Here is a 60,263-nt window from a genome sequence, read left to right on the forward strand (position 1 = left end):
CCATCTGTACTCAGTGTTACTGAGTAGTATTACTACACACCATCTGTACTCAGCGTTACTGAGTAGTATTACTACACACCATCGTACTCAGCGTTACTGAGTAGTATTAATACACACCATGTGTACTCAGCGTTACTGAGAACAAGTATTCCTACTACATAAATCCGTTTTCATCCCAAACACACATTCGCAGGTCTGATAAAGTCACAGCTCTTGAGATTTCACAGGATTTTACAAGAGCAGAGGATTTTAAAGCGGCCACGAAGGTGCTGTTCTCGGCTCTGTCCAGCAGAGGGTACTGTAGGTCCTTCCTACGCAGAGCCTTGAGAACCTTTCAGCACCCCAAATTGCTCACCACTGATTCTCTCCTTCCTGTCATCACCACCTATTCCCCGCAGCAGTGCAGCTGGTTAGGCACTTAAAAATAATTTCCACCATTTAACATCTACTACTCAGCTGTTACAGAACCATAGGCTCATTGCTGCCTACAGAAAAAACAAAAACCTGCAGGACACTTTAGTTAGGGCCAAGCTGGCACCACCCACTGACTCTAGACCCATCGGGCACGGAGAATTTTTTAGGCACCACCCCTGGGTGCTGAATCCCCCAACAAGAATGTTTTTTACCACACATAGGCATGGCGTTTCTTTCCAAGAATTGTGTTATTTGATTAGATGCAGACAGTGTAACATGCAGTATGTGGGGAGACGGGGAACACCTTGTTGACCAGGTTCACACAACACAGATATAACATTGGGAGGAAGAAAGACACACACATCCCCCTGGTCAAACATTTTATTGAGCCTGGCTGGTCCCAGCTCACCGCACTGATCCTGCAGTGTAACCCCAGATGGTCCACAGCTCAGAGACGGCGTGAGGAGAGGCTCTGGATTCACCGTCTGGGCACTTTGATTCCAGGAGGCCTCAATGAGAAGTGAGGGCTAGGAGCCAGCTGGCAGCCGATGGCCTGTGCTCTCAATGTCGACGCCTTCGGCGTCGACATTTCAATTTTTTCTCCCCTAACCGTAATTGATGAATAACAACAGATTGTAATTAAACCTGCTGACAAAGGGAGCTCGGTGGTAATTTTAGGGAGGGAACAATATACACAGAGGTGCATCGCCAGTTAATGGATAAAATTATTACAAGAAATTGGAAAGACCAATCTATTAGAATCCATCCCACTGGTGCATGACATATTGGAGACTTTAAAAAGCAAAGGATTTATTAACAACACGCAAAGCAATATTTAAAAGGAGACGCACAATTGAGAGAACGGAGGTTCTACATTTTACCCAAGATCCACAAGAACCGGACAAATGGAGTACACCGTTTGAGGTGCCTCCGGGAAGGCCCATGTCTCGGACTGCAGTAGCGAAACATATAGGACAGCGGAATATATGATTACTATCTGAACCCCTTGTCAGTCAAACATGCATCGTATGTCAAAGATACTTACCATTTCATTGAGATCGTCAAAAACCTAAAAATCCCTCCAAGCTCCTTATTTTTCACGATGGACATTGACAGCTTGTACACAAATATTGACACCAGAGCAGGGTTATCGGCGGTGAATAAAGTGTTCCAAAAATATCCAGACCAATAGACCGGACGAGGAATTGTTGCAATTGCTGGAGATCAATTGACGCGAAACGACTTTGAATTTAACGGGGAATATTATTTGCAAATAAAAGGCACGGCAATGGACAAAGATTTGCCCCAGCCTATGCAAATATTTTTATGGCCAACTGGGAGGAAGAAGCTCTGTCTAAATGTCCAAAGAAGCCTCTGAAGTTCCTGAGATATTTGGATGATATTTGGGGAATCTGGACTGATTCGAGGGAAGATTTTGATCAATTTCTAAACATTTGAACACACATGACCCTTCCATTAAGCTGAAGCACGTAATTGGCGAGCAATCTATCGATTTTCTGGATACAACAGTGTACAAAGGACCGTCGTTTACACAGGATCAAAAATTGGACATCAAAGTGTACTTCAAAAGCACCGATACACATGCTTTATTGTTTAAACAGTTTTCATCCCAAACATACCTTTAAGGGCATCGTAAATCACAGTTATTGCGGTTTCACCGGATATGTACGCAGGAAAATGATTTTCGGGAAGCAGTCAACATTCTGTTTACAGTGTTACGGAAAAGGGGCTACTCCAGGTCTTTCTGAGACACTGCCGCAAGTCATTCCACGTTCGTAAACAAGCAAAACAAAGAAATTATTCCTCTAATCACTTCTTTCTCATCAGTCAGTGCAGCAGTGAACAACAAATTTAAGGCCAATTTCAAATCAATAATCGCAGACTTGGGTGTTCTACAGAACCATCAAATAATCTCGGCTTATCGAGAAACAACACTCTCAAGGACCTACTGGTCAACACTAGGCTCAAGCCCACACAACAAGCCAAAGCCAGCCAAAGCCACAGTATTTTCACGGTTTAACGTACATTCGGAATAGGGTCAACAAAACTATCTTCAAAATTTCACAAATATTTAGCCCGAGTACCTCCAATGTGTCTATCTGATCTTCTGTTGTAAATGTGGAATGCAGTACATTGGAGAGACAAAAAATTCAATCTCAACTCGGATGATGCAACACAGATACATATTAATTAAAGCTGCAAGCAGCGTTGGGCGGGCCCTCGCACTTGTACGCGTCCGCGCGTGAACCGGCCGGGTTGCATATTCTGGAGCTCAGCCGGTGCGGCTGGAATTTGTTACGCGGTTCCGACGCCGCATGAAGGTGCTATATGTCACTTCCTGTGTCCCCTATGTGGAGCTACATAGCACTTGCCGCTATGAATATAAATCGGTATTGGCGTGTAGATGTCTGCGGGGTGGGAGAGTTATCAAGCACGTAAAGTTTGTTTCAGATGTGAGCATGTACACTGAACATAATGTACCCAAACAATAAAATAAATTCCTTTTATATTTCCCTGCCTTGTTGTTTATGTGTACATACAGAGGAAGAATGTGAGAACAGCACACATTTCATCGTTACTGTGTTTCTGCTCCAGCCTGCCTAAAAGAAAAGCGTTTTGGGATTAAATGGACTTTTTAGCTGCTGCAGTGCAGGATGAACTCAGAATAGACCCATTTCTCACCTTATTATTCTAAACATGCAACGAAGAAGAAGAAATGCATAATAATCCTGGGACAAAATCTGTCCACAAATACTGTACAGCATGTAGTCTATGAACAAGACTTGTGTTATAGCTGACTTGGGCAGTGAAATGTTTAATTTTTTTAATTCATGTGGTCATAGTTGTCCACAACTCAAATCAGAATATAAGAAGAAATGTTTTATACCACCTCAAGAAGGCTTCCTATCAGAAAGGTAGGAAGGTATTTCAAATGTACAACTGCAGTACTTAAATCTAAGTAAAGTAATTTCCCTGACATTACTGTGTTACGCATGTAACAGGTTTTATACTTCCTGTGAGTATAATCCAATCAATCTTATTTTCATACTGTATATCCGTTGTGTAATTTGATAAATTGTGTTGTATGTGGCTCGCATCGGTACTACTGAGACTTCATTGCCCTCTTCAGAGAAGACTCTGACTGCAACATGCGTCTTTGTAAAGAGAGAAACAGACAGAAAAAGTCTCTAACTCTGCCTGTCAGCTCGCTCTGCTCCGTTAAAACTGAATTTACCATACAGAATTGAATACGAGTGCACTCCAGATTTAGCTGCAGCCAGCTGACCGTGTGCTTCTCCCTATACCGCAGTTCTGTGTCCATGCATGCAGCAAACTGAAAGCACTGTCTGTCGGAGCGTCTACGTGAAAAGAGAAGGAAGACATTGCTGGTAGTATTGTCTTCAGAGTTGTTAAACACCTCAGCGCACTGAAGGAAGCCATCTGACTGTGTGAGGGGCAAGATCGTTGATGTCTGCAGGCAGAGTAGGAGCTCTCCTGTCTGACTGGTCCACCAATAGCAGAGAAGATGACCCCTTGAGACACAGCCCCTCCTCATTTGCATAATGAGGCAGAAATGCATACAAAAATTTAAAAAGACAGGCAGAAATACCATGGGTGAAAATAAATAAGGTAAATAAATACAAAGGAAGAATAAAACAGACAAAAATATTAAAACACACATAAAAAATACATTAAAAAAATTAGTAATAAATAAAGTTGAATAAACAAATAAGGTAATTATAACAAAGGTGAATAAGTAAAGGCACTAATTAAAATATATACATTTATGTCTCCTTGTATAATTTAATTACTACCTACATTTATTTATTTACTTTATTTTTTTGTGTATTTAATTGGATGCTTATTTATTTATTGAGCATTTATTTATTTCTGTATTTATTTCTGACTGTGTCAGGATCGGTCCTCCATAGCGGGGTGGGAGAGTTATCAAGCACGTAAAGTTTGGTTCAGATGTGAGCATGTACACTGAAGTTACAACAACTTCCTGTGTCATGGCGAAGACTTGATCTCTGACGCCACGCCACGGACACACCCATTGACGAAAACTCGCAAATAGCACAACTTTTCATCTTCAATGCCTTTAGAAGGCACAGCACAAATTTGAAGTCGGTCGGACTAAATCCCTAGGAGGAGTTCGTTAAAGTACGAAGTGTGTAAATCATCCAAAATTTGACGTAAAATTCAAAATGGCCGACTTCCTGTTGATTTTAGGGCATCGCTCCAAGAGGCTTTTTTGTGCGTCTGGACAAGATACACGTACCACAGAAAATTCGTGCACGTAGGTAAACGTGCGGCGGGGGCTGCTTCGTTAAAAGTCACTTCCTGTTGCCAGCAGGTGGCGCTATGACTGTCTGTGAATGTCAGCATGTACATGTGTTCAGGGCGGGACTCTCATCCTACATGTACAGTTTGGTCCAGATGTGAGCATGTACACTGAAGTTACGACAACTTCCGTGTCATGGCGAAGAGCTGATCTTTGACGCCACGCCACGGACACGCCCATTGACGAAAACTTGCAAATAGCACAACTTTTCATCTTCAATGCCTTTAGAAGGCACAGCACAAATTTGAGGTCGGTCGGACTAAATCCCTAGGAGGAGTTCGTTAAAGTACGAAGTGTGTAAATCATCCAAAATTTGACGTAAAATTCAAAATGGCCGACTTCCTGTTGATTTAGGGCATCGCTCCAAGAGGCTTTTTTGTGCGTCTGGACAAGATACACGTACCACAGAAAATTCGTGCACGTAGGTGAAACGTGCGGCGGGGCTGCTTCGTTAAAAGTCACTTCCTGTTGCCAGCAGGTGGCGCTATGACTGTGGGTGAATGTCAGCATGTACATGTGTTCAGGGCGGGACTCTCATCCTACATGTACAGTTTGGTCCAGATGTGAGCATGTACACTGAAGTTACGACAACTTCCGTGTCATGGCGAAGAGTTGATCTTTGACGCCACGCCACGGACACGCCCATTGACGAAAACTTGCAAATAGCACAACTTTTCATCTTCAATGCCTTTAGAAGGCACAGCAGAAATTTGAGGTCGGTCGGACTAAATCCCTAGGAGGAGTTCGTTAAAGTACGAAGTGTGTAAATCATCCAAAATTTGACGTAAAATTCAAAATGGCCGACTTCCTGTTGGGTTTAGGCTATGGCTCCAAGAGACTTTTTTGTGCGTCTGGACAAGATACACGTACCACAGAAAATTCGTGCACGTAGGTGAAACGTGCGGCGGGGGCTGCTTCGTTAAAGGTCACTTTCTGTTGCCAGCAGGTGGCGCTATGACTGTGGGTGAATGTCGGCATGTACATGTGTTCAGGGCGGGACTCTCATCCTACATGTACAGTTTGGTCCGATGTGAGCATGTACACTGAAGTTACAACAACTTCCTGTTTCATTGCGAATCATCGACGCCACGGACACGCCCATTGACGAAAACTCGCAAATAGCACAACTTTTCATCGTCAATGCCTTTAGAAGGCACAGCAGAAATTTGACGTCGATCCGACTAAATCCCTAGGAGGAGTTCGTTAAAGTACGAAGTGTGTAAATCATCCAAAAATGGCGTAAAATTCAAAATGGCCGACTTCCTGTTGACTTTAGGCTATGGGTTCTTGAGGCTTTTTTGTGCGTCTTGATACGATACATGTCCCCAGAAAATTTCGTACATGTAGGTTGAACGTGAACGAGGGGCTAATCATTTCCAATTTTCTAGGTGGCGCTAGCGAGTCATTTTGCCACGCCCATGTGCGAAACTTGTAGAATACGAAATTTTTCACCGGTTCTGACATGTTTGCAAATTTTGGTGAGTTTTCGAGTATGTTTAGGCCATGTCATTTGGGCCTACTTTGCAGAAAAAAAAAAAAAAAAAAAAAAATTAAAGCTGCAAGCTTTGGTGGGCGGGCCCTCGCACTTGTAAGCGCGTCCGCGCGTGAGCCGGCCGAGTTGCACATTCTGGAGTCTGCTGGTGCGGCTGTGAATTTCCTACGCGGTTCCGACGCCGCATGAAGTGCTATATGTCACTTCCTGTGTCCCCTATGTGGAGCTACATAGCACTTGCCGCTATGAATATAAATCGGTATTGACGTGTAGATGTCTGCGGGTGGGAGAGTTATCAAGCACGTAAAGTTTGTTTCAGATGAACATGTACACTGAACAATAATGTACCCAAACAATAAAATAAATTCCTTTTATATTTCCCTGCCTTGTTGTTTATGTGTACATACAGAGGAAGAATGTGAGAACAGCACACATTTCATCGTTACTGTGTGTTAGAGCATGGGAGAACAGTGGATACTTTTAATACAGCCCACACCCCTAATACTGTGTAACTATAACAAGTAGAGAACAGAAGAAAAAGATTTCTTTCTTTACAACTGTCTGCATAGCTTATTCATATGTGTAATGAATGAAATAAATAGGCCTACTAGGCTCCTCTCTACTTTGACATTTAAGATTAGCTTGTTTGATCCACCTTCATACACATGTGACATTACTGTACAACTTGAGAAAGGTGAGTTGTTTTCTGCTCCAGCCTGCCTAAAAGAAAAGCGTTTTTGGGATTAAATGGACTTTATTAGCTGCTGCAGTGCAGGATGAACTCAGAATAGACCCATTTCTCACCTTATTATTCTAAATCATGCAACGAAGAAGAAGAAATGCATAAGAAATCCTGGGACAAAATCTGTCCACAATACTGTACAGCATGTAGTCTGATGACAAGACTTGTGTTATAGCTGACTTGGGCAGTGAAATGTTAATTTTTTTAATTCATGTGGTCATAGTTGTCCACAACTCAAATCAGAATATAAGAAGAAATGTTTTATACCACCTCAAGAAGGCTTCCTATCAGAAAGGTAGGAAGGTATTTCAAATGTACAACTGCAGTACTTAAATCTAAGTAAAGTAATTTCCCTGACATTTTTGTGTTACTTTACTTTTAATAGACCCATGTAAGGTTTTATACTTCCTGTGAGTATAATCCAATCAATCTTATTTTCATACTGTATATCCGTTGTGTAATTTGATAAATTGTGTTGTATGTCGTGCTCGCATCTCAGAGAAGACTCTGACTGCAACATGCGTCTTTGTAAAGAGAGAAACAGACAGAAAAAGTCTCTAACTCTGCCTGTCAGCTCGCTCTGCTCCGTTAAAACTGAATTTACCATACAGAATTGAATACGAGTGCACTCCAGATTTAGCTGCAGCCAGCTGACCGTGTGCTTCTCCCTATACCGCAGTTCTGTGTCCATGCATGCAGCAAACTGAAAGCACTGTCTGTCGGAGCGTCTACGTGAAAAGAGAAGGAAGACATTGCTGGTAGTATTGTCTTCAGAGTTGTTAAACACCTCAGCGCACTGAAGGAAGCCATCTGACTGTGTGAGGGGCAAGATCGTTGATGTCTGCAGGCAGAGTAGGAGCTCTCCTGTCTGACTGGTCCACCAATAGCAGAGAAGATGACCCCTTGAGACACAGCCCCTCCTCATTTGCATAATGAGGCAGAAATGCATACAAAAATTTAAAAAACAGGCAGAAATAAATACCATGGGTGAAAATAATAGGTAAATAAATACAAAGGAAGAATAAAAGACAATATTAAAACAACACATAAATAATACATTAAAAAATTAAAGCTGCAAGCAGCGTTGGGCGGGCCCTCGCACTTGTAACGCGTCCGCGCGTGAGCCGGCCGAGTTGCACATTCTAGTTCTGCCGGTGCGGCTGTGAATTTCCTACGCGTTTCCGACGCCGCATGAATGTACTATATGTCACTTCCTGTGTCCCTATGTGGAGCTACATAGCACTTGCCGCTATGATATAATCGGTATTGACGTGTAGATGTCTGCGGGTGGGAGAGTTATCAAGCACGTAAAGTTTGTTTCAGATGTGAGCATGTACACTGAACAATAATGTACCCAAACAATAAATAAATTCCTTTTATATTTCCCTGCCTTGTTGTTTATGTGTACATACAGAGGAAGAATGTGAGAACAGCACACATTTCATCGTTACTGTGTTAGAGCATGGGAGAACAGTGGATACTTTTAATACAGCCCACACCCCTAATACTGTGTAACTATAACAAGTAGAACAGAAGAAAAAGATGTTCTTTCTTTACAACTGTCTGCATAGCTTATTCATATTGTGTAATGAATGAAAATAATAGGCCTAGGCTCCTCTCTACTTTGACATTTAAGATTAGCTTTTTGATCCACCTTCATACACATGTGACATTACTGTACAACTTGAGAAAGGTGAGTTGTTTTCTGCTCCAGCCTGCCTAAAAGAAAGCGTTTTGGGATTAAATGGACTTTATTAGCTGCTGCAGTGCAGGATGAACTCAGAACAGACCCATTTCTCACCTTATTATTCTAAACATGCAACGAAGAAGAAGAAATGCATAAATCCTGGGACAAAATCTGTCCACAAATACTGTACAGCATGTAGTCTAATGAACAAGACTTGTGTTATAGCTGACTTGGGCAGTGAAATGTTTAATTTTTTTAATTCATGTGGTCATAGTTGTCCACAACTCAAATCAGAATATAGAAGAATGTTTATACCACCTCAAGAAGGCTTCCTATCAGAAAGGTAGGAAGGTATTTCAATGTACAACTGCAGTACTTAAATCTAAGTAAAGTAATTTCCCTGACATTTTTGTGTTACTTACTTTTAATAGACGCATGTAACAGGTTTTATACTTCCTGTGAGTATAATCCAATCAATCTTATTTTCATACTGTATATCCGATGTGTAATTTGATAAATTGTGGTATGTTATCTCAGAGAAGACTCTGACTGCAACATGCGTCTTTGTAAAGAGAGAACGGACAGAAAAAGTCTCTAACTCTGCCTGTCAGCTCGCTCTGCTCCGTTAAAACTGAATTTACCATACAGAATTGAATACGAGTGCACTCCAGATTTAGCTGCAGCCAGCTGACCGTGTGCTTCTCCCTATACCGCAGTTCTGTGTCCATGCATGCAGCAAACTGAAAGCACTGTCTGTCGGAGCGTCTACGTGAAAAGAGAAGGAAGACATTGCTGGTAGTATTGTCTTCAGATTGTTAAACACCTCAGCGCACTGAAGGAAGCCATCTGACTGTGTGAGGGGCAAGATCGTTTGTCTGCAGGTAGAGTAGAGCTCTCCTGTCTGACTGGTCCACCAATAGCAGAGAAGATGACCCCTTGAGACACAGCCCCTCCTCATTTGCATAATGAGCAGAAATTTAAAAAGACAGGCAGAAATAAATACCATGGGTGAAAATAAATAAGGTAAAAATACAAAGGAAGAATAAAACAGACAAAAATATTAAAACACACATAAATAAATACATTAAAAAATTAATAAATAAAGTTGAAGATAAACAAGATAAATAATAATAATTAACAAAGGTGAATAAGTAAAGGACTAATTAAAATATATACATTTATGTCTCCTTGTATAATTTAATTACTACCTACATTTATTTATTTACTTTATTTTTTTGTGTATTTAATTGGATGCTTATTTATTTATTGAGCATTTATTTATTTCTGTATTTTGACTGTGTCAGGATCGGTCCTCCATAGGGGGTGGGAGAGTTATCAAGCACGTAAAGTTTGGTTCAGATGTGAGCATGTACACTGAAGTTACAACAACTTCCTGTGTCATGGCGAAGACTTGATCTCTGACGCCACGCCACGGACACACCCATTGACGAAAACTCGCAAATAGCACAACTTTTCATCTTCAATGCCTTTAGAAGGCACAGCACAAATTTGAGTCGGTCGGACTAAATCCCTAGGAGTTCGTTAAAGTACGAAGTGTGTAAATCATCCAAAATTTGACGTAAAATTCAAAATGGCCGACTTCCTGTTGGGTTTAGGGCTATGCTCCAAGAGACTTTTTTGTGCGTCTGGACAAGATACACGTACCACAGAAAATTCGTGCACGTAGGTGAAACGTGCGGCGGGGCTGCTGCTTCGTTAAAAGTCACTTCCTGTTGCCAGCAGGTGGCGCTATGACTGTGGGTGAATGTCAGCATGTACATGTGTTCAGGCGGGACTCTCATCCTACATGTACAGTTTGGTCCAGATGTGAGCATGTACACTGAAGTTACGACAACTTCCGTGTCATGGCGAAGAGTTGATCTTTGACGCCACGCCACGGACACGCCCATTGACGAAAACTTGCAATAGCACAACTTTTCATCTTCAATGCCTTTAGAAGGCACAGCACAAATTTGAGGTCGGTCGGACTAATCCCTAGGAGAGTTCGTTAAAGTACGAAGTGTGTAAATCATCCAAAATTTGACGTAAAATTCAAAATGGCCGACTTCCTGTTGGGTTTAGGCTATGGCTCCAAGAGACTTTTTTGTGCGTCTGGACAAGATACACGTACCACAGAAAATTCGTGCACGTAGGTGAAACGTGCGGCGGGGGCTGCTTCGTTAAAAGTCACTTCCTGTGCCAGCAGGTGGCGCTATGACTGTGGGTGAATGTCAGCATGTACATGTGTTCAGGGCGGGACTCTCATCCTACATGTACAGTTTGGTCCAGATGTGAGCATGTACACTGAAGTTACGAACAACTTCCTGTGTCATGGCGAAGACTGATCTCTGACGCCACGCCACGGACACCCCTTGACGAAAACTCGCAAATAGCACAACTTTTCATCTTCAATGCCTTTAGAAGGCACAGCACAAATTTGAGTCGGTCGGACTAAATCCCTAGGAGGAGTTCGTTAAAGTACGAAGTGTGTAAATCATCCAAAATTTGACGTAAAATTCAAAATGGCCGACTTCCTGTTGATTTTAGGGCATCGCTCCAAGAGGCTTTTTTGTGCGTCTGGACAAGATACACGTACCACAGAAAATTCGTGCACGTAGGTAAACGTGCGGCGGGGGCTGCTTCGTTAAAAGTCACTTCCTGTTGCCAGCAGGTGGCGCTATGACTGTCTGTGAATGTGAGCATGTACATGTGTTCAGGGCGGGACTCTCATCCTACATGTACAGTTTGGTCCAGATGTGAGCATGTACACTGAAGTTACGACAACTTCCGTGTCATGGCGAAGAGCTGATCTTTGACGCCACGCCACGGACACGCCCATTGACGAAAACTTGCAAATAGCACAACTTTTCATCTTCAATGCCTTTAGAAGGCACAGCACAAATTTGAGGTCGGTCGGACTAAATCCCTAGGAGGAGTTCGTTAAAGTACGAAGTGTGTAAATCATCCAAAATTTGACGTAAAATTCAAAATGGCCGACTTCCTGTTGGGTTTAGGCTATGGCTCCAAGAGACTTTTTTGTGCGTCTGGACAAGATACACGTACCACAGAAAATTCGTGCACGTAGGTGAAACGTGCGGCGGGGGCTGCTTCGTTAAAGGTCACTTTTGTTGCCAGCAGGTGGCGCTATGACTGTGGGTGAATGTCGGCATGTACATGTGTTCAGGGCGGGACTCTCATCCTACATGTACAGTTTGGTCCAGATGTGAGCATGTACACTGAAGTTACAACAACTTCCTGTTTCATTGCGAATCATCGACGCCACGGACACGCCCATTGACGAAAACTCGCAAATAGCACAACTTTTCATCGTCAATGCCTTTAGAAGGCACAGCAGAAATTTGACGTCGATCCGACTAAATCCCTAGGAGGAGTTCGTTAAAGTACGAAGTGTGTAAATCATCCAAAAATGGCCATAAAATTCAAAATGGCCGACTTCCTGTTGACTTTAGGCTATGGGTTCTTGAGGCTTTTTTGTGCGTCTTGATACGATACATGTCCCCAGAAAATTTCGTACATGTAGGTTGAACGTGAACGAGGGGCTAATCATTTCCAATTTTCTAGGTGGCGCTAGCGAGTCATTTTGCCACGCCCATGTGCGAAACTTGTAGAATACGAAATTTTTCACCGGTTCTGACATGTTTGCAAATTTTGGTGAGTTTTCGAGTATGTTTAGGCCATGTCATTTGGGCCTACTTTGCAGAAAAAAAAAAAAAAAAAAAAAAAAAAAAAAAAAAAAAAAATAATCCGAGCAGATTCAATAGGGACCTCGCACGGTCGTGCTCGGCCCTAATAGTAATAAATAAGTTGATAAACAAATAAGGTAATTATAACAAAGGTGAATAAGTAAAGGCACTAATTAAAATATACATTTATGTCTCCTTGTATAATTTAATTACTACCTACATTTATTTATTTACTTTATTTTTTGTGTATTTAATTGGATGCTTATTTATTTATTGAGCATTTATTTATTTCTGTATTTATTTCTGACTGTGTCAGGATCGGTCCTCCATAGCGGGGTGGGAGAGTTATCAAGCACGTAAAGTTTGGTTCAGATGTGAGCATGTACACTGAAGTTACAACAACTTCCTGTGTCATGGCGAAGACTTGATCTCTGACGCCACGCCACGGACACACCCATTGACGAAAACTCGCAAATAGCACAACTTTTCATCTTCAATGCCTTTAGAAGGCACAGCACAAATTTGAAGTCGGTCGGACTAAATCCCTAGGAGGAGTTCGTTAAAGTACGAAGTGTGTAAATCATCCAAAATTTGACGTAAAATTCAAAATGGCCGACTTCCTGTTGATTTTAGGGCATCGCTCCAAGAGGCTTTTTTGTGCGTCTGGACAAGATACACGTACCACAGAAAATTTGTGCACGTAGGTAAACGTGCGGCGGGGGCTGCTTCGTTAAAAGTCACTTCCTGTTGCCAGCAGGTGGCGCTATGACTGTCTGTGAATGTCAGCATGTACATGTGTTCAGGGCGGGACTCTCATCCTACATGTACAGTTTGGTCCAGATGTGAGCATGTACACTGAAGTTACGACAACTTCCGTGTCATGGCGAAGAGTTGATCTTTGACGCCACGCCACGGACACGCCCATTGACGAAAACTCGCAAATAGCACAACTTTTCATCTTCAATGCCTTTAGAAGGCACAGCACAAATTTGAGTCGGTCGGACTAAATCCCTAGGAGGAGTTCGTTAAAGTACGAAGTGTGTAAATCATCCAAAATTTGACGTAAAATTCAAAATGGCCGACTTCCTGTTGATTTAGGCTATGGCTCCAAGAGACTTTTTTGTGCGTCTGGACAAGATACACGTACCACAGAAAATTCGTGCACGTAGGTAAAACGTGCGGCGGGGGCTGCTTCGTTAAAGTCACTTCCTGTTGCCAGCAGGTGGCGCTATGACTGTCTGTGAATGTCAGCATGTACATGTGTTCAGGGCGGGACTCTCATCCTACATGTACAGTTTGGTCCAGATGTGAGCATGTACACTGAAGTTACGACAACTTCCGTGTCATGGCGAAGAGTTGATCTTGACGCCACGCCACGGACACGCCCATTGACGAAAACTCGCAAATAGCACAACTTTTCATCTTCAATGCCTTTAGAAGGCACAGCACAAATTTGAGGTCGGTCGGACTAAATCCCTAGGAGGAGTTCGTTAAAGTACGAAGTGTGTAAATCATCCAAAATTTGACGTAAAATTCAAAATGGCCGACTTCCTGTTGGGTTTAGGCTATGGCTCCAAGAGACTTTTTTGTGCGTCTGGACAAGATACACGTACCACAGAAAATTCGTGCACGTAGGTAAAACGTGCGGCGGGGGCTGCTTCGTTAAAATCACTTCCTGTTGCCAGCAGGTGGCGCTATGACTGTGGTGAATGTCAGCATGTACATGTGTTCAGGGCGGGACTCTCATCCTACATGTACAGTTTGGTCCAGATGTGAGCATGTACACTGAAGTTACGACAACTTCCGTGTCATGGCGAAGAGCTGATCTTTGACGCCACGCCACGGACACGCCCATTGACGAAAACTTGCAAATAGCACAACTTTTCATCTTCAATGCCTTTAGAAGGCACAGCACAAATTTGAGGTCGGTCGGACTAAATCCCTAGGAGGAGTTCGTTAAAGTACGAAGTGTGTAAATCATCCAAAATTTGACGTAAAATTCAAAATGGCCGACTTCCTGTTGGGTTTAGGCTATGGCTCCAAGAGACTTTTTTGTGCGTCTGGACAAGATACACGTACCACAGAAAATTCGTGCACGTAGGTAAAACGTGCGGCGGGGGCTGCTTCGTTAAAATTCACTTCCTGTTGCCAGCAGGTGGCGCTATGACTGTGGGTGAATGTCAGCATGTACATGTGTTCAGGGCGGGACTCTCATCCTACATGTACAGTTTGGTCCAGATGTGAGCATGTACACTGAAGTTACGACAACTTCCGTGTCATGGCGAAGAGCTGATCTTTGACGCCACGCCACGGACACGCCCATTGACGAAAACTTGCAAATAGCACAACTTTTCATCTTCAATGCCTTTAGAAGGCACAGCACAAATTTGAGGTCGGTCGGACTAAATCCCTAGGAGGAGTTCGTTAAAGTACGAAGTGTGTAAATCATCCAAAATTTGACGTAAAATTCAAAATGGCCGACTTCCTGTTGGGTTTAGGCTATGGCTCCAAGAGACTTTTTTGTGCGTCTGGACAAGATACACGTACCACAGAAAATTCGTGCACGTAGGTGAAACGTGCGGCGGGGGCTGCTTCGTTAAAGGTCACTTTCTGTTGCCAGCAGGTGGCGCTATGACTGTGGGTGAATGTCGGCATGTACATGTGTTCAGGGCGGGACTCTCATCCTACATGTACAGTTTGGTCCGGATGTGAGCATGTACACTGAAGTTACAACAACTTCCTGTTTCATTGCGAATCATCGACGCCACGGACACGCCCATTGACGAAAACGCGCAAATAGCACAACTTTTCATCGTCAATGCCTTTAGAAGGCACAGCAGAAATTTGAGGTCGATCCGACTAAATCCCTAGGAGGAGTTCGTTAAAGTACGAAGTATGTAAATCATCCAAAATGGCCATAAAATTCAAAATGGCCGACTTCCTGTTGACTTTAGGCTATGGGTTCTTGAGGCTTTTTTGTGCGTCTTGATACGATACATGTCCCCAGAAAATTTCGTACATGTAGGTTGAACGTGAACGAGGGGCTAATCATTTCCAATTTTCTAGGTGGCGCTAGCGAGTCATTTTGCCACGCCCATGTGCGAAACTTGTAGAATACGAAATTTTTCACCGGTTCTGACATGTTTGCAAATTTTGGTGAGTTTTCGAGTATGTTTAGGCCATGTCATTTGGGCCTACTTTGCAGAAAAAAAAAAAAAAAAAAAATAATCCGAGCAATTTCAATAGGGACCTCGCACGGTCGTGCTCGGGCCCTAAATATATATATATATATATCCGAGCAAATTCAATAGGGACCTCGCACGGTCATGCTCGGGCCCTAACAAGAAACAGTCACACACACTAAATAAGCAACACAACACAGCCATGAGAGCTGGAATAATATTAATTTAAATAAGTAACTGAAAGAAAGGCATCAGGAATAATTCTACCAGGGACAACCTAAGTTTGTTTGTGTCTGTGTGTGTCTGTGTGCGTGTGGGTGAATGTGTCTGTATGTGTGTGTATGTACATGTGTGTGCGCATAAGCCTGTTAAAGAATGTAGTTGTTAGAGAGAGTGGGACGCCACGACTGTAACAGGCAGGCAAGAACCCCAGTAGCCAATAGGGGTGGAAGAAAGAAAAAGAATAAATCAAATCAAAAAAAAACAAAGACTCCCAGATGCACCGCGATGCAAACGCAGAAGACCCCGACCCAAATGCCAGTTGACAACGTAATGCCGACGGAACGCAAAAGAGGAAGAGCAGCGCCCGGACCGACCGCGGCGCAGACACAACATAGACCAGTGGCCTCCCCCATCCAGCACCCCACCGCCGCGCAGCAAACAACCACAATGCCCAAATGCCACGCAATCATCAACACCAATGCACAAGTGACGAGCCCAACGCGCACACTGCGCGAGCATGGCGACACCCATGCCCAGCAGCCCCCGCGAATCCCGCGTGCGAGGTCGGGCAAATGAGAGAGAGCAAACGGAACAACACAACAGCGAAAGCCAGCGGAGAGAGACACCAGCAGCAAGTCCCAGCCCGGCAGCAAACGCGCCGCACAGGTCACCGTGCACCCGCCAATAAAAGTCCACCGTCCCCCCAACCGCCGGAAAAACTAAGGCCGCCGGCGCCAGCCGACATCCCCCATGCCCAGCGCGCCCCCGGCCGCCATGCAACACCAGCCAAACCAGCAACGAGGCAAATCACCTAGCTCAGCTGCATGCCACCAACAACCCACCATCCATCAAGGGCCGAGAACTCCAGGCACAAACCCAGAACAAACCGGAGCACAGCCCTGCCCCGCACCCACACTGCACATCCGGAAAACTAACTATATACCTCAGTATCCAGAGGGGTCCAACAACTGGCCGAACAACAACTGGCCGATCAATCCACGGTTCTAATCCCCTAGCGCCTCCAGGCTGCATGTTGAAGTGTCCTTGGCAAGAACCCTCAATTTCCCCTGGCGGCTGTTCCGCCAGCGTGTGAATTTTAGTTTATGTTCGAGCACTTAGGCTCAGTGTGTGGATGTAGGTTAAAAGTGCTTTAAGTGGCCAGAAAGGCGCTATACAAATATGGATCAGCCTTTTAGGAAAAATAAAAAGCATTTTTAACACTGGATTCAAACTCAGATCAATGTGGGAAAATAAACAGGTGAGGAATCCAGTGGCCTACGGCATCATCACCTCTTTCCCTTCTGTCAGCATAGCATAAAACAACTTCAAGAGCAAACAGCCAGCCATCACTCTTTAAAACGGGAAACAGCAGATCAACTTGTGACCACACTGTCTGTGTTAACCAAGACCATGTCCGTATTTTACTTGTTCCCTTCACAACCAAGCCGCCATTTAACACAGTGTTGTTTACAAGATGTTGATGGGTAATATTTATGTTAGTAGCCTACTTAAACATGAGTAGGGTTCTAAAGACATTTTAGTCTGGGCTAAAGCAACACCGTCACCCTGTCAAATTGGCACTCTTGTCATGGAAATGACCACATCCGGTCTGGGAATATGAACAAACGGGCCTTTATGCGTTTCTGTTTTCTGGTGATCTTATTTTGTGTTATTGAAAATAGAAAATAAAAATCAAATTTTTAAAATTTCGCTCATCCTTTTTGATACTGAAAAAAGAGAAATACTTTGTCATATAATTTTATTTATTTGAACTTTGAGTAAAGCCGTTCGGATGTCTTTACTTTGGGCAGCAATTTACTCCTAATCCAGAGTGTGCAATCCACCATTTTTTGTGTTTGATTTTGTCCATGAAAGTCACAAATAGAATTGGAAACGCTGATCGACCATGGTGGAATCCACATGGTATATTGGTATGTTGCAACTACAATTCAATGCAGCAAAGTCATGAACGAGGTTGGCCTATATTTTGAGATCATGTCATAGCCAAAATGATTATGTTCACCAGAAATGTCATTAAACTGTGATGCAACCGACGGATTGAAACTGAACATTTGAAAATAAGCTGCACTGATCTGGTTGAAGTCTCTGTTTGTTATTTGGCAGCTCTGTGGTCCTGTCCTCGTACTACATCTCTTATCTCATTTGTCCTTTATCTCTCCTCCTGTTTGCCACTCTCTCTCCTTCCCTCTCTAGTCTGTTAACCCATCCATATCTATATAGGCTCACTGGCTGCAGGAGTCTGCTTCTTCTCTCTGCTCTGCACTATGAAGGAATTACCCATCCTGGTGTTGCTGTACTCAGCGGTGTTGCTAAGTAGCGCTGCTCCAGTTTTGGAGCCTGTAACATGTAGCGAAGATAGTCGTGCTGCAATGGCACGTCTGGCAATGTTTCACATCAACGAGCACCATGACCACGGCTACAAGTTCAAACTCAATGAGATCCAAGGCAACAAAGTGGAAAAGGTATGGGAAATGAGCACATGTGGCTCAGATGTCCAACTGTGGTTCAGTCTTGCCCTAATCCCAGGGCAAGACTGAACCCAGAGTTACTGCTAAGTGTGTGTGTGTGTGTGTGAATGGATGAAGTAGTAAAGCGCTTTGTCCGTTAAGATAGAAAGGTTCTATATGAATGCAGTCTAAATGCAGTTGTTCAGCTACTTTGACAGTTTCCTTTTTATGAGAATTTTATGTTACTACAGCTCAGGGACAAATATTTTCTTTTTACTGGATTACATTTATCTGACAGGAGTTACTCTCTCTAAATAACAGCCATGTTGGTTTCAACTCAACAATGACCTTAAAGAATTGTACAGATTTCAACCAAAGTTTATTTGTTTTTTTCTCTCCGCTTTTTGTTTCTTTCAGTCCTACAGTACTTTCCCACTTCACTAGTTTCTTCTGTTTCTCCTTTTCCCGTCTGTCTTTTCTTTATTATCAGTACTTTTTTAAACTTCTGATCTTTCTTATTTCTTCTTACTACTCTTACCGATACTCCTTTTTACTTTTACGTTACTTTTACTAAATAATTTGGGGTTTTTTTTAAACAGTATTTAAAAAAGAATTAATACAGAACAGGATTAGAAATTAATGTTTCAAATATAACAATAGCTATAATTGCTACTGTGATTCACTGCCTACAGGTTCCACTTGTAGAGAAAGGAGCAGCTGGTTTGTCTCAGCCAGCATGTCCAGCATTAAGAAATGTCAAACTACCCTAAACAGTTAGACAACAGACAGAAAACTTTCATTTTAGCTTGTCTGAGACATTGCTGTTAACCGCACTAGTGTGCTGTGCTGTGTAAAACGTAGAGGATGAGAGACTGCAGACAGAGCAGATTAAAATATCGCTTTCTTCAGTGTGGTAACAAATTACACTAACCCTTAAAAAGTACTGATTAAAGAACCAGTAACGTCTGAGCTTATCAATACTGCCATCTTTAATAATTTAGCCCTCAAGCCTGAGTAGGCTACTTTCCACAGCAGCACCCAATTTCATGCTGATCAACTGTGTAGCTGTACAAGTCCTTTAAGATTTAGAAAACTCTTATGTGGTTATGTTGTTTGGTCAGTGTTCATCCATTCACTAAATTATTTAATTCAGTCTGGAAAACTATAAAACAAATAAGAATTATCTTTGTGTTTAAAACTGTTTTCAAATAAACAATTTTTTTTGGTTATTTTGTTATGTGCCGTTTGTCTGCCATGCACATGCACAACCTGAACTGTAGTATGCACACCTCATGAGGATTTGGTCAGTTATACCAGCGTCTTTGATCGCCTTAACCCCAGTACTGCTCATCATCATCAGTGGTGGAGGGAGTCAATTGGCAGCATCATGATCACATGCAGATCCACACTAGGAATGACTGTGTAAACTAGGCAAAGTGTGGAGATTATTTTATAAATATATAAATCTTCTGGGTATAAGCTTTTTTAACAGTGAAGTTGATACTTCCCCAGGTGTTGTTGATTCATTATCATTACAGTGCTTAGCCTACTGTAGCTTATAACTCAGAACATTTCTAATAATGATGCCCATATGATTATTACACAGGCTACACAAACACAGATACACCTCAGAAATCAATAAAATGTATGAAAGTTTTCAACTTTTTTCACACTCCTGCAAAGTGCATGCAGCACCCACTTTCTGTATATACACATCACCATGAAAAGTCAGAAATCCACAAAATAGGTAAAAAAAAACATTTTGTAGATTAGCCATTTTTAGATCATAAGAACATAAACGAGTTTTTCTTGTTTGACAGCTACAAAGAAATCCCTCAGACAATATATTGGATCAGTTCATCCATTCATATAATTATTTCATTCAATCATTGTCAAAATATAAAAATGTTTATTGTTTATTTTTAAACACTAACACAAAATAAACAAACTTTTTTAATTAGATTTTTGTTTAAGAATTGTGACAAAGTGAGTAGGTTCTTCTATTATGTAAAACTGAACTGTCAGTGCTCTATGGTAGACAAAACGTTTTTTAAATGTTTCTCAAACATAATTTTGACATTCCTGTATTGCAGCCTCTTTTTGGTTGATATATATGCTGATTATATTAATACTAAGACATAGCAATGTATTAGTCAGGCTTTACTTCCAATACATGTTAAATTTCTTTTTTCAATAGTGCTTTTCATGACAAGAAAAACAAGATGGGCTACCGTGTTAGGGAGGTGTAGGGACATTAATAACTTCATAATACCTCAGTAATTGTGATCTACGCTTTACTTTGTTGTTTCCAGGCTGACAATGGCTGTAACGTTGAGTTGCTGTTGGACCTTCTGGAGACAAAATGCCATGTTGTTAACCCTCAACACTTTGAGGATTGTGAGCTCCGTAGAGTGGATGAGCGGGTAAATGCTAATCAAACCATTGTTTACTCCAGTTCCCCTTTATTAGTCCTGCTTCTAACTCATATGCAGCTGGAAGGTGGGCACACTGATTTTGACATCTTTTCTATAATGGAGATGTGAGGCATCTAGAGTAAAATTTGTAAAATGTGTCTGTTTCCCTGTAGGAGGTGATGGCCAACTGCACCGTAATGATGACTGTAAAAAATAGTGATGCCAAAGTCACCAAATATGACTGTGACACGCGACAAGGTGGGCTTCACTCCTGTTACGTATCTAACCCTATAGTTTAGAGCTTCCCAAACTTTGGAAGCTTGATGCCCCCTAAAAATTCAGCAAAACCTCCAGGGCCTGCCTCTCATCTCATTTCATCATGGACATACATAATAAACACTGGCTAGTAGATGGCTCATTGCACAAAACAATAGTGTATATTTAGTAGTAGCAGTTCCAATAAAACCAGAGAGAGAGAGAGAGAGAGAGAGAGAGAGAGAGAGAGAGAGAGAAAGAGAGAGAGAGAGTGAGAGAGAGAGAGAAAGAGAGAGAGAGAGATACTTATTGCATATATGTGACGTTCTGCTCTAGCAGCATTGTTTACCTAAACAAGCATGCCAATAACACATATTAAGTTGAATTCAGACAGAGAGAGAGAGAGAGATAGAGATAGAGAGAGATAGTCTGTTGCAGGTAAAGATGATAGGTGAAGATAAGTTTTATTTACCAATAGTGTACCTAAATACTCCCACATTCATTTTTCGGAACTCCAGGAGACCTTTGAATTCAATATGATCTTTTTTAAGCAAAGTTCTAGTGCACAGTCATGATTCAAGTCTCTGAGAATGCTATATTTGTTGTTTTGAGTTGAGTTAAATAAGATGATGATGAGAAACTGTCATTGTTCACATTGCTGTGGAACCCTCATAAAGCAGCCTCATTCATAACAATAACTCTGTGTGTAGTAAAAACGAACATGGAGATGATGATGATCTGCCCAGACTGTCCCACGCTGATCTCACTTGACAGCCCTGAAGGTATCAAGTCTGTTAATGAAGGTGTGAAAAAATTCAACCAGAACACCACCAACCAGCGCTACTACATCCTGCAGGAAGTGGGACGGATAAGCTCTGCGGTACAGATAATCTCTCTCACACACACATGTTCGGGCATGAAAGATTCTTCTTTTTTGTGTGATTATCACAGACAGAGACAGGGTACATGATCAAACAGTGTATGAATGTTTGTACCTGTAGTTGTGAATTAAAACTGCTCAGTAACGTGTGTCTATAATCTCACATTAAAATAATAATAATAACATCAGTAGCACATCTGCATCCCTTCCCTTTACACCCTGCACCTTACCTTCTTTTTCCCAATGTGCTCTTATTCTTCTTGTCTCTCAGTACATGATGGCGACAGGGATGAGTTACTTTGCTGAGTTTGCCCTTGTGGAGACTCATTGCCCAATGGGATCGAGAATCATTCCTGAGGCATGCAAACCCCTCTGTCCTGACAGAGCTGTAAGTACAACTCATACATACAGAAGTTTAGGAAACATTCAGAGCCACAATTTGACAGGTTATGTGTTGAATTTAAGATAAATTATAATATGTACCATAAAACTTTGATTGATAGCCGGGCTTTTATTTGCTAAAATCACTGAAGTGACCCTGCCTAGATTTGGGACAGGTGTCCATATTGGACAGGCCTTTAATTCCTCTTGCACAAGACTGAAATAGGTTACTATGAAACAGTGTATTTATTTTGAACAGAATATTACTGTTAAAAATTGATAATATCAAACACACGTCATAATTTCACTCTATAACTTGTTATATTGTGAAAATCGTATTGTATTGTGAATAGGATTATAAATAATCAAGGAACGGACACATTTAGACTTTACGAGCGCTTCAAAGGTAACGGAAGTCAGCACTTTTTTTCCCCATTCCTTGTACCATGCTGGTTTCACCGATAAATCTATAAGAATTAGACTTTGGGGCTTGTTGTTTCCGTTAAATGAACTGAACAATTGACTTGTGGAGATGTCCATACTGACACATTGATCATACGTTTAAACATTTATATTTGTAATGATATAAGCAGCTTAGAAGCAGCTAAAGTGGGCAATCTGGCTGGGTTTAAGAGGTTTTCACAGAAGAAGTGCTATAAAAATAAAAATAAAAATATAATTATGGTCGCAAGCGGCAATGATCGTGTACCAAGCAAGACCCAATGCAGATGACTTAAGAGATTAAAGTGATGAAAGATTTTGGACTTGAAGCCTTTATTAAAATAATAACTGAAACGCAAACTTGATTTTTACACCATGACCTTGATATCAGAGATTGTCACTATATGGACCTGACTAGTGGGTGAAATGTTCAACCTACGTGCAAAATTTTGTGCTTCCAAGTTTTAAGGTTAATGCTGCACTTTTATTGCAAACACTTTTTAGCAGAGAAAAATGTGTCACAGGATCGAAATAAAATAGGAAAACTTCAAATCACTATTATATGAACACCTCAATTGTTGGCAAATCAGACTTGGTCATCAGGGGATTTGAACCCTGGAACTTAAGCTACCTAAAGTAGTGGACTGACTGACTGAGCTACTGGTGAGAGTTTATGCCTACACATCTTCTCACAGGTAGAGGCAGTGACCTCACATGTGCCTGATATTTTTGTCAGGTTAAACTTTAAAGTCTACAACAATCAAAATGTTGTTGATAAAATTCTGAAAATAACAAACACATATCATTCTGCTGGTTTTAAGTGGGTTGTCCATTATTTTGATGGTGTTTGATCCAACACAGAGCAGAAAAGAAAATGTTGTGCATACTGTACAAGTTATAGCAAGATACTGAACATCACTGACTTCTGAATTGACCATAGGTTGCAGTGAGGCAAACATTTGTCAAATATCATTAGATGTGCTGAAAAAATCAGCACTGTAGAACGCACAGGTGATTTTCTAAGATTTTTGGAAGTTTGGAATAAGAAATGTCTAGACATTTACATTTGTTGTAATAAGCCAAGCAATAATTACCAAATTTTATGCATCAACTGAGTAGTGACCCTAGATCGTACAAACCGAATTTTGTGCAAATCTATACAGCAAATTACAAGGTATAACCCTTTTGTATGTGTAGTGACCCTTGCGGAAGAACATCCCAGGACTGTTCAGCGAAGCTTGGACCAAGCATCTGAACAGAAGTTTGGTTACAATAGCTAAAAATTTACGGGCATTTATGTAAAAAAAGTAAAAATGTAAAAATTTCTGAAAAATAAAACATATCAAAATTCGTTTTATATCTTTTGATCAGCGCTAGATGATACAAAAAACCAAAGCCGTTTTCGAAAAAATTTAGTTGATTTTTTTAGCTCCACCATGAGGTCTATGATTTCTTTTAATGAGTAGTCAGTGGAATTTGCAACCCACCTGCCAATTTGGCGACTTTTTGTCCAGCAGTTTTTGCTGCCCAAACACTTTTACTGGAGAAAAATAAGAAAGAAAGAAAGAAGGAACCCAATAGGGCTCCTGCACCTTTGCAGCTTATGGTTTTTGGACAACAATGGAGCTCATTGGCACAGAGAAATAATATATAGTATTTCAGTCTTTGGATACACACACAGTACTTGTGAGAACGATCAGTTCACTGGTTCACTTGGTTTAAGTCTACACGTGGGATGTGTCGATAACAAGGAGGATACAGAAGACAGATTCATAAAATACAAACTTAAAACCTCTATAACCCTTTAAGAACATACTTCAAAATTATTCCCATAACAAATTTCAAGAACGTCCGAACAACTAAAATGTCTGGGTTTCCATTATTCCATCCTTTTAGCAGCTAGCATCCAGGACTGTACACAGACTGGATCAGAGCCAGGCAGTCCATTGTGTTCAAGAATGGTAACAATACAACTTTGGTTGTGATGTTCTATATTTCATTCACTATTGGTCACTCAATTTCCTACTTGCTCTGTTTGCTTCCCTTCTCTCGCTGAAGCATCATGCTGTTTGCAGTTCATCTTATTCCAGTACAGACGGACTCCAGTCTGTTGAGTGTGAATTCTATCCCCCATCGGTGAGTCCACAATCTAAACATACATGTACTCATATTCTACTTTATGCTGCAATTCATATAGTTCTCTCTCCAAAACTCCAGTTCTTCTTGTGGAGTGTCTTCTTTTACTCAGTAATTATTTTGTTTTTTTATTATAATATATATAATTATAAAAATAAATCTGTTAATCGGAAAGGTTGGTGGTTCAATCCCTGGCTCCCCCTGGTTGCTTGTCGAATTGTCCTTGGGCAAGATACTGAACCCTGAATTGCCCCTGGCGGTGTGAATGTTAATTTCCGTTTGAGCACTCAGTGTATGACTGGTGGATGTAGTGTAAAAGCGCTTTGAGTGGTCGAAAAGACTAGAAAGGTGCTATACGGAGCATTTACATTTACAGGTATAACTTGCAGAAATACACTTCAACTAACTCTGTTGGATTTATTCTAAACAGAACAGTACTACCCTTGGCCCTGGTGAACAGGGCCCAGGTGAATGTAGGCATCGTGGTCGCCCCTCACATGCTGGCGGTCACGGACACCATCGCCATACTCACGGTCACGGACACCGTCCCAATGCTAGCAGCCATGAGCACCATCAACATGCTGGTGGTCACGGACACCATCGCAATACTAGCAGTCATGGACGCCACCCTGATGCTAGCGGTCGTGGACCCCCCCCCCACGCTGGCGGCCGTGGACCCCCTCCTCATGATGCCGGTCAAAGACAAGACAGGAAAGTTGGACCCCCTTTCAATTCCTACCACCGCCTCAAACCCTTCCTTTCCTGCCATGGATTCCGGACCAATTTTGACCCAGCTCTCCACCCCATTTGCCCCTGGCCTCACTCTGAAACCAACCCAGACCCAAAACTGAGCCAGTCCTGAGATAAGGAACCATGAGTGTTTGTTACTGTTCTGAAGACTTCTCTTAATAGTCTCTAATGTATGTAAGACGTGCTAAAGTCCTTACAACATACAACAGAACATGTAAAATAAACCATTAAAGTGTCATTATTTGTGATGCAAAGTACTTCCATTGATCTGCCATGTGCTGACTACCAAAAGAAATCATAAACTTGACAAACACCAAAAAGCACTAGTATTTACACATTTTTACATTTGATGAGGGCTTAAAGTTATACAGTAAATACTCTAAATTACTGTGAACACCAATTGGAAAAGCTTTTTAATAAAGACTACACGTCATAACTGAAATCCAACTGAAAATAAAAACAAGATAAACACTTAATGATGGCAAACACAATTTACTGTATTAAGAAAAAAGTGAAGAATTTTAATTTGAAGACTTTATACATTCTCCATGATCAGCATACAGACAGCATTTACTTGAACCACAAAATAGAAAATAGACATTTAAGACCATTAGCACCCATAAAAATAACAATAGCTTTTTAATAACATTTATTTATCAGTAACAGTTTTGTACAGGAGCTAACACACATAAAGCGGAAGATGAAGCTGGAATAAACTTTCTGTTTGCTGATCCTTATATGTAGCTGGGTTCTGCTTTATGCAGAGAAGTACGCAGAGGCCATGGAGGGCTTTGTTCGCTGAGGGAACTCTGAAAAGAAAATGGAAATAAATATTGTGTAGTATTTACTGTTTATACTGAATATTCTGAAGCTTGTAGTCCATGCAGTGCTCTAAATGATGAGCGGTTTTACCTTTGTTTTGTTTTTTATTTATAGTTTTTATTTAAGGGCAGGACAAAACAAAAGGTAAAGGGTGGGGGGGTATTGGTACAGATTAACATTGAGAATAATAATAATAGTGCCAAAGCAGTTTCCAAAGTTAAGTCATTATTGTTCATATATTCTCTAATGATAGTCCATGGGGCACCTAGTCTATTATCATAATCCTTGAGGTTTGAGGCTGCATTCTCCATCCATAATGAGTCCAGGAAGTCTTTCAGCCAGTTGTATTTGTTAAAACAGTCTGGTTTATGAATTTTCCAATTTATGAGAATTATCCTCTTTACAGATAAGAAGGCTAATGTGAATATTCGTTGCATTTTACCTTACCTTTGTGAAGCAGATTAGACGACAGGCCGTAGATCGGGATGCTATCATCTTTTCTGTCAAAGTACTTAGAATCCAGACCTGTGGAGTCTCCACTGAGGACAAGAAAGTAGGTAGGTAGATTTATTTTGTCACAATATAACAGGTGAATAACACATTTCAGCATAAGAAAATGTAAACGGAGTCAGATGCCTCTTTAGACATAACGTACCTCACAGTATAAACACCTGTATACTGTGCGGAATAAATTCAGAATATACTTATCCGATGCAATTATCCAAACTCACATCTGTCTGTTAGCTGGCTGCGCTGCTCGCTGTTCAGCAGGAGTGATATCAGCCGCCACAGGAGATACAGCAGGTTTGCCTGTCTGAGGATAAAACTGTGCCTAGAACAAAACATGGATACCTTTAACTGGTCTCAGAGGTAATAGTTGATAAAAGGTATAAATTGTAGGTAAAATCTTGTTTTTCAAGTAAGGCATGAGGCTTTAACATTACCACCAAAAACTGTGACATAAGTGAACATTATTTTAGCCTAATCAAGTTAAAGACAGTTGCTTTCTATATTTGATGTAAAGTATAAAAGTGTTGTTAATGTTTACAATAGTGTGTATGTAGAAAGGTTAAAGCCAGGAAAGGGCTAATGGCCTTGGTATGGCTGTAATCACAGCCAGGAGGTATTTCCTACCTTCATTCCTGTTGTTGTGGATGAAACTGAAGGATTCTCAAAAGGTTTAGGAGACAGTGGATCTCTGGACATCTGCTTTTCATTTAGCTGCTTGTTAAGCCAACTTATAACTGTGGTAAAAGAAAAATACAATAGAAGAGGAGAGAGGTGTTAAAAACTGGTAAAACAAACTGACATGGTGCTTTGATCCTCTTACTTTTAGATAACTTATCAGTGTGATGTTTAATGTTGTGAATTATTCACCACTGCAATTCACTGTCTTGACATAGCTATTTTGTTTAAAACAGTCTCTTCCTTCTACTGACATTGTTTTTAGCCGAATATCCATTTTTCTTGAACAGGCATTTATATTATATTATTATAATACAACAGATTGCCCACAAGTGAGCTGGTTACATGCTTCTTGTCAATCATTTTCATTGGAACTACTTTGTCTTGAAGAAACAATCCTTATGAGAACTACTGAAGGTGAAGTTTGTGGTATTGTGATGTAATTTGTTTTATATATAAAATAAATAAATTCTAATTTATTAATGTTGTGAGCATCACAAAACTGTATTGGTGTTAAGGATGGGTGTCAAAAAACACTGTTTAAAACTGTCAAGTATGCACATGCTGCTGTACAGACAAAAGTGTTGTAAGAGTAGGGGAGCCAGGATGTATCATTTACATTTATTCATTTAGCTGACGCTTTTATCCAAAGCGACTTACAATTGCTATATACGGATGCTGGTCATATAATTAGAATATCATCAAAAAGTTGATTTATTTCAGTAATTCCATTCAAAAAGGGAAACTTGTATAATGGATACATTCATTCCACACAGACAGACTGATATATTTCAAGTGTTCATTCCTTTTAATTTTGATGATTATAACTGACAACTAATAATAAACCCCAAATCAGTATCTCAGAAAATTAGAATATTGTGAAAAGGTTCAATATTGAAGACACTTGGTGCCACACTCTAATCAGCTAATTAACTCAAAACATCTGCAAAGGCCTTTAAATGGTCTCTCAAAAGACAACCATTGACACCTTGCACAAGGAGGGCAAGACACAAAAGGTCATTGCTAAAGAGGCTGGCTGTTCACAGAGCTCTGTGTCCAAGCACATTAATAGAGAGGCGAAGGGAAGGAAAAGATGTGGTAGAAAAAAGTGTACAAGCAATAGGGATAACCGCACCCTGGAGAGGATTGTGAAACAAAACCCATTCAAAAATGTGGGGGAGATTCACAAAGAGTGGACTGCAGCTGGAGTCAGTGCTTCAAGAACCACCACTGCTGCTGAGTGGTCCAAAGTTATGTTCTCTGATGAAAGTAAATGTTGCATTTCCTTTGGAAATCAAGGTAGAGAGGAAGAAGAGGAAGAGAGGAGAGGCACAGAATCCACGTTGCTTGAAGTCCACTGTAAAGTTTCCACAGTCAGTGATGGTTTGGGGTGCCATGACATCTGCTGGTGTTGGTCCACTGTGTTTTCTGAGGTCCAAGGTCAACGCTGCCGTCTACCAGGACGTTTTAGAGCACTTAATGCTTCCTGCTGCTGACCAACTTTATGGAGATGCAGATTTCATTTTCCAGCAGGACTTGGCACCTGCACACAGTGCCAAAGCTACCAGTACCTGGTTTAAGGACCATGGTATCCCTGTTCTTAATTGGCCAGCAAACTCACCTGACCTTAACCCTATAGAAAATCTGTGGGGTATTGTGAAGAGGAAGATGCGATACGCCAGACCCAACAATGCAGAAGAGCTGAAGCTATCTATCACTATCAGAGCAACCTGGGCTCTCATAACACCTGATCAGTGCAGACTGATCGACTCCATGCCACGCCGCATTGCTGCAGTAATTCAGGCAAAAGGAGCCTAGTATTGAGTGCTGTACATGCTCATACTTTTCATGTTCATACTTTTCATTTGGCCAACATTTCTAAAAATCCTTTTTTTGTATTGGTCTTAAGTAATATTCTAATTTTCTGATTTTCATTGGTTGTCAGTTTTAATCATCACAACTAAATGAAATAAACATCTGAAATATATCAGTCTGTGTGTAATGAATGAATATAATATCCAAGTTTCACTTTTTGAATAGAATTACTGAAATAAATCAACTTTTTGATGATATTCCAATTATATGACCAGCACTTGTATGTCAGAGGTCACACGCCTCTGGAGCAACTAGGGGTTAAGTGTCTTGCTCAGGGACACATTGGTGTCTCACAGTGGATTAGAACCTGGGTCTCTCACACCAAAGGCATGTGTCTTATCCACTGGATTCTCACCATCCCTATCAATGCGGAAATTAAGGCTTATAAAATTGCTGCTTTCCTGGAGAACTGATTAACGCTGTCGCTGTTTTGATGGGTGTCTTGCGCTAAAGTGTCCCATGAAATGATATTACTTCCATCATGTCAGACTTGGAAGACAGCAGTTCATGGCTGCTTATGAAGTCAAGAACAAAGACAAAACCAACTTCGAGGGGCTGACACCAATTCAAGACCAAAGGAGGGTGAGACCGAGTTAAGACTAAGACCAGTGGCCCACATTACATGACACACAATAAAATGTGGAACATGATCATACGTACTTCTCAAATTGATCTGAAATATCCACATTCCCATAAAAACACCCACATACAAACACTAAGAGCTGAAATCAACTTAACCATCTTGATTCAACACTCCTTGTCCATGTTCTACCATCCACCTAACACTAGGGTTTGGCTATCGTTTAAAATTGTACGATATCAAAACCAGTACCCTTAAAATGATACCGATACCAACAGAGTACTTCATTCGATACCTTGCATTAAATGCCAACTGTTGAAGCCATAGTAGTTGATTGGTAAAGTATTATTTTTATTGTTGTTATGGACACGCAAGTTATCTTTCATTATTTCTTGTTTCAAATCACTGTTCCATAAAAGTATTGGGAAATTGTATCAGATCGCTCTTCATCCTCACTAGGTCATCCTCACGGGTAGTATTAGCCTATAAGGGGAAAGACTACAGCTTAGGAGTTTTTTATATTTGAATGAGAGAGGAGTGAAACAGTTTAGTGACCAAAAAAGTTGCGGGAAACAAATTTAAGGTATTTTTTTGATACGCGTGTTAAAAGTAAACAACTGAAAATTATTTTAACTTTCGATCAATAAACTGAATTGAAAGATCTCCGCGAGTGCTTTTTCCTTTAGTGGTGAGTTGCAAACATCCAAAAACGACAGTAACAAGTATAAAACGAGTCAGAGAGTCTCTTTAAACAAGTCACTAAACTATACTAAAGACTCACAAACAGAGGAATAGAGAGGCTGCACGCCCAGCTGATCAAACCAACTACATTTGAAGCAGCCGCAGCCGGAGACTCCTTGAGTAAAATCAGCTGATCGATCAGTGACAAGTGATGTGAATAGCTAATAAAAATATACAGAGAAGTGTTGAATGATACCAGAAGATGAAACCAACGGAAAGCCAAGCTTGTGGTGATAAACTGGCAATAGTGATGAAGATGCCTGAGACCGCAGCTGAAGGTGAGCGGCTGTTAAAAATCACACATGGACTCTGTGCATGCAGGTTTTTTTTTTTTAATAAAGTCTATGGTGCAGGCACATAAGGGAAAAAAGGCATGCTCTTCTCTTTCTTTTGGTTGGTTGCTTGCGTGTTTGGCTGCAAGCAAAACCATACAAATAGTAATTTTTTGCTGTGATCACTGTGAGAACTACATTATAAGTTGCTGATTTTTAGGATTTCACTGTAATTAACTTGTGAGAAATTAGCATTGGTCACAGGGTTTTTATTCCTAAACAAAGTGTTGTCTGATTTACAATAAATGTCTGCTGGCATGTAGGTGAGTTTTAACATAGACCAATCAAGAGACAGAGAAACATCTGATGCCACATACATTTGCATTTCCTTTATTAACTCAGGAAGAGTGTATGCTAATACTCTGCCATTTGTTTTCCTTCATCTACCATTTGTTGGCTGTTGTTTGCTTTGTACTTGTTCTGTACTTAAGGAAAGGAAATGCTGAGTTCGGGAGAGTAACCTTGCGTTCTCTCCGTGGCCACGTTACATAAAGAAATGATTCAACACATCTATTTGACTCCGTATTCTCTGGGAAGGAATTGTTATCCCCGACATCACACAGGGATGAAAGGGAAGCGGCTGGACTACAAACGAGCTGTTTTCAAGCGGTTCAGAGCAGAGCTTTCTGTGGGAGATGGGAACTCCCTTTGGGCTGGACTTTGGGCTTTTTCTCTTTGCAAACCTATTACTTGCACAAAAAAAGTATACTCCATAAAAGGAGAGGGGAAAAGCCAAAAAGCATAATACCACCTCTTTAATAAAGCTTTGTGTTATTCTAAATTTTGACACCAAGATTAAAAATTTTAAAGCAAATGTTTATTGGTTTCACATATCGATCTAATTGGTTACTAATAACCGGTATCGGCCCGGAAAAAAACATATCAGTCGATCCCTAGTCTCAATACACTTGGAGGAGGTGCGCCGTGCCAGAGAGCAAACGAACGGCAGCCAGTTGTATTGTATTGGAACTCTGGAAGGAGAAACGCAGAAACCTCCTGTGTTTCGGGATGATGGAAATGTGGAAGTACGCGTCCTTCAGGTCTATGGAGGTGAGCCAGTCTCCTGGGCGCACACACTCCAGCACGTATCATATCGTCAACATGTGAAACGGACTGGAAGTTATCACCCCCTAGAATGAAGGTCTCAAGGCTATTTATACACAAGATGAGGCCGTGGTAGTGGACGTGAACAAAGCTCTTCAGGGCTGCGCGCCAGGGATAAACCCACTCGCGATTGCCTTAGAGGGCAAAGCAACAAAACAATACAATCAAAAAACTCTTAGGATATGAAGTGCTATTTGCAATGAGTCCTCTAACATAACTATAGTTAGTCCATTCCTCATTGAAATTATCCTCACCATTCTCATTTGTTTTTAACACCTCTCTGCTTTCATTTAGCTTCTGTACCGTTGTCTCCAACTGCTCCTTTAGTTTTGAAACCTGTAACATACAAATGATAATGTCATTAAGTTCATATCAAATAATTTCTTTTGTATTATTTAGCTAGCAAATAGAATTAGCCCAAAGGCTATTTTTCATCTGTTGTTCCCGGCAGGTCACAAGGTGCAAAACAACACCACAATATAACAATATATTAAATATACAACACAATATAAAAAACACCACAATGTTCTGCAGATTAAAGTGCTGATTATGTAGTAATGTGCTTTATATGCAAGTGCAAATTAATGTATTATAGGGCTGTTTAGTACAATGAAGTGCTGTGTACTTGGGAGCCAGACAATTTGTCAGTAACAGTAAAGCATGCGGAAATAATATGACATTTTTATTTAACATATCAGGGGTGACTAATGATGATTTTTTTTTTTTTTTATATAGCTGACGATCACCCACTTACAAGCGCTTACAACTATTGTGATGTCAGATATCGAGTTTATTTACTGTTGTAAACATTGATGTCGCTGCACTACGTAGAAACAACGGTTTCTATAATTAATTAAAAAACAAGCAGGCAGTTAATATGCACACTTTAATATTTGTTTATTTATCGCAAGTTATACATCATCTCACAATATATACAGTACAGGCCTACCTCATGCCCCTTGGATCTGGTCTTACCAAATAATCATCACCAAATAAAAATTAAGTGTCGATAGTGGTATCGATAAAGACTTGGATTGTTAAGCAGTCTCAATAATGGAATCAATATTAATAAAAAATTAAAGCTGCAAGCAGCGTTGGGCATGCCCTCACGCTGTGACATGCCCTCACGCTGTGACATGCGTTGGGGTGTGGCTGGAGGTTGGGAGACGCGCGTTTCGTAGAGTGGTCACGAAGATGTCACTTCCTGTGTCCTGCTAATTATATGTTGTGCAGCAGAAGGTGACGTGTAGGCAATGCTGAGAAAATGCCATGGAAAATCCCAGAATTTTTGTCAGAAACGGCTTACTTCATGTTACCAGTGGGTACCGCTATGACGCTGAGTGAATATTTTGTGGATGTGTTCAGGACAGGACTCTTATCGACCATGTAAAATTTGTTACAGATCTGAGCATGTACACTCAAGTTATAATAACTTCCTCTTCTATGGCGAACCATTGATGTTTGACGCCACGCCACAGACACGCCTATCGACGAAAACTCCCAGATAGCTCATTAAAATCAATCCAATTAATTCCCTAGGAGGAGTTTATTAAAGTACGGACCTTGTAAAAGGCCAAAAATGGGCTGTTGGATAGACTGAATTTGACAGTTTTTGATATTCTTTTGACATGATTTTGAAAAGTGTGGGATCCAGTGTAACGCCATGGTACTTGAATTCATTTACAATATCCAGTTCTTCTTCATTCAGGAACACACCTGAGTGTGTTCTGTCGTTTACAGGCTACTCCCAGGATTCTCAAAGTTAAATTTAAGACTTTAAGACCTTTTTAATACCACCTAGGATGAAATTTAATACCAACTTCACTGCCATTTAATGAAAAATCTGAATTAATTTTAAGCCAGAGAAAATTATTTTTGTTTCATACAAAACATTTTATTATAATAAATTCAAATTCAACACACTATAGCTTGGGGTGTGTTTGTACTTTGATATGAATCAAGGACGTCACTTTGTGTGGAAAAGTGGTGGGGACATAAGGGTTCAGATTAGGGGTGTGACGATACATAGCTCACATGCACGATTCACAATATTGGGTTCACGAGAACAAGACAAGAAGATATTTTAACACTATTTGATGAAATATTCAATGCTGAAATATATGGGAGTCTGGGGGTCCCCTAGAAAATTTTGAGCACTAAAACAATTAATTCCCTGCATTCTGGAGACATTTTCTGCACCAGTTTATGGAAGAATTGTTTTTATTTAAATAAAGTGATTCAGATTTTTTGAACAATGCACATTTGTATCTTATCTTTAAATTGCATGTTTTCTTATTGTGCAAATAAACCTTTCCCAAAGTATTTTAATTTGTTTAAAGTAATTTTTCAGAACATATTTGGCATAATTGTTGCCACCTTCCAAGCTGATGGAACAAAGGACTGTTTAATTGATAAATTAATCATATGTTTAATTGGGCACACTAGGGAATCTTTGTGCAGTTTAATAAAGTTAGTGTCCAATCCATACTTATCCTTAGCTTTGGAGTTATTTAATTCAATAATAACAACAACAACAACAACAACTAGAATTGCAAGCAGTTGTAAGCGGGGTCCAAGCCTCCTGGCGCAAGCCGGCCCCCCTGCGGAGGGCGCGCGATCGGTCCGGGCGCCCTGCCACCATGCCGCATAAGGTCATAAGGTCCCACCTTTTGGCGGCATAGCACCAAAATTGTCATGTGTGATCAGGGCCACATGAGGATTTCTCCAAATTTGGTATCAGAGTTGTGGTTGTGGAGAGCTAAAATGCATGTAAGTCAATGGGATTTTTTTGAATAGCGGCAACTAGGGGCTAACTGTAGCAAATTTTGCACAGCCCCTCAGGGGGGGAATGCCACGTAAGGTCCTCAAGTTTTGTGTTGATCGGCCTTTCCAAGCCTGAGATATGTTAGACTTCCTGTTTTCACAAATATTTGTTAGCTTGCAATTGGGACATTATTTGTCGGATCAAAATTCCCTCTACAAACTTTCTTCGGCTTGGTCCAGGGATGGTCCGTGCCAAGTTTCGTGCCGATCGGACTGAAAACGTCATCGCACAGAGGCGTGTCCAATACCATCGGAATCAGCAGCATCCCCAAAACACATAGACGATTTATGAATGTGCAATGTAGTGAGTTGTAGTTATCCTGCAAAATGTCCTTTGGTTGAAAATCCCATTGAAATGAAGGGGTTATTTGAGCTTAGATTATAGCACCACCTTTTGGCCAAAGTGCACCAAATTTTTGAGGTGTCATCAGGCCCCCCATGGGGAACAATTGTAATGTAATCTCACATTAATGCTCCAAATTTTGTGTGGATCGGCCATTCCAAAGCGAAGATATGACATCATTTCCTGTTAGTAGTGTTTTCTGCAAACGTTTGCTAGCATATAATTGCGTAATTTTTTGCACCAGTTTAGGCCGCAGTATGAGTTTTATGCACGGAAGAATAAAAAAAATAATAAAAATGAGAACGAAAACAACAAGGTTCCCAGCCCACTCGGGCTTGGACCCCTAATAATAATAGAGGTAACATCTGGTCGAAGTAATTTCTTCGATATTAAATAGGCTGTGTGTAGTTAACCAGATTAAAAACATTTGCTTGAGGGGTGAATAGTTGTGATATTTCTTGAACAAAACTTTTAAAAGATGAATTGAATTCTGCCGCCAGGATGAGAGTATTTTTCACCAATACATAATTAATTTTAATTCTTCGAAAAAGAAATGGAACATGTTAAAGTACACTGCTCAAAAAAATAAAGGGAACACTAAAATAACACATCCTAGATCTGAATGAATGAAATAATCTCATTAAATACTGACAACAAAATGACACAAAAATTATCAATGGAAATCAAATTTATCAACCTATGGAGGTCTGGATTTGGAATCACACTCAAAATCAAAGTGGAAAACCACACTACAGGCCGATCCAACTTTGATGTAATCTCCTTAAAACAAGTCAAAATGAGGCTCAGTAGTGTGTTTGTGTGTGGTCTCCACGTGCCTATATGACCTCCCTACAACGCCTGGGCATGCTCCTGATGAGGTGGCGGATGGTCTCCTGAGGGATCTCCTCCCAGACCTGGACTAAAGCATCCGCCAACTCCTGGTCAGTCTGTGGTGCAATGTGGCGTTGGTGGATGGAGCGAGACATGATGTCCCAGATGTGCTCAATTGGATTCAGGTCTGGGGAACGGGCGGGCCAGTCCATAGCATCAATGCCTTCCTCTTGCAGGAACTGCTGACACACTCCAGCCACATGAGGTCTAGCATTGTCTTGCATTAGGAGGAACCCAGGGCCAACCGCACCAGCATATGGTCTCACAAGGGGTCTGAGGATCTCATCTCGGTACCTAATGGCAGTCACCCCACAGCATTACTGACCCACCGCCAAACCGGTCATGCTGGAGGATGTTGCAGGCAGCAGAACGTTCTCCAGACTCTGCCACGTCTGTCACATGTGCTCAGTGTGAACCTGCTTTCATCTGTGAAGAGCACAGGGCGCCAGTGGCGAATTTGCCAATCTTGGTGTTCTCTGGCAAATGCCAAACGTCCTGCACGGTGTTGGGCTGTAAGGCCCTCATACCACCCTCATGGAGTCTGTCCGTTTGAGCAGACACATGCACATTTGTGGCCTGCTGGAGGTCATTTTGCAGGGCTGTGGCAGTGCTCCTCCTGCTCCTCCTTGCACAAAGGCGGAGGTAGCCGTCCAGCTGCTGGGTTGTTGCCCTCCTACGGCCTCCTCCACGTCTCCTGATGTACTGGCCTGTCTCCTGGTAGCGCCTCCATGCTCTGGACACTACGCTGACAGCAAACATTCTTGCCACAGCTCGCAGTGATGTGCCATCCTGGATGAGCTGCACTACCTGAGCCACTTGTGTGGGTTGTAGACTCCGTCTCATGCTACCACTAGAGCACCGCCAACATTCAAAAGTGACCAAAACATCAGCCAGGAAGCATAGGAACTGAGAAGTGGTCTGTGGTCCCCACCTGCAGAACCTCTCCTTTATTGGGGGTGTCTTGCTAATTGCCTATAATTTCCAGCTGTTATCTATTCCATTTGCACAACAGCATGTGGAATTGATTGTCAATCTGTGCTGATTCCTAAGTGGACAGTTTGATTTCACAGGAGTGTGATTGATTTGGAGTTACATTGTGTTGTTTAAGTGTTCCCTGTATTTGTTTGAGCAGTGTATATTCCTGACATGAAAATACTGAGTAAAGTTTAGAAGGAAAACATCACTCAGTCACAGTCATTCCTCCTCCTCTCTCTGCTGCTGCTGGTAGAGAGGAGCTGGTTTCTCTTAACAAGCAGTAGAGTTTACAAGGAGTTGCTAAATTTTAAGGGATGTAGAGTGTTTCCCCTAGGATGGAGTTGTAGCAGCGGAAGTGAAGCAAAATTTATAAAAAAATTTTAGGGGGTCCAACTCCTCCCCCAAGAACATTTTACATTTTCCAATGAAAAAATATATAATTTCACATCACATTGGACCATTATTTTCACCATATCTCTGAACAAATAGTTGGAAAAGAGCAGATAATAAATAAAGATCGGTCTACTGGGGCGGAACTACAACCTTTAGATTTGGGGAAAGTAATTTGGTTGGTTATGATGCTCTCAAAAGTGATGTTACATTTATGGCACAGCATGTTTTGGGCATCACCCCCTAAGCCTTAATGGCAGGAAAACCCTGCAGTATCATTATAGATACGATTGTTCATGTTTGTCTTATGTGTCTTCATTTTACAGCTTTTGACATAAAATAGGCAACATGAGAAACCTCCTCCCTTCTGAGGTGCATTTTATTTGCACAGTAAAATGCAAAAAGAAATGTCTCCTCAGGACTAGTTTGCATCACTAATTAGCTTTACTAACCTCAGCTCCTCCAGTCACCACAGTCCTTTTTTTCCCCCCTAACAACCACTTTCCAGACTCATCTGAAAACTGAAAAATAATTGAATCAGTCTGTACAGGACAGAGCTAAAGGCTACGCCAATTTACACTCAGTTTGTAACTGAGGTTCTCAACATTGAATAAGTAGGTAGTAATAAAATACAGCTACCAGTTACTTTCTAGAAATTGAGCTAATGTACATACACATAGAGCCAAAAGACCTAGCCTACTGTAGAAGCTTTCCTGCTCAGCTGCGCAGTCTGAAGGGGAGAAGAAGAAGAAGACATGCTTTATTAATCCCACAAGGGGAAATTCATTGTTCGGAGATGTTAACTAGCACACACAGGCTTCACATGTCCAGCAGGTGGGGAAACAACAGACTTTTCTTGGTCACGAGAAGCTAACACAGCATCTGTCAGCATCAACGAGGAGAGGATGCGAGCCAAGCATTGAGTGTTGCCGTGCTCGCACAGTGTGCAAGTGACAACATTTGTAGCGCACAGTTTTTTGATCGTGGGAAATTTTAGTAGCGGCGGTCATGATTCAGCAGCGCCGCACTGCCGCTCCTGAATGCATATAGGGTAAACACTGATGTACCATCTCAGCCTAAATGTACACGCCCTGTGCCCACTGATTGGAGAGTAGGGCTGTACCAGGAGGAGCATAGTGCTTGTGATTGGCAAGCAGAGATTAGATTTGAAAACGATTAATCATTCATCGATAATTGTTATACAGATGATACTCAATTATATCTATCAATCAAGCCAGATGACACTAATCAGTTAGCTATTTCAAGCTGCCTTTCATGCCTTAAAGATATAAAAACCTGGATAACCTGTAAATTTTTGATGTTAAAGTCAGATTAAACTGAAGTCATTTTAATTGGCCCCAAACACCTCTGAGACACAATTTCTAAAGACATAGTTACTCTGGAATGCATCACTGAAAATAAGGAACATCCTGTCTCAAAATGATGCAGAAAAACTAGTCTATGCTCTGCTGGGCTCAGATGATTACACTTCAACGCACCTTGCACCCGTTATCCTCATTGTAATATACATTTTAGGTCTGACCCCGAATACTCGAAGATTCAATGCTTTGATGGGTGGAGCCTGATTCAACCGTCAATCTCACAGTCAAAGCTTCACAGCAAAACAAGAGGAACAATTGCTGAAGAGACGGAGCCCCAGCTTCACTGGTGTTGTGCCAAGTTGTCCGCACCTTGTGGGATTTTCGTATAATTTCACCGTTGATGAACCACACAAAGAATATTTCAGCGTTTTTAAATAGTTACTTGAAATAGACCTGCAAGGAACCGTGAAGTGCATGCAGTTGTCGGCAGCACAGAACGCACGTAAAAACTCTGCTCAAGGCCAGTGAATGGCAGGCGAGAGAGAGAGAGAGAGAAAAGGGTCTTCAAAAAGCCTAAGTTGAATGAACAGAGAGTGCAGCTCTGCAACTTCTCAAGATTAAAGCAGAGCTATCATATGTAACCCAACACCCCCGGCTCGCAATTGCTGTGCACAAAAACACACGACTGGACTATCAGTCGACTATAGGCAGGACTTGACTATTCTGATTCGACTATGTAAATCCTTCGTCGGGGACAGCCCTAATATATTTACTATAAAACTAAATAAAACAACATCCATACTGCCTCTGTTTGTTTTCATCTATGTATTTTTTATTGGCATGTAGTGAGCTCTGTAAATATAAGGAGCGAAAAGTCCACAGAGTCAGTGCTGCTTTACGTTATTAAGAGATTAAGAAAAGCCAAAAGACTGTTATATGCAGTGAAGTTTCCATGATATAAAGACATACCTCCTCGTCCTTGGTGATGAGGTGCTGCTGAGCGCTACGGAGATCCTTTTCAGCATTCTGAAGTTTTTCTGATGTGTCTTGCAGGACCTTCTCCTGGGACACAGTCACAGTGTTTTTCACTTTTATTTTTCCAATTAGGACCCGTACCTCCCCCTGCAGCTTCTTAATGATACCATTAGCCTGGACAAAAAAAATAAAAAAAATCACATCAAAAGGAGGTAAGAATCTGGACCATAATTGAACATAAAGTGCAGTTATTTAGGTACTCCAACAGGTGCTTCTATTATTTTGTTCACCCAATTTATATCAATGAAAGTAGGCAACAGTAAATAACAAACGCCTCTCACCATTATGCAATACTGTTCAACAACATCATAAACTCCATCGTTGAAAACGAGCAACACTTCTCTAAACAGGTTCAACAAAAACTGAATATAAAAAAATTCATGAAAGTAGTATACCTCAGATTGTTGGTTAAAATTTTAAATATTAACCAAATCTTAAAAATGATCCACAAACATAGGTGTGTACACAGGTAGATAAATATTGATGGATCTTGATTAGGGCTTAACGATTTTGGAAAATATTCTAATTGTGATTTTTTATTTTAACCAATATTATGATTGCAATTCATTTTTAAGCTCTTTACCTTCTGTATAATTCAAAACGGACAAGCAATAAATCAGTGTATACTATGACCAACACAATATTAGACAGATTAAACATCCACTGTTCTTTCATGTAGGTCAGGCCTGTGTTATGATGAAATTAGGTGATGCATGTATTGCATGAATTATTATTATGAGCAATGGTGGAGAAGAAATATCAAATTATAACAATATGAGAAAGATAACTTGAGTCAAGTCATGGCTTTAAATAATGATATAATATCATTAGGTCGGCCTACCTACAGACCACAAGAAAAACTAAGTTCACCACAGTGTATTATACAGTTAACGCTCAATATAAAACCCACAGTTCAACCACCAATTAATGCGTCCTTTTCTCAGTTCAAATCTCCTAGGAGTCCACCTTTTTATCTCCCAGTAAGCAAACAAAAAATACTCAGTTTGAGGTTCAATTCAAAAGTTGGCCAACGAAAATAAAACCAAGTGACGCCTCTGGTATTTAATAGACAAGCTTAGTAATTCTCTGACAACACCGGAGTTCCCCTCCCCCACAGCCTCCGATGCTGGTAAGCAGTGCACTGGCTGTAACCAGGCTGTAACTCAGGACAGACTGCTTTTCGGACTTGTGAGTTTGATTTGAAACGCCGTTACATAGATAGTTACTGAGCTGTCTGGTGGCTGTGTGTGTGATGCAGGCGCCGATCACCACAATACGCTTACCTTACTACACGTCTTTCTGTTGTGCATTTTTCCTGTCCGTCAAAGCGGACGATTGCTGGCCGACGATTTCAACCACCGGCGGGTACTACTTTCATTCCCTGTGTGACACTAGAGTTTCTACATCTCGGGCAAAGCAATTCTGTGGTTTGAATCCTACCGCTTGGGGAGTTCCTACAATGTTCTGTGGCAAGGACAATTATCTTCCTCCCAATGCCTCTCCGCAGGGGTGCCCCGAAGCTTGGTGCTAGGGCCCCTTCTCTTCTCAATTTAGACCACCTCACTGAAGACAATCATTCGCTTGCACGGCTTCTCTTACCACTGCTACACAGATGATACGCAACTCTACCTATTCTTCCCACCAGACGACCCCACCGTCTAAGCGCGGATCACGGACTTTCTCTCGGACATATCTTCCAGAATGAAGGCTTGCCACCTTCAACTAAACCTCTTTTAGACTGAACTCTTGGTCATTCCAGCCAAGCAATCTATCCACCATAACATCAAACGACAAACTTACTCATCAACCATCACTACAAACAGGATGGTGAGAAACTTGGGTGTCATGATTGATGACCAGCTGTCCTTTTCAGACCATGTTACTGCTGTCTCTCGGTCATGCCGCTTTTCTCTATACAACATAAGGAAAATCAGGCCCTACCTCACTCAGTACACCACCCAGCTTCTGGTACAGGCCATGGTTATCTCTCGCATCGACTATTGCAATGCCCTCCTAGCAGGTCTCCCAGCTTGTGCGGTGAAACCCTTACAAATGGTTTAGAACGCAGCAGCACGTCTGGTTTTTGATCAGCCCAAAAGGACTCATGTCACTCCATTCCTCAGTGACCTCCACTGGCTCCCCGTGGCCTCCAGAATCAAATTCAAGTCACTAATGCTGTATACAGAGTGACTACAGGGTCTGCACCCAACTATCGAAACTCCATAAGACAAGCTTACATTCCTTCTCGGCCACTACACTCCTCCAACCAGCGCCGCCTGGCTCTGCCATCCCTTCACACAAAGCAATCCCAGTCCCGGCTATTCTCATCTGTGACACCACGATGGTGGAATGAGCTACCACACGCCATCAGAGCAGGAGCGTCCCTCTTTAACTTCAAGAAGCTCATGTCTTCCTAGAACACTTCCTCTTATAATACCTCTAACCCCTAACATGCACTTCCTGTGCTCCTTTTCTTCTATCCCCTTACAATTCTCTTGTACTGATTGCACTTTTTTTTGTTAACTCTTACTTCCTTCCCTAGGTATTTATCCCATTGATGCCATACGTGCTATTAGCTCTTACTAGTATTTATTGTTGCTCTTATTAGCCTAGTATTTATTGTCAGTTGTAGATCTCATGCTGTATTGATGCTCTGTTGATGCTTGTATGTTGTTTCTCAAATGCAAGTTGCTTTGGATAAAAGCGTCTGCCAAATGAGTAAATGTAAATCTAACAGCCAACAGTTACTCAATGACTAAAAGAACTGAGGTCAAACAAAGTGTGGCTTATATCTAGCAGATGGGCAGCTTGCATGCAGCTTCACAAACCTTTATCAGCTCCTCAGACAGTGATTTCACCGTTGCTTCAAGTTTTCTAATCTGAAGTTCTTTACTTTCAGCATTTTCTTCCATTGACTTCTAGAAAACACAAACATATATGTTACAGAATTAGATTAGATTTATCTTTCTTATGATCATCGAACTCCATTAGAAGACCGAAACCAATTATGTATTGTTATTTCTTGACACTCCCTGATTCCCATTGGTTTTTACTGAACATGCAAATATTTGAATACACATTGTTTCATTAAAAACTCAAACTAAAAGAAAAGCTTAGTCATTTCCTAAAACACCTGGCCACTGTAGTTTTGGCATGACACGTCACTCAAACAGGAGGAAATAGTGACTTTATCAAGTAAGCCGAGGCCACAGTGGAAACTCATGTGATCATACAGTGCAATTATAGCGGACTAACATGGGCCTGTGGAGAAACAGGCACAGAAATCCAAATGAGGAATTGTGACTCCAAAAATGTATTAGACAGGTGGATGTGATGAAAATGTGACTAGCATAAGATCAGGGTATGCTAAGTATAACTTAAGCTAAAGTGCGCTGTTGCTTTTCCCCTCCATCACTCAGCTTTTTAGCTAATTGAAAAAGGACGCCTTTGGTGCAGTAGATCTTACCTTCTGCTCCTGAGTGGCTTCCAGCACCTCTTTTGTGCGTCGCATGAGCTGATCCTTATCTTTGATCTCCTGTTCCAGAACAGCCACTCTCATCTGCAGCTGGCTCACCAAACGCTCCTTCTCATGGACCTCTGTGTCCAGAGTGCTGTTCTCCCTCCTAAGAGACAGGACCTGCTGCTTCGAACGCTGGCACTCCTAAACTCATAACAGCAGGATATTAATCCCACGACAGATGTAGTCAGTAATCGTTATTTAATGAATCATTATCTATAGGAGGTTGACAAAAGAACAATAGCTTACACCACAGTACAAGAGTGCTGCATATAATGTTCCCTTCACTCAATCAGAGGCTGTGGTTTGGTTCTGTTTTTAAACAAATAACCCATCCAGTGCTATTCATTCAGTCAGCAGTGGGCAGGATCAACTCTTTGCTGGTGCAATTTTACTATGACATACACTGTAATGAAAATATACTAACATTGTGTTTTCAACCACAGAGGTATTAACAGTGGGGATTTCTGGGGATCTAATTGTTTAAAAGGTTCAGTGTGTAAGTTTTAGTGGCATCTAGTGGTGAAGGTTGCAAATTGCAACCAGCGGTTCACGGTGCATTCACATGGGCCTCGGATGATCCCTTTTTCCGAGTTGTGAAGTCGTCTTCCGACTTCAGTGTTTGTTCATGTGCTCTTAAGTCGGAATGTGGAATCAACATGGACGCTAGGGCTGGACCTGAATATTTGATTGTTGGGTACACATTCGATTTTCAGTTTTGGGATTCGAAAATTTTTATTTTTTTCTCCGCACACCTGACCTCCGCCCACAGCAGTGATCATAACACTACAGTTCACATCAAAGGGGAAACTAAATGAAGCCCTCAGCTCTGTGGGAGCACTTTAAACTGAGTGATGACAACGGTGTGTCAGTTATGGAGTTACCAATGACTGAGCGAGCGGTGACTGATGGTGATGATCAGACAGGTGAGTCTGTGTGTCACTGAGACATAGAGAGCACTATATGATGCTAATCTCCGCTTTCATAACATTTTGATGGCCAGAAATGGACAGCTCTTTTCTGCAAAAGCTCTAAAAACCAAGTGTACACAAGCTGCTCAGCAGCAAACAGCAGTCAGACACATCGACTAGCTGATGAATATAGTGGAGCTGTCTGTGAAGGTTCTCAATCATCCAGGTCATAGTAATCCAACAAAGGTTGAGGTCAAGGGCAACTGGACTTGGTTGAAGATACTAGATAGGTTGATAGGTTGAAGATACTATAGTGGAGCATTTAGCTGCTAAAGAGTCAGATACTTTCCTCAGCAGACCAATCGACAATGTCTATTATAAAAATCCATCGAAGTGAAATTTCATTGTCAACACGTCGTTAGAAAGATGCAGTTTAAGGGAGCGACAGCAATCTTCTTATTAAGAACATTCCTGGTTGTTCATTTCTAACTCCAGGGAAGTGCTGGGGGCAGTCTCGCTTCCACTGTCTGACTGCTCGAGTGTAAGACTACTCAGGAAGAAGAAGCATTCACGCGAGAAGCGGACAGCAACGCAGAAAGAGGCTAAAAGCACTTTTGAGAAGTTCTGAGGTGAGAAATCAATTGTATAGAAGAATATTGGCAGTTTTACGAAAGCGGATGGCGAATACAAAATGTGCTTAAACGTTTTTGGGGTTGAGAAGGTCCACAAGCGCCCGCGAGGTTAGCGGTGTTAGCTGGCCGGCCAGTCTCGCCCACAGAACCCTCTGGTCCCAGTTACACAGACTCAGACCACAGCATCAGCAACAGAGGAAAGGCTACAATTGTAAGATAGTTTCAATGTTCCGCTGTTATTCTGTCTTTACAATCTGAGTAATGGTATTACTCAGTATTTGCTTTTAATGTGCTTTTATTTTATATAATTCCAAAGCAAAAATCTTTGTTAAAAAGTTAACATTTTTAAAGTTAAAACCTACTTGGCAATAAATCAGATTGTGAGCTTATTGTTTTGGGTGATAAAGCACATTCATACACTGGTGGAACAGCCAGGGGCAATTCGGGGTTCAGTAGCTTGCCCAAGGACACTTCGAAATGCGGCCTGGGGGAGCCGGTGATTGAACCGCCAACCTTACGATTAACCCGCTCTACCTCCTGAGCCATAGCCGGTTCAAAGCTTTTTGCAACATAACAATTTCAAAATAGTTTCACACTAGGGTTTGGAAGATAGACGATGCCATGATCTTTTAGCGTCTAGATTTCAGTGAGCTGAGATGCCTGCGGAGCCCAAAGGATACTAAAGGACAGTACCCACCCAGCCCCAGCCTGTTCACCCTGCAGCCATCTGGCAAGAGATACAGAAGAATCTGCTGTCGTACAACTAGACTACAAAGCAGCTTCTTCCCCCTGGCTGCGAGACTCCTAAATTCATCCTCAGTACTGCACTATGTACAATAGTTTTATTTCTATGACTTATAATTTATCCACCCATCTAGTGTATATAACTTTTGTATATAAAGTTTGCTTTTTGCGAGCAACATAAAGGGAACTACAACTTCATCTCAATATACTAACTTGTATTGGAAGCACATATACATAATTTCCAGTTATTGCCCCAAATTTCATGTTTCCAGCTCAAAATGTTTCCACTGGCCCAAAGATAGTTATTGCAGATTTAAAAATTCCAGTAAATCAGGGCCAGTGAGTCCTCATCTGGCCTCCACATTCACTTACCTCCTCTGTACCGACTAGTTTAATCTTCAGGTCTCTGATGACAGACTCGTTCTTGTATTTTCTCTCTGTCAGCTCTCTGCAGGAGGCCTCCAGCTCTGTCAGTCTGCTATGAAGCTGCTGGCTGCTCTGCTTGTGTTCACGCTCCAGCTCCTGGCGAAGCTTCTCAGCCTGCTGCTGAAGTCTGCTCTGTAACTAAAAGACACACCAGAGAAATATCTCTAACAACTCCTGCAACACCAGATTTTCTTTCAATCTGGGACTTCTTTTTAGATGGATGTTTTGTCTAGTTTGATTTTTATCATTTCATTTCCATTAACAACCACATCAGACACATAGTCCAGTGTAGATGAGGAGTCTTACCTCTGCAGCCTTCTCTCTCTCTGATTGTAACTCCTGAGAATGACGACTTGACAGACAGCTGGACTGACTTGTCCACTCTGAACGCAGTTTGTCCAACTCTTTTGTCTTCTCAGACAGAGTCTGTGAGAGAAATGATAAGTACAGTTTCTTTTTTAACCATTCCAATAACAGTCATTCTTCATTTTACAGAAAACTCTGTGTATATAATTACATATATTTATTACAACATGATTTATATATAGTAATGTTATTGGGTAGGTATGCTACTGTTGTTTTTAATTTCATGATAACTAAGTACTGAACTATCTTGTGAAAGCAGTAGGCCTAAAAACATAACTAGAACTGCAAGCAGTTGTAAGCGGGTCCAAACTGAAAAACCTATTTTGATTAACTCTTGTGAAGCAGCAAGTCCAATCGGCACCATTCTTGGCACGGACCATCTCTGGATCAAGCTGATAAAAGTTTTTATAGGAATTTTTGATTCACGAATAAATGTCCCAATTACAAGCTAACAAATCTTTGCAATAAAGGCTAAAATCAGGAAGTAATGTCATATCTTAGACTTGGAACGGCCAATCAACACCAAACTTGGTGACCTAATGTGCCATGGCTTGCTGAGTGGATGTGCAAGATTTGGTTCAATTAGCCCCTAGGTGGCGCTGTGTAACAGCAATTAGCCATTCCTCTATAACCACAAGTCGCATTGACCTGTCACTGGAGCCGAATTAATCAGGATGGACTCCTGACACAAGGCACCAAAGCTGACCCTAATATGCCCAAACCTTATATCTATGTGTTTGGGAGATACTGCCGATTCGCATGGTATAGGACACGCCTCTGTGCAATGACGTTTTCATTTCCCCAAATCGCGAAAACTGAAAAACCTATTTTAATTAACTCCTCCAAAGCGGCAAGTCTGATAGGCACCACACTTGACACGGACAATCTCTGGACCAAGCTGATGAAAGGAAATTTTGATCCGCAAAAAAATGTGGGAGTTATAAGCTAACATTTCTTACGCCGAATGCAAAACCCAGGAAGTGATGGCATATCCTAGGTTAGGGAAGTCCGATGTACACCAACATTGTGTACCTTGTGTGGCATGCCCTCCCGACGAGCTGTATGAAATTGTGTTTTAATCAGCCTCTAGGTGGCACTGTTAATCAATATGCAATGACACTTCCATAGACATACATTCATTTCATATCTCTGTAACCACGAGTCCCTTTAATTTCGAATTCTGGTCATTTATTCACCACAGGCCCCTGAAGCCAAGGCAGGGCGCCGGGAGACCATTAGTATAAAGTCGGCTGTAAAATGCTGATTTGCTGATTGTGGTGCTCTGTTCCTATCACGCCAAACAATTCTATTCCCTAGAGAAGCTCTTTCTCCATTGGTTGATGTAGTCTTGTCATGCCCCACTGTGATTGGTATAGCCATTTCAGAGCTCAGAGACCAGTCATGTGCTCAGATCTATTTTCCACCTCACCAAGTACATTCTGGATTCAGTGCTGCAGCAACTATATGTACTGCTTAAAGTGTATCACTTTACTCTGGTTATGGCAGTTGTGTGATTAAAATAGGGTTCTAAACACAAGTCCAGTGAAAAAGCACACCTGTTGAGCATAACTCAGCTGCCTGGACAGATCATCTTCAGTCTTCTTTAGCTTCATCTCGAGACCCTGCTTTTCTGCCTGAAACATCGATATGACACATCTTTAGAAACATGGCTTAAACTGGATTCTAGCTATAAAGCTTTAAACAGAATGTATGATTAAATAAGATAATTCCACTTTTAAGCTTAATGGTTTCCTGTGAAGCTCTTTACATCTGTTGATTTTTCAGTTCCTCTCCTCCTGTGTTTATTTGTTTTTTTACTGTGACCTCTTAAAAGCAGAACCCTGCAAGACTATCAATGAATTGAAATGCTTTAACCCAACTGACTGAAATGTACAAGCAATATATACTGTGACTAGTGTGTGCACAGTCAACCACTGCAACAGACAGCAGAGATATAAAAGCAGCTGGGATTGTTTGGATTAATGTCTCCCTCTGCAGAACTCCACAAGACAAACCTCAGTTTGATCAGATACACATTTTACAACTCAAAGCTCAAAAGGCCAGACAATATTATGATGAATTATGCTGAATGAGCCAACCTTCAGAGAGGAAAGACACACTGCCAGATAATCTTTAACCTCTTTATCAGATCCTTGAGTGAGCCGTAAAGACAAGTGGTTCAGGTGTTTGAATGCGTTTGTCTCCACGACGCTGAAGTTGGCAGGCCCTTCAAGCACTGGAGACTGACATGACAAGTGCAGAAGAAACCTGTGGAAAAGCATAAACAGCCATGTAGTGTTGTTTTACTGGAGTACATAATAATAATAATAGTGTCTCTAATGATCAGATTAACCTTTATAAGCTGATTTTAAAAAAAAAGCAGTCACATGCATGACTCTCAGCATTATTTACACTTTTGTTTATCTCACAATATTTATGGAAAAATTACTGATACAAACCAATATGTAACGCAAAGCTGAATTGATTTGAAATTGAACAGGGTGATGTGTGGTATTTTGCATTTCTGTGTACCTTGGATTGTCTGACTCTTGCTCAGAATGGCACAGATTAAGAAGGTCAATAAACTTCTGAGGGAAAGATGCAAAGTCTATCAGAAGTCCCTGCTGGACTTTCAAACTACATACATCAACAACAACAACAAAGAAAGCAAACATCAGTGACAGTTAAAGAAAGCTTTTTCATGGCATCCTAAAATCAAATAGTGAGCATTGAAATTTATATAATTCAATACTTACCTTTGGAAATCTTCTTCTGATATAGAGAGGTTGAAGAGAAAATATGGATCTACATCATCTGTTAGTTTTACTAGAAGATCCTAATATAAACAAAAACAACGAGGTTGAGGTGGCAATTCTTTCTAATTAGCCAACTAATATACAGGTGCTGGTCATATAATTAGAATATCATCAAAAAGTTGATTTATTTCAGTAATTCCATTCAAAAAGTGAAACTTGGATATTATATTCATTTATTCCACACAGACTGATATATTTCAAATGTTTATTTCATTTAATTGTGATGATTAAAACTGACAACTAATGAAAATCCCAAATTCAGTATCTCCGAAAATTAGAATATTACTTAAGACCAATACAAAAAAAAGATTTTTAGAAATGAAAAGTATGAACATGAAAAGTATGAGCATGTACAGCACTCAACACTTAGTTGGGGCTCCTTTTGCCTGAATTACTGCAGCAATGCGGCGTGGCATGGAGTCGATCAGTCTGTGGCACTGCTCAGGTGTTATGAGAACCCAGGTTGCTCTGATAGTGGCCTTCAGCTCTTCTGCATTGTTGGGTCTGGCGTATCGCATCTTCCTCTTCACAATACCCCATAGATTTTCTATAGGGTTAAGGTCAGGTGAGTTTGCTGGCCAATTAAGAACAGGGATACCATGGTCCTTAAACCAGGTACTGGTAGCTTTGGCACTGTGTGCAGGTGCCAAGTCCTGCTGGAAAATGAAATCTGCATCTCCATAAAGTTGGTCAGCAGCAGGAAGCATGAAGTCCTTTAAAACTTCCTGGTAGACGGCTGCGTTGACCTTGGACCTCAGAAAACACAGTGGACCAACACCAGCAGATGACATGGCACCCCAAACCATCACTGACTGTGGAAACTTTACACTGGACTTCAAGCAACGTGGATTCTGTGCCTCTCCTCTCTTCTTCCAGACTCTGGCACCTTGATTTCCAAAGGAAATGCAACATTTACTTTCATCAGAGAACATAACTTTGGACCACTCAGCAGCAGTCCAGTCCTTTTTGTCTTTAGCCCAGGCGAGACGCTTCTGACGCTGTGTCTTGTTCAAGAGTGGCTTGACACAAAGAATGCGACAGCTTAAACCCATGTCTTGCATACGTCTGTGCGTGGTGGTTCTTGAAGCACTGACTCCAGCTGCAGTCCACTCTTTGTGAATCTCCCCCACATTTTTGAATGGGTTTTGTTTCACAATCCTCTCCAGGGTGCGGTTATCCCTATTGCTTGTACACTTTTTTCTACCACATCTTTTCCTTCCCTTCACCTCTATTAATGTGCTTGGACACAGAGCTCTGTGAACAGCCAGCCTCTTTAGCAATGACCTTTTGTGTCTTGCCCTCCTTGTGCAAGGTGTCAATGGCTGTCTTTTGAGAGACCATTTAAAGGCCTTTGCAGATGTTTTGAGTTAATTAGCTGATTAGAGTGTGGCACCAAGTGTCTTCAATATTGAACCTTTTCACAATATTCTAATTTTCTGAGATACTGATTTTGGGGTTTTCATTAGTTGTCAGATATAATCATCAAAAAAAAAGGAATGAACACTTGAAATATATCAGTCTGTGTGGAATGAATGTATGTTATACAAGTTTCACTTTTTGAATGGAATAAATAAATAAATAAACTTTTTGATGATATTCTAATTATATGACCAGCACCTGTACAACTACCATCCATCCATCCTACTAATATACAAATAGAGAGAAAACTATTTAAATTGTTTAGGCCAAATTCTTACTCACCCTTTTGTGTACTGAACTTGCCAACTGAAGCCCAATTGTGACACGGATATTTGCTTTCCTATAAAATGAAAATATCAAAACTGATAAACTGGTTAATAAACATCTGGCTTCAAACAGTATGTATGCCATAATCTGAGCTAATATAAAGATATTGTTGGACAGTCATTTCAAACCTGCGGCCTTCACATTTTTGTAGCAAGACATAGACTGAAGACTTCACAACACACACACACACACACACACACACTCACAGTGTGCAAAGACACACGTATCCTGCCAGTAAAACAGTGTTGCTAATTGGCGAAGTTAGGGTGGCGACCATGATTCAAAATTAATTAGACATCCAAAACGAGAGACAATGAGGCCTTGTTGGATTCTTGAACACCTAGATCCAGGCTCGATAGGAGTAAACTAAGATTTATAAACATAGGAGGCCCAGGTAAAGGAGGGCCTGATAAGGGAAGAAGACTAGATAGATGAATACAATGGGCCTTTGCAAGTGGACTGCAACTATGAAGGCTGTGAAGGTCATCATGTGATACAGTACGCAGCACACAAACCTCTGCTTGTGTTGATGTTAACTCTCTTATCTTATGCACATACACTTTTTATTAATATCAAGATGATGTCTTAACATAACCAATGTCACACAGTTTACGCAATCTGCTCCTGGACCAGCTGGGATACAGTCTATGGGTTAACCGTACAATTTTTGGATTTTTCTATCTTCTGGAACGATATCAGGGAACTGCTCCAACGCCTTCTTAAACTGTATATCAAATAGAAATCTTTCTTCTACTATATAAGAGTACGGTCTAGACCTGCTCTTTTATGAAAAGCGCTGTGAGATAACTGTTGTTGTGATTTGGCGCTATATAAATAAAATTGAATAACATGGTCTCATTACATTCCTTACAAGTCACCTCAAAAAATCCCATCATGTGACCGCAAGTAATGTGTGTTGTCTTGTGTACTATTATGTATTTTCATGTATACTATGTTGCTGTCTGCATTAATTCTTTTCTGGGAAGCGCGTGGCGGAGCTGAATATAGCTGCGGCCCGGAGGCTTACTCCAATTTCTTGCAATTTCCCCACTGTGGGACAAATAAAGGCTTCATTCATTTATTCATTCATCAATCATTCCAATTCCCAAGCTTGATAAAGATTTCCTCTCTTACTGGTCAGTTGGAGACCAATTCCCTTGTTATGTAGCCTGTAACTGCTGGCACTTGTCTATGCTAATCGTCTGAATGAGGGATTATCACAGATCATTGATAAGTGTCAATCAGCCAAAGGGTCGAAATAGACATAATTACACCAGGGGGGAGTTCAATCACAAAACGTTGTGCAACGTTCCGCAACGGGCTTCGAGGTATGTTTTCTTCCGTTTAGTGGGCGTGTCAGAGGTGTCTTCCCTGCGTGTCACAGGTGACTCCCCCTGCAGTCCATAAAGTGCCTCTGCGCCTCAGCCGTTCCAAACCCTCCCTGCAGCATTTGGATCACGCCTCCTCATTTGAATACACGACTCAATCCTCAATCCCCAAATCTCCAATCCCCCAATCCTAAATGGCTAAATGCCCAATCCTAAATACCAAATTCATTTTCGACTTCGACTTTTAGTTTTTGATTTCGACTTTTAGTTTCCGATTTCGACTTGGTTTTAGACTTCTGACCAAATAATCCCTCCATACCGAACAGACAGAATGCATTTTTGCAGTGATAGGTACCTTTTTTAAAATTGTTTTGTATTGACAGTGAGTGTTTTGCGGGCTGTTTATGGGCCCTGGGCGCCTCACGTTTTGGGCACCTGCTGCAACTTGTTTTTTCGATGGAACTCTGGGCAGAAAAGCGCCCGACGTCATTCACATTTTTTTTTAATTAATGAAGAGACGGGTGGCAGAAGTTTACAGTTGCTTGGTTTGTCCGGAGACTTCAAACTGTCCCAGACTCATCCTAAAATAAGCCTTGAACCAACCATCATAAAGACAAAGCACCTGGACCAGCTGGTGGTACTACCAGCGGCGTCTCCTCTTTCTGAGGGTCTCATGTACCCACATGGATCTCAGGTTTCTTGTATCTTTCTAATTTCTATAAATATTTTATGGAAATTGTGTTTTTCCCCAATAGCTTCTATGTCATGTGATTCAGGGACTCCAAACCAATACTGAATTGCAGTACTAAACTGGGAAAATGAGGCACTACTTCATATCATATTTGAGTGCATATTCTATTTTCTATTAATATTTATTCACATTTTCTGGAAAGACAGCTTTCCCCCCCCAGTGGCTTCATGACATATAACGACTCCAAACGAATGGCGACTTGTAGTACTACACTGGGCTATTGAAACACACCTATTCAGTTTAGATTTGAGTACTTTTATTAATACTTACAGCTATTCTACAATGGAGAAAATAATTATATTATTATTAAGAAAACCCATTGAATGGGAAGGTGTGTCCAAACTTTTGACTGGTAGTGTACTTCTTAACATCCATTAGTACACTGCTCAACACACTGTACATACTTACTGGTCTAGTCTGTAAAGCTAACATTAAATGCTCATTTGTTTTCTGCCTTTATAGTCTTTCCACTTAAAGCGCTTTAGATTATGTTATCCATTCACAGACAGACTGCAGAGGTTAAGGTGCCAACTGCACATACATACAGCGATTTGGGGTTCACCGTCTTGCCCAAGGAAACTTCGACAAGAAGCCGGGGATCGAACCATGACCTTCCGGTTAGTAACTCAGCAGCTGAAATGCAGGGTATTATTCAGTAGTGATGTGCGATACCACTTAATTCCTATCCGATCCAATACCAAGTAATACCCAGGCTGGTATTGTATTTTTACCATACTTTATTTCTAGTTTAATGTGACCTCCCTCTCCCGTTTCTGTATTTATGAGAGAAATAAGGAGTAGGCTGTGGTCTTACCACTTCAAAATAATAGCTGCATAATGACAAGACATCAAACTACTGTCATATTCTTTAATTATAATAAAAATATCCTACTCTGTACTGCCACTTCATAACATCATCCTATTATTGTGACAGACTTAATCTCAGATGTTTAGCGAAGTTTGCAGTGTTGCTAAAGTATTTCACGGTTTTTGCACACACATCATCTTTATTACCTTCTATTTCTACAGTCAGCCAGAGTCAGTATTCAATCGCGGGAAATGTAAAGAGCTGCAGCGGCTCACTTCAAAGAAGCTCCGTCACAGAGCCGTAGTGCAAGCATGACTTTGACAGGTGGAAGGAAAAGTAGTTCCTATCAACCGAGTACAATTAGACCATCCTGGTGACAGTAAGATACTTAATAATAAAGATAATAAAACACACACTCACTCCAAATGACTGTGTATGAGTATCGCTCCTAGAGCAGGAAACGTTGGTATCAGAAATATCGATACTTTAGGATCGATCCGCACGTCACTATTATTCAGAGGTTATCCCTCACAAGCTGTATTACCAGACGTCACCTGATTACAGCAGATGACATCTGCTAGCTGTCATCAATAAATCCACAAGAATAGTTTATTGAAGTTAGAGACAGAAAGCACAAGATCAGGCCAATGGACATGTGCTACAATGATGATACAAAGTGATTTAAGGTAATTTCCCCTTTAATTTGATCAAAACCTGTATGGTAAAATAACTTTAAAATGTGTATGGTCTTTGTCAGTGTCACTCTGGCGCCATTCAAAAAACCTCTTAAACACACATTTTTATGACAGCTAAAATATGAAGCAATTGTCATTGTGTCGGGCTGGCTGACCGCAGTTAATTACTTCTATGAACAACATACGAGAGTAAATCTGTTAAACTCTGAGGTGTGGTGGTGCTTCAGCTCCGTTCATGGGGGGGCTGCTATACGCCTCCATGTCACGGTTCTGGTGTTTGAAGCCCCGAAGCTTTCAGTCTTTTTTCGGCACAAATAGAAAGAAAGCCCCAAAACTTCATCTGCCCATCTCCATCCATGAGATTATCCTGGGGTGTTTGCAGTCTTACCTTTCCTCGTTGTCCCGGCACCTCACGAGCACTTGTAACACTTTGCTGAACAGTTCCTCCATGTTTGAACAAAGTGAACGAGTCTGTTACTAGGAAGGTAACGTGAACCGGTCAACGTTAAAGGCTAAGATGTGAGGGGGAGCTATTTATACTGAGATGCGTTGTCTTTCATCACACGGACTCTTCACACTTTCATTGTTATTTCCTTGGTATTTTTGATTTGGCGCTTTTCACCCGCCAACTGAATCACCCTGGAAACGGAAACTGGCTGGATGACGTTAAGTGCGGTTGGCACCTACCGCCACCTACCGACTAGGAGTGGCTCCGGCTCCTTCTTCTTCTTCTTCTTCTTTTACCGGTAAATTTTTCCCCCTCTTTATTGAAAATAGCAAAATTTACAGACAAACATGGCTGCATAAAACCAGTTTCACATATAGGGTGCTTCTCAAGTCTCCTTTTTTAAAGGTCATCTTTATTGCAAAAAAAAGGATACATATTATAAGTGACTTATCAAAATATACATAACAATTTACATTTATGAGAATTTTGCTAAAAGAATTAATAAATTTATAATGAAGTACATCTTTTCTTTACTTTGACTTCTATAAAAGCAAAATACAACATTATTCCACAATAAGGCAAAATCTTTAAATATGGTCTGCTGAGGTTTTGCCAAAATGTTCTGGTGTGTGAGCAATACCAAAAGAGGTGCAAAACAGTTTCTGGGTGGTCTTCACAAAAAGAACAGTTTGTATTGATGTCTCTTTTAAATTTAACCATGTAATAATTATCAGGGTAATATCTGTGAATTATTCTGAACGACACTTCTTTTCACCTTGTTTACTATCAAGTATCTTTTTTCCAGTCAGTGTCATTTACAAATCGATTTGGAATAGAAACAATTTCTTTCTGAAATAAAGCATGAATGTTCTTATTATTTTGAGGAAGTTGGGAAAAACAGATTTTTCCTACAGAATCAGCCACATCGGGGAGGGAAACAGTAGTAGGTAAAGCATGATTGTGCCTGATGGAATGGCGTCAAATACAATTGAAAAACGGAGTCAGAGGAGAGTGTAGAGAACGAAGAAGACACAAGAGGAGTTGTAAATAGGAAAAGGAAGAAAGATAGTGATTCAAGTGATGGCAGCCAGGCAAGAAGAACAGATGAGAGGTTTCAAGTAGGAATGATAGCAGTGACAAGGGATCTTCAAGGACTCGCACAAGGTTGGAAAGTTTGTTGGAGACAAACTCGGAGATGTTTAGTCCATTAAAATAACAAGTAGTGGGATGGTTGTCATCGACTGTGTTTTAAGGCGTCAGAGAGACCAAGTGTTGAAGATCAAAACATATAAAGATTTCAGCTGTTTGAAATGCTTCCCACTCGGGGAAAAAAACAAAAAGAAAGGAGTAATAAGCGGTGTACCATTGTCAGTGAAAGACGAGGACTTTTGGAACATTGAAAATGTTTGTGAGGCGAGAAGACTGACAAGATTCCGCCAAAGAGAAAGGGAGGAAAGTAATTCAGTGTGCCTGACTTTTGTGGGAGATTTGCCTGAGAGGGTCTACCTAGACTACATATGCTATAGGGTGAGGCCTTATGAAAGAGCTCCATTAAGGTGCTTCTGTTGCCAGGAATATGGACATGTAGCAGCAGTATGTAGAGGAGTCAGAAGATATGGGAGATGTGGGAAGGACAACTGTAAAAGATAGGAGTGTGAAGAGAAACAAGAACAAGCTAAATGCATTCACTGTGCAGGAAATCACCATGCGGGGTCTGCTCAATGTCCGGAAAAAATAAAACAAACAGAAGTGAGTAAAATCAGAGCACAGAAGTGAGTAAAATCAGAGCAGAAGAGGGTCTAACATACGCTGAAGCTACCAAGAGACTGGAAAGAAAGAATGAACGAGCAGCAGTACAAGAGGAACAACAGCCGAAAAAGAAGGGAGAGGATCAGAATGTGATATTCATGGTAAAGAAGCAATTCCTCGCATTTATTGCTATGGTGCCTAACTGTGCTGTGGAAATTAAGAGCAAGTCAGAAAGGATCAAGATGTTACTGGATGCAGCAAGGAGATTCCTAGGCATTGCAGACATATCAGGGGAAGAAATAGACACAACTCTGAGGGAAGGATTAACATCATCTCAGACCATTGAGTCTGGGATCATAGAACAGCCAACGGAAGGGGAGAACATTGGGTAGTAACTGTAAATATATTGCACTGGGAGACCATTTCACTCAGTAGGTGGCGGTAATGCAAAACTTTGGACGCCAACCACTGCAAAACCCCGAAGAAGAAGAATGTGAACAACGATTATTGTACAATGGAATGCAAGAAGCTTAATAGCAAATGGTCAGGAGTTTAAGGGATTTATTAAAGATTTGAAAAATAAACCAGAAATCATATGCGTTCAAGAAACATGGCTTAAATCAGAATTAGAGTTTGTTATTAAAGGATATGATAGCATCCGTAGAGATAGAGGGGAGGGTAGTGGAGGAGGATGTATAATATTTATAAAACAAGGAATGCAATATAGAGTTTTAGGGAAAGGAAAAGAGTTGTAATATTTAATAATTGAAGTATGGACTAGAGAAGGAAATATCAAAGTTGTTAACTTTTATAATCCATGTAATATGTTGTCATTAGAGTTGCTGGAGGAACTGGTGATACAGTTAGTAGGGAAGGTGATCTGCTGTGGGGATTTTAGTGCCCATAGCACATTATGGGGTAACTGTTATGATACTAATGGAATGGTGATTGAGGAGGTGATGGAGACGACAAATTTAGTGTGTTTAAATGATGGAAGTGGTACAAGAATTAATATCAGAACTGGTACAGAAACAGCACTAGATCTTACATTAGTGTCAGATTCATTAGCAGGCATTTGCACATGGGAAGTAGTTAGAGGAACGACTGTAGGAAGTGACCATTATCCCATTGTAATAGTAGTAGTTTTGAGTCTAGAGGAATATGAAACAAGAGGATTTCAGAAATGGTCATTCAGTAGTGCTGAATGGGATAAATTTAGGAGTATTAGTGATGAAGAAATTCGAAAAATTGATGAGGCTGCAGAGAAGTCAATAAAGAAGAAGGCAGGTAAGCGCAAAAGTAAGATTGTACCATGGTGGACAAAGGAATGTGAAAGAGCGATAAAATCTCGAAATAAAGCTTTTAAAGCATTAAAAAGGAATCACTGTTTTCAGAATTTTATTGAATATAAAAAGTTACAAGCAAATATAAGGAGAATCATAAAAAGTGCAAAGAAAGAATATTGGAGGAATTTTTGTTGCTCAGTAGGAAGGGAGACAGACATTGGTAAAGTTTGGGGGATGATAAAAAGAATGAATGGGATAAAAAGAGAGTATGGGTACCCAGTCTTAAATGATAGACAAACAATAGCAGTGAGAGATGAGGAGGAGAAAGCAGAGATGCTGGCTAAAACTTCTGTAACAATTCACAGTTCAAATAATATTAGTGAAGAGGAAAAAAAGAGGGAGGGAAACAACAGTACGGGAGAGTGAACAAGAAGAAAATCCTAATGCCCTATTAAACAAACCCTTTACAATGACAGAACTAAAACGCACTCTCCAGAAAACCAAGATGTCAGCACCAGGAAACGATCAGATTTGTTATATAAAGATAAACCAGCTCAGTGAAAATTCAAAGGATGTATTACTAGAACTATATAATAAAGTATGGGAGGATGGGAAACTGCCACAGAGCTGGAAGGAGGCTGTGGTAGTGCCAATACGCAAACCAGGAAAAGACTGTACAAATCCGGGGAATTATAGACCAATCGCTTTAACATCCAACATATGTAAAATAATGGAGAAAATGATAAATGAAAGGTTAACATACTATATGGAAAAGAAAGGATATATAGCCAAATACCAAAGTGGCTTTAGGAAAGGAAGAAATACAATGGATCCAGCTGTATGTTTAGAACATGAAATTAGAAAAGCACAAGTAAGCAGAGAAAGTGTAGTGGCTGTCTTCTTTGACATAGAGAAGGCATACAATATGATGTGGAGAGAAGGATTGTTAATTAGACTGTCTCAATTAGGAATCAAAGGACGAATATATAGATGGATTAAGGACTTTTTACAAGGGAGATTAATACAAGTTAAAATAGGGAAGAGTTATTCAAGAAAATATATTGTTGAGAACGGAGCACCTCAAGGGAGCATAATAAGTCTGTTATTATTCTCCATAATAATTAATGATGTTTTTAGGGAAATAGAGAATGGGATGGGGTTATCACTTTTTGCGGATGACGGGGCAATTTGGAAGAGGGGAATAAATCTGAAATTTATTGTAAAAAAGCTACAGAAAGCTATTATGGAAATAGAGGAGTGGTCATATAATTGGTACTGAGGTAAAACTAAAGTTGTATCATCAAGAATTAGAAAGACTGAAACACTTTAAAATTTTGGGGTTATGGTTTGATGAGGGAATAACATGGGGTGTACATATCCAGAAAGTACTGAACAAATGTAGGAAGGTGTTAAATGTTCTGAGGTGTTTGGTGGGAAGTGACTGGGGGGCTGACAGAACAGCACTGAAGGCAATTTACTGTGGATTAATTAGATCAGTACTGGATTATGGTTGTGTGGTGTATGTATCTGCATCAAGCACATCTCTAAAAAACGTTAGACAACATTCAGTTTCAGGCTTTGAGATTATGCACAGGGGCATTTAAAACAACTCCAACGGCAGCACTACAGGTGGAAATGGAAGAAATGCCACTCGAGTTGAGAAGAATACAGCTATCTCTGAACTATTGGGTTAATTTACAGGGCCATAGTGAAGATCATCCAGCACAAAACACTTCAAAAATCTTGTTGGGAAAAGGAGAGGAGGGAGACAAAAAGCTTTGGGTGGACAGTTATACAAAAAGCAACAGAGTTAGAATTAACTGATTTAAAATTCAATCCAACAGTACCACTGCCAGCAGTACCACCTTGGGTACCAGAAGCGACAGTAGATCTAACACTATTAGAAAAGAAAAACAAGGACAGCGGGTTTATTTTGAAATCACCAGTAAGATGGAAATAAAGAGCATTATTAAACAGAAGCTGAAGGAAAGGTGGCAAAAGCAATGGGAGGAAGAGAGGAAAGGACGGTGGTTTTACATAATTCAGAGGAAAGTGGGAGAAATGAGATGTGCAGGAAGAAACAGGAGA

At 40.8% G+C, this 60,263-nt stretch overlaps 2 protein-coding genes across 3 annotated transcripts; one reads left to right on the forward strand and one right to left on the reverse strand.

Moving 5' to 3' along the window:
* The first annotated feature begins 17,996 nt into the window (after positions 1-17,996).
* On the forward strand, positions 17,997-25,788 carry ahsg1 (alpha-2-HS-glycoprotein 1). The gene is made up of 7 exons (XM_038716908.1): positions 17,997-18,292; positions 20,590-20,700; positions 20,865-20,949; positions 21,657-21,826; positions 22,098-22,214; positions 24,707-24,784; positions 25,215-25,788. The coding sequence occupies exons 1-7, from the start codon at positions 18,095-18,097 to the stop codon at positions 25,644-25,646; spliced, it is 1,191 nt and encodes a 396-aa protein (XP_038572836.1). The 5' UTR covers positions 17,997-18,094; the 3' UTR covers positions 25,647-25,788.
* A 222-nt stretch (positions 25,789-26,010) lies between these two features.
* Positions 26,011-55,319, reverse strand: sass6 (SAS-6 centriolar assembly protein). Of its 2 annotated transcripts, none has more exons than XM_038716905.1 (16): positions 55,081-55,319; positions 51,066-51,123; positions 49,305-49,384; positions 49,081-49,185; positions 48,648-48,816; positions 48,105-48,182; positions 46,489-46,608; positions 46,129-46,320; positions 43,419-43,613; positions 42,781-42,870; positions 39,887-40,066; positions 32,428-32,509; positions 27,491-27,600; positions 27,088-27,188; positions 26,804-26,895; positions 26,011-26,343 (listed from the first exon to the last, which is right to left on the reverse strand). In XM_038716905.1, exons 1-16 carry the CDS (start codon positions 55,140-55,142, stop codon positions 26,291-26,293), a joined length of 1,767 nt encoding a protein of 588 aa, XP_038572833.1. In that variant the 5' UTR covers positions 55,143-55,319; the 3' UTR covers positions 26,011-26,290. The 2 variants fall into 2 exon arrangements, with proteins under 2 accessions (XP_038572833.1, XP_038572835.1); XM_038716907.1 differs by having other exon boundaries at positions 51,066-51,145; positions 55,081-55,091.
* Positions 55,320-60,263: the final 4,944 nt, after the last annotated feature.

This window comes from Micropterus salmoides, unplaced genomic scaffold (genome assembly GCF_014851395.1).
Source record: "Micropterus salmoides isolate LMB-PRFRI ecotype aquatic unplaced genomic scaffold, ASM1485139v1 Ms_hic_scaffold_13, whole genome shotgun sequence".
Taxonomy (NCBI): Eukaryota; Metazoa; Chordata; class Actinopteri; order Centrarchiformes; family Centrarchidae; genus Micropterus; species Micropterus salmoides.

What these genes read in the sequence shown, in the direction of transcription:
- sass6 (XM_038716905.1), bottom strand. Translation starts at nt 55,142, where the DNA reads ATGGAGGAACTGTTCAGCAAAGTGTTACAAGTGCTCGTGAGGTGCCGG. An exon ending in TCAGAAGAAGATTTCCAAAG is followed by an intron (nt 49,186 to 49,304) that starts GTAAGTATTGAA and finishes TGATGTATGTAG; the next exon opens with TTTGAAAGTCCAGCAGGGAC. An exon ending in TGTCTGAGGAGCTGATAAAG is followed by an intron (nt 40,067 to 42,780) that starts GTTTGTGAAGCT and finishes TTTTTTGTCCAG; the next exon opens with GCTAATGGTATCATTAAGAA.
- ahsg1 (XM_038716908.1), top strand. Translation starts at nt 18,095, where the DNA reads ATGAAGGAATTACCCATCCTGGTGTTGCTGTACTCAGCGGTGTTGCTA. An exon ending in TGACTGTGACACGCGACAAG is followed by an intron (nt 20,950 to 21,656) that starts GTGGGCTTCACT and finishes CTCTGTGTGTAG; the next exon opens with TAAAAACGAACATGGAGATG. An exon ending in CCCTCTGTCCTGACAGAGCT is followed by an intron (nt 22,215 to 24,706) that starts GTAAGTACAACT and finishes CTCTCGCTGAAG; the next exon opens with CATCATGCTGTTTGCAGTTC.